The sequence below is a fragment of the Saccopteryx bilineata genome, chromosome 4 (genome assembly GCF_036850765.1).
Source record: "Saccopteryx bilineata isolate mSacBil1 chromosome 4, mSacBil1_pri_phased_curated, whole genome shotgun sequence".
NCBI classification, from domain to species: Eukaryota; Metazoa; Chordata; class Mammalia; order Chiroptera; family Emballonuridae; genus Saccopteryx; species Saccopteryx bilineata.
In genome coordinates, this window is record NC_089493.1 from 135,636,073 (window position 1) to 135,708,161 (window position 72,089).

Sequence of the window (72,089 nt, forward strand, 5' to 3'; positions counted from 1 at the left end):
CAGAAAAGTAAGGAGTTTCTCCCTTCCCCTTCCCTGGTTGGCCTCCAAATTTCTCTCTAAAAACATCCCTTCCTGGTCGGACGGTTTTCCCTGACACACCTCACGTTTTGAGGGGTTTGACTTTCAGTCTCAGTGGACTGCATGGAAGACTAGGCGCCTAGCCAAACCTCTCCACTCTCTCAGACTTCTCATCCTCGGGGCTCCCTGACAGGTGGTGACGACCTCTATCAGGGATGACTCCCCCACTCGGAGATTCTCTCCTCTTGGGACAGTGACAAAAGGCAGGGACGCTCCCTCTTGCTTACTTGTCTCCACTATGGGCTCTTCAGAGTCTAAGCCTTTCAACCAGACCCCTCTAGGATGTCTCATAAAAAACCTCACCAAACTCGGTCTCTCAGACCTCAAGCCGAAGAAATTAATCTTCTGTAACACGGCATGGCCTCAGTACAGACTAGACAATGACTCCCATTGGCCTGAAAACGGGATATTCGATTACAATATCCTAAGAGATCTTGACAATTTCTGCCACCGGATGGGGAGGGCATCAGAAATTCCTTACGTGCAGGCTTTTCTTCTCCCTTCTCTCCTGTCCTTAATTCCTGTGCCTTCTGTTCTACATGCAGGCTATTTTGGCCAAAGGAACCTCACCTAAAACCTCTGCTTCTAATCTTTCCTTCTCCGTGGACTCCCAACTCTCTCCCTCCTGCCTGACCCCCGGGGGCACCCCTCTCTCGGGACCCCTCTCTAGTCCCTCACCAAATCTTTTTGCTGGAGTCTCTTACCTCCAGAAAACCCCTTCCCTTCACTAAATCCTGTTTTCTCATTCACCAGTCTCTCTTTCAACTCCCCTGCTGGCCAGGGGCCTCTCCCTTCTCCACTGTTTTCTTTGTAACCTCCCCCCCCCCTTAGAAGCTGTGGCTCTGGCTGCGGTGCCTGTCTCATCTCTGATCTCTCTTTCCTCCTTACAAACTGCAGTTCTGTCTGTCTCCTCTCCGACCCCTCCTTCTTCCTTACAAACTGTGACTGTGCCTTTCCCCCTCGCCCCCTCCCTTCTCTTCAAAGATCTAAATCTTTTTGACTCCTCTGACCATGTGGCACCACACCAATACTTTAACCTCCTCCTCCTCCTGCAGATTCTGACCCTCCTTCTTTTTTATCCAGCTGCTCACACTGTCCATCCATCTGCTTTCTTTCTTTCTCCCCTCTATGCTGGCAACTCCCTGCCATCTCGAAAAACTTAAAAAATAGAATTGTATATTAAGCTATGTGAGTAAGTAATCCATCTTTTCTCTTTGTCAAAAAATATCTCTAGTATAATTTGAATTGAAACAAGTAAAGCGTGCTCATTTAAATTTCTTAATTCATAATATGTGAAGTCTTTGTTTAATGTGTAACTGTGTCTGTTTCTAAGGCCTTAAACCAATAATTACCCACCCCTTAAACCAGGTTTACTCATCCCCATGGACTCTCCCTGCAATACCCTACCATTCCTGTTTGAAAACCTTCAGGGGCTTATTGCCTTGTACAAGCCTTACATCTAATCAATGAGGCAGTAGTTCCCCTCCATCCAGTAATCCCTAATCACTACAAGTTACTGTCACACATTCACTCAAACACCACTCACTTCATGGTCCTAGACCTCAAGAATGCCTTCTTTACCATTCCTCTACACCCTGACTCTTTCTTTCTGTTTGCCTTTACCCAGACACTAATGCAGCCCAGCAATTTACCTGGATTGTCTTACCCCAGGGGATCAGAAACAGCCCATACCTGTTTCGGCAGGCACTAGCTCAGGATTTAACAGCATGCAATCTCAAAACTAGTCCTCTCTTACAATATGTAAATAACCTACTCCTCTGCAGCCTCTCCCTGCCTGCCTCAAGGAGACATACCCTTAAATTCTTCACTATGAAGTGATATCATGTCCTCTCTGCTAAGGCTCAACTTTATTCTCTGTCCCTAGTCTATCTAGGCATCGCCTTAACCCCCACCACCTGAAGTCTCACCCTAGATCAAACTCAGACCCTCCACAGTCTCCAACCACCTTCCACCACAGATCAAATCTTTTCTTTCCTTGGTCTAATAGGCTTCTTTAAACACTGAATTCCCAATTTTGCTCTTAGTCAAGCCCTTCAGTGAGATCTTCTGAGTATGGCTTTGAAGGTCTATAATGACCAAGGAAGTAACAGAAAAGGCAAATAAGGCCCAAAAGAAGTCAGGAAATTCCAGCTTTTGGCTCCAGCACCCTAAAGGGCTTCATAGAATTCCATCAGGGTCCTACTTCAAGAGTGGAAAAAAGGTCATTGAACTGAAGCCTGCCAGGCTTCCTGGCCCCATCAAGGGACACACCTCTGCTGTGGAAAGAGGGACATGAGAAGGTAAGCTGCCCCCTTGCTTCATGGATGGAGGGTTCAGTCTCTTCTAGCCCTGCTCCAGCTACCTGTGACCTGACCTGGCCCAGCATGCTGGGAATTGCCACTGAAGGCCCAAGGACATTGTTCACGAACCTTAGGTATTTCTTCCAAGTAGCAGATAAGCTAATCTCATTTCTTGTAAACACAGGGCCATCTACTATGCCTCGCTTGAATATTTAAGTTTTATTTATCCCTCAAAGATCTCTACTGTGGGTATTGACAGTCTGAGTTTGTTACTTTATTTAATGTATAGCATCTTCTTTATTCCTCTTGTCTCAATGCCCCATGCCTATTATAGGCTGGGACCTGCTACTAATTCCAGCTAGAAGCAGTGGTCACTAGGACTTAAACTCTAACTGCAAAGTGTAGAAATGTAACCACCCTTTCCCTAAGTACTTGCAGAATTTATAGGTTACTCAGCAAACTGTTCAAAGACTGTCCAAGAGGCACTTCCAGCATTACATCACCCAAGGACTGACTTTCACATGGACAGGTCCACACACCGTAATCCTGACAACTCCCACTGCTGCTAAAGTAGAAAAACGGCATGCCTTACTCCAACCACAAACCTGAAGCTGGTTGGTGTATGTATGGCAAATATATGAAAAAACTAAGGACTCTTTTAGTCAGACTTTGGGAAAGGGAAACTAGGATAAAAAGAAAGTAAACTTAATTGTCACTAAAGGTTAAAGATTTTTAAATCAAGAGTTCTGACTAGAAAGGAATTGTATGGTTTTGATAATAGAAGGTATAAGGTATGGAAATACTTTTGAAAGAAAAAGAAAAAAGCAAGTTGTTATGAAGGCCAGTTATTTCTGGATAAGAAAGTGCATGAAAGCTGAAGGTTTATGTAAGTTGTAGAAGGTTTGTGCAGGTTGTAGGAGGTTTGTACTAAGAAAAAAGAATTTGTACAGTCAGAAAACTGGTTTTCAAAGAATGTTTAATCAGTCACCCTAGCTAACAATCCTCTACTCTCCCCAATTATTAGGATGACTCTTTCCTCTACCCTGACCATCTGGAGTTCAGAAACAGAGAAACAAAACCGACCCCTTGTCCTTCTATTCTCTATTCACCTCTCAACCTGCCTCAACCAATCAGGGGCTTTCTACTCATATGAGACCAACACCTATATGTGTCTCCTTACTGATTGGACAAAAACCTGTACCCTAATCTATCTCACCCTAAATATCAACCTAATCCCACCCCATGAGCCTTTTTCAATTCCCAGTACACTACCCATCAATCTAAGGACCAAACAAGCTATACAGGTAATTTCTCTTCCTGTTGCTTTAGGAATCTCTACAAAAGTAGGTCTAGGGGCAGGGGGACTGGCTACTTCCCTGTCTTATTCCTTTTTGCTCTCTCTCTCTCTCTCTGAAGCCCAGCAAATTCGTAAACATGGAATCAGTGGTTTCACACAAACTGGGTATCTTGACTACTGCCTTTCATTAGTCCACTCACTCTCCTATTTATTTTTCTAACTTATTGTTGGGCAGATAAAATATATTATGCTCACTTTGCTAAAGATGGCGCTGCCCACGTGGAGGCCGTCACCCACGTGATATTAATGTGTGTTGGGGGCAGACTGTAGGCAGGCAGAATCCTTGTAGCCTGGGGCTTGATTTTGGGATTAAGCCTTTTCCACCCTTTTTGATGTGGGGTGGTACAATCCCATCATGTCTCTGATAAGTGACTTTGTATTAGAGACTTCCCTATTTTGTATATTGGATTAAAGATTTTGATTTCTACACTATAAAATGGGGACAGAACGGGAGCTTGCTCTCTTGGTTGCTGAGATTAACATTAGAACAGAGAGAAGAGAGAGCAGAGAGCAGAGAAAGGCCATGTGGAGGAGGCCAGGAGAAGCAGCCAAGATGGCAGAGTGTTGAGTGAGAAGTCAGCTTGTGCAGAGTTTGTGCAGGGAAAAGGAAGGAGATGAGGAACAGAGGTGAATAAGTCTGGTGAGCTAGAAACCTTTGATTCTAGGAAACTCAGATAAGTCAGTAGCTTTGTGAGCACTGAATGTGAGTGGGTTTTGGAGCCCAGTGTGTGTTTTTACTTGCCCACCGGGTACAAGCTAGGATTAAAGATGATGGCCCACCCGTTTTTGGCTCTGTTGTTTCATTAACATCTGTCCGAATCCAATGGGAACCTGCATGTGAATGGCCATGATGGTGGCCCTGGCCTTGGCTACTGGCTTTACACTTATGGACCCTGCCTCTTACGTTTGTTTACTAGTTTCTTACAGAACCTCATGCAGACCTTCACAAATCAGAAAATTGGAAAAATCTACCTAACCCTACACACCAACCCTGAAACCTGCCCTCGTGAAACAGAAAAATATGAAACCCTATATCAGCAAACCTCCCAAATCCTATCTTTCAACCTTTACAGTTCCCCTAACCCTAAAGCTCTTCCATATCCCTAAAGAACTAGGAGAATGAATAACATTCACCTCTTAACACTTCTTAGTCTTTTTCCCTTCACATAGTAAGGGGACAAGATCGCTGGGTCTTCTTAGCTGAAGAAGAGCCTACAAATGGACATGAAACATTTCTTTTAGCTCAAGCTAACTGCTCTCTCCAGGGCTGCCAGGAAAGAATATCTCTAATTTTACCATGGAAGAACTTTCACACACACCCCCATACAACCCTTCTTATCTCTGCATTGCTAATCTTCAAATACTTGCCTCTTTCTTTATCAAGTTCCTACAGGCCCGGATGAGAGAAATCTCTAGGATTACCTACAATCAAATGCTCCTACACTCCTATTCCCCAATACCCCAAGGAGAACTTCATGAGGGAAATATCAAATAGGTAGGGATGACAGCAGGAAGAAGCTGCCTCTTAGCCCAAGAAGTTCCCTCCTGAATGTTCTCCAACCTCCCTTTTAAACCACACATATTCAGTCCTTCTAAAAATTTACACCAACAGGTTCCCTGTCTCTTAAAATCTCCACATGCCCTCCCATTCGAGAGGAACCAGACCAGTACGTCTTATGAGGCTCATCCAGGAGACCATGTATCACCATGTCACTCTGTCCACTCGGCACTCACAGCAAGGAATTCACAATTATTTCCTCGCAAAATTTTTTTACTTCCTCACTCAGGTTTTCAGAGACATCGCCTGGTTCAGACCTTACAGCACGGAAATTGATGACCTTCTTAACTGGATGGGGGACTTGGTTTGGCAAGGTTCCCTTCTTGAATTCTCTCCAAAAGAAGCAATAATTTTCCAATTTTTTCTCCTCTTTCTCCTTATCACCCCTTGCCATATATTATAAAATTAATAACTGCCTTTCTTTTATATGTAACCACAGAGTTGAGAAATGATAAATATGTGTATTCCAAACTGCCCTCTTGATGTTCCACTTATCTGTCAGACCTCACCCTTACTGGACTATCGCCCCTGAGACAGAGGAATTCCAAAAAGCTGAGAAGCCGCCCCAAGGAGGGGCTCCGGACATACCAGGACTTTTGATTCAACACCCACATGCTTGAAACCCCCCAAGGAGGAGCATTCCGGACATACCAGGACTTTTGCCTCAGTATCCTTTCAGGTTCTCCCAAACACTATATAACTCGCCCCTAGTCTGTAACCGGCGCTCTTCTCCCCCAGGAGAAGTGCCCAGCAGGGTTCCTGTCTTCCTTTCAATAAAGCCTGTTACTCTGGTATTTCAGACTCCCATGGATTCCAACAAGTACCCATATGGAATTTTATATGGTGTTAAAATTACATAGGTTTAGGAGTGTAGAAAGTGTTTAAGAGCATAGTAAGTGTTTATAAGAGTGTGGGAAAGGTTAATGACAGTGTAGGAAAGGTTTATAAGAGTGTGGGAAGGGTTTATAATACCTTAAAATATATATAAATAATTAAATAAATATAAGGTTGCTACTTCGTGGGTTTTTGCTTATTGCACAGGAGTTCTGGAACCTAACCCCTGTGATAGTTGAGGGAACCACTGTACTGTCTGGTACTTTTATTTAAGCCTGGAGAATACCTTTTAATATGTCTTGTATAGCAGGTCTGCTAGTGACAAGTTGTCTATTTTTGTTTATCTGAGAATTTTTTTGGGTGGGGCTTTATATTCAGAGGATAGTTTTTCTGGATATAGAATTTCTGGTTGATAGTTTTTTTTTCCTTGATCATATATTTCAAGTACTTGGAATATATCATCCCACTGCCTTTTAGCTTCTAAGGTTTCTGATGAGAAATTAGCTAATAATCTTATTAAATATGACTTGAATATGATGAGCCAGTTCTCGCTGTCAAGATTCTCTCTTTGTCTTCAAAGAGTTTTGTTATGATGTGTCTAGATGTGTACCTCTTTGAGTTTATTCTATTTGAAAATTGTTGAGTTTCTTGGAGGCATAGAATTATATTTTTTTCATAAAACTTTAAAAGTTTTGGGCCTTTATTTCTTCAAATATTCTTTCTGTCCCTTTTCTCCTCCTTCTAATACTCCTACTATGCATCTGTTGATATGCTGGATGGTTTTGCAAAAGTGTCTAAGTCACTTTTGATTTTTAAAAATTCTTTTTCTTTCTGTTCCAGACAGTATAATCTCAACTGATCTATCTTCATGTTTGGAAATTGTGAAGCCAGCAGCCGTGGCCACCTTCACAGCCGCCTGGCCCATGCGGGTTTGCATTAGATTCGGACAACAATGAAACAACAAAGCCACCTGACCAGGCAGTGGTGCAGTGGATAGAGCTGGGATGTAGAGGACCCAGACTGGGATGTAGAGGACCCAGGTTCGAGACCCCAAGGTTGCCAGCTTGAGCACGGGCTCATCTGGTTTGAGCAAAGCTTACCAGCTTGGACCCAAGGTAGCTGGCTCGAGCAAGGTGTTACTCAGTCTGCTGAAGGCCCATGATCAAGGCACATATGAGAAAGCAATCAATGAACAACTAAGGTGTTGCAACGAAAAACTGATGATTGATGCTTCTCATCTCTCTCCATTCCTGTCTGTCTGTCCCTATCTATCCCTCTCTCTGACTCTTTCTCTGTCTCTGTAAACAAACAAACAAACAAAAGAAACAACAGAGCCATGAACTGGTGGGGCATTAGCTTTAGTCCTAGTTTGCACCCGGTGGGCAAGAAATATACATAGTGGGAAAACACTTCCCTTTCCATTGAGGGCTCCTGTAAAGCCAGTATCCACGACCACCATCACAGCTGCCTGGCCCATGCAGGTTCGCATTAGATTTGGACAGATGGTAATGAAACAATGGAGCCAAGAACTGGTGGGCCATTAGCTTTAATCCTAGCTTGCACCTGGCGGGCAAGAAATATACACAGTGGGAAGACACTTCCCTTTCCATTCAGGGCTCCCAAAGCCACTGACTTATCCAAGTTTCCTAGAATCAAAGGTTTCTAGCTCACAGCCTTATTCACCTCTGTTCTCATTCTCCTCTCTGCACAAACTCTGTGCAAACTGGCTTCTCCTTTAGCACTCCGCCATCTTTGCTGCTTCTCCTCTCCTCCACGTGGCCTTTCTCTGCTCTCCTCTCTAATGTTAATCTCAGGAATGGAGAGAGAGCAAGCTCTCGGTCTGCCTCACTTTATAGCAGGGGTCCCCAAACTACGGCCCGCGGGCCACATGCGGCCCCCTGAGGCCATTTATCTGGCCCCCGCCGCACTTCTGGAAGGGTACCTCTTTCATTGGTGGTCAGTGAGAGAAGCATAGTTCCCATTGAAATATTGGTCAGTTTGTTGATTTAAATTTACTTGTTCTTTATTTTAAATATTGTATTTGTTCCTGTTTTGTTTTTTTACTTTAAAATAAGATATGTGCAGTGTGCATAGGAATTTGTTCATAGTTTTTTTTTATAGTCCGGCCCTCCAACGGTCTGAGGGACAGTGAACTGGCCCCCTGTGTAAAAAGTTTGGGGACCCCTGCTTTATAGTATAGAAATCAAAACCTTTAATCCAATATTCCAACAAGGAAGTCTCTGATACAAAGTTACTTATCTGAGGCATAATGGGATTCCTCAAAAGGATGGGAAAGGCTTAGTCTTAAAACTAAGCCTTAGGCTATAAGGACCCTGCCTGCTTACAACCTGTCCCCACACCCAATGCAAACTATAAGCGAGCAAACATAGATATCATATTTACAAACTTATTTGACCAACAGCTCCCAAAGCCACTGACTTATCCGAGTTTCCTAGAATCAAAGGTTTCTACCTCACCAGCCTTATTCACCTCTGTTCCCCCTCTCCTTCTCTCTGCACAAACTCAGTACAAACTGGCTTCTCCTTCAGCACTCTACCATCTTGGCTCCTTTTCCTCTCTTCCACGTGGCCTTTCTCTGCTCTCTTCCAGCATGGGCTCCTCTGCCCCATTTTATAGTGTAGAAATCAAAACCTTTTATCCAATATACAAACAAAGAAGTCTCTGATACAAAGTCACTTATCTGAGGCATAATGGGATTACTCAAAAGGATGGGAAAGGCTTAGTCTTAAAACTAAGCCTTAGGCTATAAGGACCCTGCCTACTTACAGCCTGTCCCCACACCTAATGCAAACTATAAGCAAGCAAACATATACATCATATTTGCAAATTTATTTGACCCACAGTTATCCTTTATTCTCACAGATGAAATCTATTGTAGAGACCTTTTAATCTTTTTTTCATTTCAGATCCTTGAACTTAACTCTTAGATTTGGTGCTTATTTTTCTAATGTTTACTGATTGATTTTAGTGAAAGAGGAAGGGAGAGGGAAAGAGACAGGAACATTGATCTGCTCCTGTATGTGCCCTGGCCAGGGATTGAACCAGCAACCTCTGTGCTTTGGGACAATGCTCCAATCAACTGAGCTATCCAGCTAGATGATTTGGTGCTTTTTAATTTTAAAAAAAACAAACTTCTATTTATTGCTATTCTCTTTTTGGTGAGACATCATTATTGTACTTTTAGTTTCTTAGGCATGATTTCCTTTAGTTCTCTGAGAATGTTTATTGTAACTGATTTAAAGTCTTTCCTACTCTCAGAGAAAGTTTCTGTTGATTGCTTTTCTGCCCATGTAAGGCCATCTTCATGATTCTTTGCATGTCTTGTAATTTCTTGAAAACTGGGCATTTTAAGTGATGTGTCTTTTCTCCAGATCAGACTTTCCCTATTCCCTGTTGTTGGGCAGATAAAATATATTATACTCTGTATGGCCAGTGGCCACGGCCACTACTACAGCAGCCTGGCCTATGCAGGTTTGCATTGGATTCGGACAGTTGGTAAAGAAACAACGGAGCCAAAAACTGGTGGGCCACCATCTTTAATTCTAGCTTGCACCTGGTGGGCAAGTAAAAAACACACACTGGGCTCCAAAATTCACTCACATTCAGTGCTCACAAAGCTACTGACTTATCCGAGTTTTCTAGAATCAAAGGTTTCTAGTTCACCAGACTTATTCACCTCTGTTCCCCATCTCCTTCCTTCTCCCTGCACAAACTCTGCACAAAACTGGCTTCTCACTCAACACTCCGCCCTTTTGGCTGCTTCTCCTGGCCTTCTCCACGTGGCCTTACTCTGCTCTCCTCTCTGCTCTCTCCTCTAATGATAATCTCAGCAACCAAGAGAGCAAGCTCCCGTTCTGTTCCCATTTTATAGTGTAGAAATTCAAACCTTGAATCCAATATACAAAATAGGGAAGTCTCTAATACAAAGTCACTTATCTGGGGCATGATGGGCTTGTACCACCCCACATCAAAAAGGGTGGAAAAGGCTTAATCCCAAAACCAAGCCGCAGGTTACAAGGATTCTGCCTGCCCACAGCCCACAGAGATACACATTAATATCACCTGGGCAACGGCCTCCACGTGGGCAGCGCCATCTTTAACAAAGTGAGCATAATACATTTTATCTGCCCAACATACTCACTTTGTTAAAGATGGCGCTGCCCACGTGAAGCCCATCGCACAGGTGATATTAATGTGTGTTGGGGGCGGGCTATGGGCAGGCAGGATCCTTGTAGCCTGGGGCTTGGTTTTAGGACTAAGCCTTTCCCACCCTTTTTGATGTGGGGTGGTGCAATCCCATCATGCCTCAGATAAGTGACTTTGTATCAGAGACTTCTCTATTTTGTATATTGGATTAAAGGTTTTGATTTCTACACTATAAAGTGGGGCAGACTAGGAGCTTGCTCTCTCAGTTCCTGCTATCACGATTGCAGGGGCTTCCCTGATCCCTTCCCCTTCATGGGAAAAGCTGGTTTTCTGCTTTTCCCTTGTCTTCTTTTGTGGTTTACCTGTCTTGGTGAGACACCAATAAACAGGATGGCCCACCAGTTTTTGGCTCCGTTGTTCTTTACCGACTGTCCGAATCCAATGCAAACCTGTATGGGCCAGGCGGCTATTATGGTGGCCGTGGCTACTGGCTTTACACCTGGGTTTGTTGTTTGAAAGGCAGAAACCACAAGACAAACCAAAAACATGAGGCTGGTGTGTTCCAAAAGGAAATTTTATTTTAAAAACACCTGGGTGTAGGCAGGCTGAGACCAGCAAAAGGTGTCAGCCCCAAGGGAGGGAGGGGGCAGGAGTTATATGGATTCATCAAAGGGCTTTCAGCAAAGGCAGCTACAAGATAACTTATTGTGTTTGTGGTTGGGAGTGGCACTCCAGTTCCTCAAAATTGTCTTCACCTTAATCTAATCATCCCTTATCAGCATCCAGTTACAAGGGAGGTCTGAGCTTAATTATTGAGTCGCAAGTCCTTCTTCCTCCATCAGGACTGCATTGTTTGTAAGAAAGATGGTGGCTGGCCTGACCAGGCAGTGGCACAGTGGCACAGTGGATAGAGCGTCGGACTGGGATGCTGAGGACCCAGGTTCGAGACCCCAAGGTCACCAGTTCGAGCGTGGGCTCATCTGGTTTGAGAAAAAGCTCACCAGCTTGGACCCTAGATCTCTGGCTCAAGCAAGAGGTTATTCGGTGTGCTGAAAGCTCGCGGTCAAGGCACATATGAGAAAGCAATCAATGAACAACTAAGGTGTCGCAACGAGAAACTGATGATTGATGCTTCTCATCTCTCTGCGTTCCTGTCTGTCTGTCCCTATCTATCCCTCTCTCTGATTCTCTCTCTGTCTCTGTGTAAAAAAAAAAAAAAAAAAGATGGTGGCTGAGTAGCCATTTTATCTGTCATCATTAGTCTAGATATTGTTGGTTTCTTTTTTATTGGCTTTTATAAATTATATCTGCAAAGTCTGTATTCTTGCTGCCTCTGGAGGCTCATTTCCTTACCTTTTAAAAAACTGTGGTAAAATACATAGAACATAAAGTTTACTAATCTTAACTATTATAAGAGTGCAATTCAGTAGTATTAAGTATATTCACATTATTGTATAATTTTTTCCTTTTAACTGCTTTTAGAGTCCGCCTGCAAGCCTTATCTCATAGACTCATTCTTCATTTTATACACTAGCAGTATAGTATCATCACCTATCTCTTTGACTCCGACCTTTTGCCTCCAATTTCCACATTTAAAGAACTGTTGTGGTTATCCTGGATGCACTTGAATAATCCTAGATAATCTCTTTAATTTAAAGGCAATTTATTGGCAACATTAATTCCACCTGAAACTTTTTAACTCCCCTTTCCCTTGTGTTGGGCAGATAAAATATATTATGCTCACTTTGTTAAAGATGGCGCTGCCCACGTGGAAGCCCATCTCCCAGGTGATTGCTTGGGATGGGCGGTGATTATATTAATGTGTGTTGAGGGCAGGCAGGATCCTTGTAGCCTGAGGCTTGGTTTTAGGACTAAGCCTTTCCCACCCTTTTTGATGTGGGGTGGACTTTGTATCAGAGACTTCCCTATTTTGTATATTGGATTAAAGGTTTTGGTTTCTGCACTATAAAGTGGGGCAGCCTGGGAACTTGCTCTCTCGGTTCCTGAGATTAGCATTAGAGAGGAGAGCAGAGAGAAGAGCAGAGAAAGGCCACGTGGAGAAGGCCAGGAGAAGCAGCCAAGATGGTGGAGTGCTGAAGGAGATGCCAGTTTGTGCAGAGAGAAGGAGATGGGGAACAGAGATGAATAAGTCTGGTTAGCTAGAAACCTTTGATTCTAGGAAACTCGGATAAGTCAGTAGCTTTGTGAGCACTGAATGAGTGGGTTTTGGAGCCCAATGTGTGTATTACTTGCCCACCTGGTGCAAGCTAGGATTAAAGATGATGGCCCACCAGTTCTTGGCTCCATTGTTTCATCACCGACTGTCCGAATCCAATGCGAACTTGCATGTGAATGGCCATGATGGCGGCTCCTAGCTTTACACCTTGTAATATGACATATTTATGGATTTCATAGATTAGAACAGGGACATCTTTGGAAAGACATTAATTTACCTACCAGACCCCTGTATCTCTCAATCACCTGAGATACTGCTCTAACCAGTTCATTCCTTTCCAGTGGTATCCCATCCCAATTCACTACTAGTGAAAGTTTGAACACTTGTATAATTGCACCATAACAGTGACTATAAATATCCTACCTGCCATCAGTGCAGTGATGAAGTTCTCATTGCCAGTCACCAGTGCTAAAATCCCAGTTTAGAATCTATGTCTCAGGATCACTAGGGGTGGGCTTTCCTAGATGCAAACTCTAAACTGGATATTTTCATTCAGAAATATCACGCATTGAGGTAAATAGGGTTGGACAGTGCAAATGTGAACTACTGTATAAGGCAATTATAACACAGACATCAGTAATCCCTTGGGGAGGTCTTGAATTGGGAAGACATTTTACAATTTCCTAAATTGAAGCAAGATGTCTAGACCTTTGTACTCTGGCATCAGCCAAACATTGAATGTAGGCTGTCTCCAGGGTGGTTGGATAACTGTAAGTGAGGCAATTCTCTTTAGATGAGGGCAATATCTGGAGAGGGACATAGCTGGGAGCCATTAACTAACAACACTCACAGCAACTTCAAGAATGAGTACCTCAATCCAAAAAAAAACCCCAAAAGTATCTGGATGGCTTATCACACTACCTAGTAGGCTTTGCAGGGTGAGACTTGGGCTAATTGGTGCAAAGGAGACAGAGAAAGGGAGAAGTACTAGATTGCAAGAGACAGAGGAACATGAGTTAACACGTAACAGAATACTACTTCTTTTCAAGTGGCCCTGACAAAGCAAGGTTGGATCAGTTCCTGGGACAATTGCAGACGGAACTTGGCCCAGTGACTCCCCTGGTGCTGTTTCCTGCTGCCACGCTTCAGGGAAAGGTAAAGTGTCTATAGAACCTTTCTCATGGATAAAGTTGGGAGAAAGCTAGGGGCCTATCCTTGATGCCTACAGAGATGACTTGTGGAGCAGAGATACCAGCACCAGAAAGGGGAAGTAGCAGTGCTGGGCCCAGATTATACTCTAGTTTATGGGTATTGTGTGTCTTCTAAGAATGGTAGGTTCATGGAACTCAGTGGGATCAGTCCAAACAGATGAATGGATTAGCTGGCTGAGAAACGTGGAATGATTTATGGCTTAAATATCCTTCACTTGGACTCTGCACTGACTCCTTTAGAGATCAGACTTCAGTATATATCTCTGGAGATATCACAACCCTTTCTCATCTTCCTTTTGAGGTCTTATGGTCCCTTCTGTGCATATGGCTGTTGTGGTTAACCCTTCCGACAGATAAGGTGTATCAGGGCAGAAGCAAAGTTGAGAACCACGTGCACACCTGAAAGCTCCAACTGTGAGGCAGGGAAGGCATGTACCTATTATATTCATTACTGTGTCCCAGAGTTAGGAACTGTTGTACTGCATAGCAGGTGCTCATGAATCCTTGTGGAATGACGGATGAGCACCTCTGCCAGGTTGAGGAGTTCAAGAAGTAAGGGAGGCAGGGCTTGGGGGGAAGGACCCACAGGGAAAGTGTCAATAGAAACCAATACGTTGTTCTAGGAACAGTTCTTTTTTCTTGAAAGAGAAAGGCCTCAGAGTCAATGACCAGAAATCTCTAGCCCGACTTGATCTTCAGTAAGGCTTGGCTATGTGTGGTGGCGAAAACACAGCTTGGTGCACACCAGCCCCTCCCTGGATCAGAAATAATGTAGAGTTGACTGCCTCAAGTGGCACAGGTCAACCACTGTGCTTAGTTTTCCCAAATGAGTGATGTAGAAGTTGGTGGTGACACTGTCTTCCCAGACATGGAGGCTGTGATTTCTCCCAGACAAGTAAGTTCTGTTCTTTGTGGGTCACTGGCTGCTTCAGGGCTCAGGCTTTGTTTTCCTGCCCCATTCCTTGGCTTGCTTGACTATGGCTATGATAGCCTATAGAGCGTCTTGCCTACCTCCAATTTTATGGCCCCTACTATGGGAGAAGGAGCAGAACTCCTTCAGGGACAGGTGAGTTTTCAGATGTTCACCACATAGTAAGGTATAGATGCTGACTGGGGACTGGCCCTGGAGTTTCAGAGCTCTGCCTCTTGGACATAAGAAGTAAGAGTGTTTCTTTTCAGGTTAGAGTTTCAGGAGTACTCCATGGTCAGATCCCAGAGATCATTTGGACCTGGGTTTATGGGTATATATGTAGCTGAAGACTTTACCTGAACAAAAACAAATCCTGTGTTCATCATGCATGGCATATCTTTTGGAGTCCAGAAATTGTGTCTTCTGGGACCCTCTCTGATTTGTTCCCCTCAAGATGTGTTTTGATAGACCATCTGTTTTCAGGGGACAGACTTACTGTGGTCTGTCCTTCTGTGGTGTGGCAAAAGTGACCACCTAATCACACATGGTGCCTGCCTATGCTTGTGGGCTATAGGTGGGGTGAGTGGACCAGGATGTAGGATTAGCCAGTTGCCTCAAACTAGGCTTTGGTGATTAGACCGAGATTTTGAATTGGGAGTGTGCTGTTGCAAGACTCTTTTGCTCCCGAGACGTTTTCCTCGTACAAGGGTTTTTCTACACTAACCATTTTAGAACCCTCTTTCAGCCACCCAGCTCTCTATATGTTCAGTTAGTTAAAAGTACCAAGACAACTGATTGAGTGCCACTTGAGTACCCTGAGAATATTATTGTGAAAGCCATATTGAACATGGCTGTTAAGAGCAGTGGGCTCTGGCAAGGGTTCTGAGGGAGACCTGGAGGGAACTGGAATCAGAGAGGGGCAAGAAGTGTTCCAGACAAGCAAGGTCCACATGGAACAAAGCACAGGCTAAAACCAGCACCATAGGATTGGGCACTGGCTGCCTTTGTCACTTGGATAGGAGGTAGCCTGTGGCACAGGGGCAAAGAGATGAGGCTGGAGGCTGGGATCAAACCACAGAGGCTGAAGCTTGAGCGTCGTCTGGAGGGAGCTGTGGTGAGCCATGGAGAGGCTTGAACCAGCATGTGATAGAAAGTAATCGCAAAGAGTTTATAGCCCTCTTGGGGAATTTGGGGGATAAACAGTGATATGCTCATAGAAAATTGAACAAACAAAAAAGAAAATTCAGGCAATTTCTGACCAGGGAAAAGAATAATTTGTACAGTAAAGTACTAGATAGCTCATATGTGAGCAATATTTATATGATATAATATATAAACATTAAATATTAACTTAACTAAAACTCTGATTTAACTATATTGGGGGATGAGAGGGAGAAAATGTATTTTAGGAGTGATGTAAAAAGTTCTAAATCTCCATCTTTCATACCTTGGGCTGTATTGGGATCTGGCATACCTTGGACTATCATTACAGAAGACATAAAATGGGCATGACCAGTGGTGGTGCAGTGGATAGAGCATCAACCTGGGACGCTGAGGTCTTTGAAACCCTGAGTTCACTGCCAGCTTGAGAATGGGCTTGCCAGCTTGAGTACAGGTAACTGGCTTGAGCATAGGATCATTGACATGATCCCAAGGTTGCTGGCTTTAGCCTAACAGTCGCTAGCTTGAAGTCCAAGGTCACTGGCTTGAGCTAGGGGTCACTGGCTCAGCTTGAGCCCCCTGGTCAAGGCACATATGAGAAACAGTCAATGAATAACTAAAGTGAAGCCACTATGAGTTGATACTTCTCATCTCTTTCAAATCAATAAAAAAATTTTTTAAAAGATCTAAAATTGAAAGTCAGTAAATAGCATTAGAAGGATGTTATTTAGAAAAATAGGCTATATAGTAGAAGAAATAATTAAAAAGTGAATATTCTCTGGGGATTGAAGGTGGGAAGGGGTAGGTAAGAGATTGCTATTTGTCATTGATAAGCCCTGTAGAACAACTTGATTTTTTTCAACTAAGTACGTGTATTTCTTTAAAAAAATTGTTAAATTATATTTTACATAGTCTAACTTAATTGGTACATTAGTAATTGATTTATTTTTTATTCATTGTTAAAGAGTCTGTGTTGAGGAATGGAGTTGTTGTCCATGTCCATCTGAGACACAGTTTTAGCTGTGTGCTGGTGCTAGCATCTGCTGGCCCACAGCCCCTGAGCTTGATGCCCAGGCCCTCCATCATCTTGACAGGCTTCCTAATTGTCTTCTCCTACCTCTCAGTTGTCACCCACCACTTCTCAGTAATATCAAGCTTCATAAGGTCCTTCACACACACCAGGGTGGTTCATGCCTTCATATCTTTCCCATACGGTTCCCACTTCCTGGACCCCTTGGTATAGGAAGCATCATGGTCTGTCCATCTCCTTCCTTGGACAACTATTCAGTTACATGTTCCAGTTCCGGTGTCTCCTTTTCTTCTCTTACCTGGTTAGATGCTACTTGATTCTGCTCTCGTGGCAATTTATCCATACTTGTTTTATGTTTCTGGCAGAATTATGTACAATTATCTGTTTATACATCTGTCTTCCTTACCAGCTCATAAGAAACTTGAGCAGAGAGATGGTGTATCAACACAAGACATGGGTCATTGATTTTGGCTGCTGAACAAAGAGATGGGACTGTAACGCACTTTCTTCCTATTTAGTTTCCAATACAGATATTGATTGACTTATGGCCTATGCAACTTACGACCATTCAACTTTATGACCACAATCGCTAGCCACGACTGATCCACATCTGGCAGTGCAAGCGTTGCCCAGCTGGGCCTACGACAGTGCGGACCAGCTTCGGGCAGCACTACCATCTCCACGTGCACCATTTCAACTGTTATCCCAGACTTGGTACAGCAATTTGTGTTTTGTGTCTTGGATATTTTTCATCAAACTCCTCCCAAGATGTCTACCAAGAGGAAATTGTCTTTGTCTACACCTCAACCTGCCAAGAAGGAAAGAAAGGCCATTGATCTCGACACAAAAATGAGTGTGAGCACATCCAACTTGAGCATGGGTTCACCAGCTTGAGTGCAGGGGCGCTGGCTTGAGCATGGGATCATAGATATGACCCCATGGTCGCTGGTTTGAGCCCAAGGTCACTGGCTTGAGCAAGGGGCCACTCGCTCTGCTGTAACCCCCTGGTCAAGGCACATATGAGAAAGCAATCAATGAACAAGTACGAAGGAGGAAAGAAAGTGAATGTGATCGCACATGTTTATGAAAAAACCAACTCCGGTAACCCCAACTGCTGCCTTAGATGACAACATCGACGATCCGCAGCCAAGCACCAGCAGCCAATAAAATGTTTCATACATGTTTATATATTTTGATATGTTTTACAGTTGAAAAAATGTTTCCTATGGTATTTTTTACACCTGTATTTTGTAATTTTGTATGTTTTGCAAATATTAAACCAGTTGTACTGGTAATGCAGTGTTTTACTTAAACCTGATGAATGTAAAAATAAGAAACAAAATGGTATAAAGATGATACAAATGGCATAAAATGAACAATGAAAATTATGATATATAACAATGAAAAAAAATTATGATAAAATATGACTTAAAGATTTTTATAACATCATTTCACAGTACTGTATATATAGCCTACTCAACTTACGACCAAATCGTGTTACGACCGGTCTGTTGGAACCAATCGCGGTCGTAAGTAGAGCACTAGCTGTAGATGGTTCTGTGAGTGAGGACAAGAGTTCTCAACAAAAGTCTACTGACATCCTTTTTCCCCCCTTCCCCTTCCGGGCTCTAAGCCCACATCTTTGAGTACAGTGTGACAGGCACCTTTTTGTGTCCCAGCCCCAGTCAGGTGAGAATTTGGAGAGAAAATGTCTGGAGCAGAGGGAAGGCAAACTAGGGCAGGTCCCATGCAGGCTAGATTTATGCTGACCTGGCATGCTCTGCTTAGTCTGTGCCATTTCTGTACTCAGAGAACAGGATTAGAATGGCTGCAATGGAGTGAAGCTGTCTAGTGATAATGGTGTCTTTATAATAGATTTTAGTGAATCTAAATATTGTACATTCTTACTGATTTTTTTGTCTTCTTTTTCTAGTAAGTTATTTTCTTTCTTTCTTTCTTTCTTTCTTTCTTTTTTTTTTTCTGAAGCTGGAAATGGGGAGAGACAGTCAGACAGACTCCCGCATGTGCCCGACCAGGATCCACCCTGCACTCCCACCAGGGGCGACGCTCTGCCCACCAGGGGGCGATGCTCTGCCCCTCCGGGGGGTCGCTCTGCCGAGACCAGAGCCACTCTAGCGCCTGGGGCAGAGGCCAAGGAGCCATCCCCAGGGCTCGGGCCATCTTTGCTCCAATGGAGCCTTGGCTGCGGGAGGGGAAGAGAGAGACAGAGAGGAAGGAGGGGATGGGGGTGGAGAAGCAAATGGGCGCTTCTCCTATGTGCCCTGGCCGGGAATCAAACCTGGGTCCCCCGCATGCCAGGCCGACGCTCTACCGCTGAGCCAACCGGCCAGGGCCCACTAGTAAGTTATTAAGAGTGGTTTGTTAAGCTCTCCCAATATTGATTGTGGATTTCTCTAATTTTTCCCTACTTAGCTAGTTACTTTTTGCATATGTTATGAGGTATTGTATTAGAATTGTTAAATCATTCACATGAATTTAACTTGTATCATTATGACACATTTATCATTTTTATCTGCAAGAGTAATTTTTGTCTCAGAGTTTAACTTATTTGATATTTGTGTGGTTTCGTGAGATTTCTTGAAGCTGATGTTTTCATGGTAGACATAGTGTTTGCATTATATGCTCTTTTACTTTAAACTCTTTTATTCTTGTCTTTTATATATATGTCTTATTAAGAGTATATAGTTGGATATTTTAATGCAGCCTTAAATTTTTTGTTTTGGATGTAGTCCACGTTCTTTTTATTTTATTTTAGGTAAGAGGAAGAAAGATAGTGAAACAGACATCTACATGTGCCCCAACCAGGATCCACTTGGCAACCCCATCTAGGGCTGATGCTTGAATTAACTGAGCTATTTTTAGTGCCTGAGGCTGGTGCGCTCCAACTGAGTCATCCTCCACACCCAGGGCCATGTTTGTACCAATTGAGCCACTGGCTGTGGGAGGGGAAGATGGAGAGAAGGGGGAGAGGGAGTGGAGAGAAGGAGATGTTGCTTCTCCTGTGTGCCCTGACTGGGAATTAAACCTGGAATGTCTATATGCCAGGCTGATGCTCTATCCATTGAGCCACCAGCCAGGGCCAAGTCCACTTTTAATTAATTTAATTATATATTTGGGCTTTAATTTATTGTTTTCCTAAAAGCTTTCTGGTTTGTTTTTTTTTTAGTTTTTTTACAGAGACAGAGAGAGAGTCAGAGAGAGGGATAGACAGGGACAGACAGACAGAAACAGAGAGATCAGAAGCATCAATCATTAGTTTTTCGTTGCGCATTGCAGCACCTTAATTGTTCATTGATTGCTTTCTTATACGTGCCTTGACTGCGGGCCTTCAGCAGACCGAGTAACCCCTTGCTTGAGCCAGTGACCTTGGTCTCAAGCTGGTGAGCTTTGCTCAAGCCAGATGAGCCCTCATTCAAGCTGGTGACCTTGGGGTCTCGAACCTGGGTCTTCCTCATCCCAGTCCAATGCTCTATCCACTGTGCCACCGCCTGGTCAGGCAGCTATTTTTTTTTTATACCTGTTCATATTTCTCTTTTTCCCTCTTATCATCTTTTAACTTTCATTTTATTATTCCATATTCTCATTCTACTGACTTGGAAGCTATAAACCCTATTGGCCTTTAAACTCTTACTGGACATGCATTTTTTTATTTACTGTCTTCTAATATTACTTAATATTTTTGCCTCTTCCTGGATAATGCAAGGATTATATTGATAGAAGGCTTTCAGTTCATGCATTCCTCTCAATGTATATTCCACTATGTTATTTCACAATGTATATTCCACTATATTTTATCTGGTGGAATACTTTGATACTATGCAAATATCCCATTTTTATTTAAATTTTACCCGTTAATTTAAGTATACACTGGTATGTCTTTTTTACAAGAGTTATTACTGTGGTGGTCTAACTATGATTTTCTATTTTCCTCATTTTTTCTACATTTATTATTGGAATAATTCTATAAAGAACATTTGTCTCTTCTTCCTCATTTATTTGCTTATTCAGTCATTTCTGTATATTACCATGAACTCATGGCTTCTTATTTTATTCTCTGTGCTATACTCCAGTATTTTTTGTTATCTATTTTGTTGCACAAATTATTCCAACTTTGTCTATTTGGAAGTTTTTCAGGTGTTCTCTTTGCCCTTTCCACATGCCCATCCCCTTTTACAGCTCTTTGTGGCACCAAAAGATGCTTCATGCTCATCTTATATGTATTTTCCCTGCCTCAGGAGTCAATTAGTTGTCCCAGAAGCCAGAGTTCTTTTATTGGAAAATTTTATTTAGAAACCAAGATATGGGAACTAAGTGTGCTCATTGCTGCTAGGATATAACCTCTTCTAGTGCTTTTCAACAGTGAGTGCTAGAAAATAAATGTAGGTATACTAACCCATGCATATACACATGTCTATATTTATTTTTCTATATATCTCTATAAATAAACCAAAAGGTAAGTTCATAGTGTTTGCATTATATGCTCTTTTACTTTAAACTCTTTTATTCTTGTCTTTTATATATATGTCTTATTAAGAGTATATAGTTGGATATTTTAATGCAGCCTTAAATTTTTTGTTTTGGATGTAGTCCACATTCTTTTTATTTTATTTTAGGTAACTTGATATTGATAACTTACTCTAGTCCAGGGTTCACATAAGCTCTCCCTTTTGCCTATTTATATCTTCTTTTTTTTAGTTTAACATGAATCTTTTATTTCCTTTTAAATATTACAAAAGGCTACATTAAAGATGCAAGATCCATTACATTAACCCTAATGCAGCTTAGTGTAAGGATAGGGCCACCCTGCCTATCTGCAGAAGATGAGGTTCATAGAAGCAAAAAAGGACTTCTGTGCTAAAGTCTCAGGGTTGGTCAAGCAGAGGCCAAATGAGGAGCCCTGATATTGCTGAGATTACTGAAGAGATAAGAGAGAAAACTGTTAACACTTCCTGTTTCTCATCTCCCCACCCACTTGCAAAAGACCTGAAGCCGGTCTTCAGTTTTGAATGTTTATCTACTGCTCACAAGAATTAGGGGATATTTTATCAGTTCATATTCATTTTGAAATATCCCCTAATTTTTGTGAGAAGTATACTTTAAATACTCCTGAAATAGAAAAGTATTTGGCAAATCTTAATTTCTGAAGGGAAATAACACAAGGGAAGTGTCAACTTGTAAATTAATCTTAGGCTGAATTCTCATTTCTTTGACCACTTGTTTGATAGATACTAAGTTTTATAATGGGTCAAAAACAAAAATACAGGGAATTCAATGTTCCAGCAAAAGCCTTTATGAGACATAGGCATTTACTATCATTCTCTGATTTGCTTCTATAAAGAGAACGCACCAGTTATTTCATGCCATTTCCTCCTCACCTGTCGAAATGCAGTGCACGCTTCAAGACATACTTAGAGAGGGAAGTTAGTGAAAGGTACTGCTGGCAAAGTAAGTAAGACAGAACTGTAAGCAAAACAACTTGTAGTTACCCTTTATGCCCAGGAAACACCTAATACTCTCAGAGTTATGTTGTATCAAAAACATCCTGCATTTTTAGATTCTAGAATTAAATTTAAACCTGTATTTAATTCACATCTAAGTAAGTTTCAAAAGCTACACCAAATCTACTAGGCCTTTCTTTTTAATACTGTGTACTACATGCTCTGTCTATATGCATGTGTTTGGATAATAAATATTAAATATGGGGTGGGGGGGACACATGGAATCTATAGTTAAAACTGAAGCCTGCCTGACCAGGCAGTGATGCAGTGGATAGAGAGTCGGACTGGGATGCGGAGGACCCAGGTTCAAAACCCTGAGGTCGCTGGCTTGAGCATGTGATTGCTGGCTTGAGTGTGGGATCATAGACATGACCCCATGGTCACAGGCTTGAGCACAAAGGTCACTGTCTTGAAGCCCAAGGTTGCTGGCTTGAGCAAGGGGTCACTTGCTCTGCTGTAGCCCCCTGGTCAAGGCATATATGAAAAAACAATCAATGAACAACTAAGGAGCCACAACAAAGAACTGATGTTTCTCATCTCTCTCCCTTCCTGTCTGTCCCTCTTGCTGTCTCTCTCTGTCTCTGTCACAAGAAAAAGAAACAAAACAACTAAAACCAAACTGAATATTAAAAAATAATGCATGTTAGCTAGAGAAATGAATAAGGGCCAAAAATAAACCAGAGGTGACAGTAGTGGCTTAATACCACTGATCTGAAATGTCTAAAAATTCGAATAAGTGTTTGGAGATCAAGTAACAAACCATCTGCTCCAACTTGGTCAGACTTCCCAGCCTTGCTGAGTGTTAGTCTATGAGCCAGCACTCACATGGCTCCTTGTAAATTCTCTTCTGTACTCATACTTGGGGGTGTCTTCTGGGGAAATGAAAGGCTGCTCTTAGGCGAGGTGCCTGCAGTACCAGAGCACAGACTCCACCACAGTCACTCAGTTTTCTGTTGTGGAGTACACTTTGTAATAGCAGTCTGTCAACCCTGAAGAAACTCAAGTCCGTTTTTTTCTCTGGCTTCAGTCAACAAATACTTTCTTATATTCTCGACACAAAACTTAAAATGAGTGCCTTAGGAATCATAAAATGAAATAACTCAATTAGATAGTGTCACGGTAATGAGAGATCAGTGGACTTCCAAGTGAAGAGGAATCAACAGAAGACTTTTTAAACAAATTCACCATTTTTAGTCCCATTTTTAAAATCTATTATATCCTTTGGTTTCCAGCTGTCTATGAAAAAAAGATATTGAAGAAGTGAACTTTGGTACTGGGTCCATTATCAGCTCACCATACTAATTAATGACCTGGTCATTCAGCAAATTCCAACCATCCAGGATTGCTGATCATCTATACCCAGCATGTGCTTATTGTAGAGGACACAGAAGTTGCATTTTAGATGTCTGGCCCAGTCATTTGTTATTTCCCTAGTGATAAATAGTTTTCTATTAGAAAATTCTTTACTAATGACATCTTTTAATCTTCCAAGGATATCTTTTTTACTGAATGGGACTGAACTGCCATATGACTTCATAACCTCATCTAGGAATCCAGAAAAGCAAGCTGACAGCTCTTCATCATCCACTGGAGATGCATTTTGACTGTTCTTCCTACCTCCCACTTAATTTTTTAGTTTGAGTTCACTGCATGTCAGCAGAACCTGCAGTGAACTTTTATAGTAAAGGGGGTTCAGCAACTTAGAACTAAGAATGTTCTGCTTTAAGAATCCCTTCTCGAAAATCTAGCATAGGCTCTCTTTCTGAACAGTCTCTCTGGACACAGGCCCATCTATACTACTTACAAATTGACATGCTCCAGACACTGACAGTTTTACCCTATCGTCGTTGACAGTACTTGTCCAATTTTCCTGACCCAGAGTCGTAGCTTCTCTTTCAGCTTCTGAGATAAACACGTTACTAGAATTATGGTCTGATAAGGAAATGTCATGAATCAGCTCTGGAAACTCTCACTTAGGAGAACAACAGGATGATGGGTCCCAGCTGTATATGACTCTGCCATTTTGTTGGTCAGGGAATGCTTCATCTAAACCAAGGGTCCCCAAACTACGGGCCGCATGCGTCTCCCTGAGGCCATTTATCCGGCCCCTGTCACACTTCCGGAAGGGGCACCTCTTTCATTGGTGGTCAGTGAGAGGAGCACATTGACCATCTCATTAGCCAAAAGCAGGCCCATAGTTCCCATTGAAATACTGGTCAGTTTGTTGATTTAAATTTACTTGTTCTTTATTATAAATATTGTATTTGTTCCCGTTTTGTTTTTTTACTTTAAAATAAGATATGTGCAGTGTGTATATGGTTTTGTTCATAGTTTTTTTTTATAGTCCAGCCCTCCAATGGTCTGAGGGACAGTGAACTGGCCCCCTGTGTAAAAAGTTTGGGGACCCCTGATCTAAACTAAGCTTCTTGTCCCAGAAAGGGCTAATTTAGTGCAGCCATCAGGCATATGAGAGTACTTTCCCTTTACCACAACACTGCTGTCCTACCTGAGAAGTATGGTTGATGCTGACAAGAAGACCTTTAAGTTCTGGAGAAGGGAATGGGCTGCAACTGCCACCCTCACTATGCTCCCTAAGGGTCTCTTGATGGTCTTCAGTGAGTTGCACCCAGCTTTGCTGAGCTTTTCATAGCTTGCAAATTGCTTTTCGTTCTGAAGCGCTGGGGTCTGAGAATCATGTACTGAAATCTAATTATGGATACTTTCTCATATAGCATAAGAGGAGATACTTTTATTCTTCTATGTTGGTTAAGTTGGAACACTTCTGGAGCCAGGGGTCCCCCATTTCTGTGATGCTTCATTCAGCCCTTAGTAGCAGCTGTAACAAAAGTGCTTTCACTTATGGTTGTTCAGGGTGACCACACTGTGGCACTCTCACCTGAATTCTAACTCTCCCCATTGAACTTCATAGGAAAGTCAGAAGTTTGCAGCTCACTCCTAGGTCTGTGACTGGTGGCCTGACCTGAAGCAGTATTTGCTGGTAAGTCAGCGACTGCCTTCAGAAGACTTTTCTCTCTGCAGTATTCATGGTCAGAGTTCTTTGCTGATAACAGCAACTGCTCTGCTTAGATTTTCAGAAAGGTCCTTAAGGAGGAAACAGTGTTTAAATTAGCCATGTCATTTTAGAGGGCAAAGTACTAAAATTTTCATCAGCCACATTCAAGTTTGTCTTAGCAAAAAGAGGTTCATCCTGAATCTACATTTTATGGCTTTGAATGGCCTTCATTCTGCATTGGAACTGCACCTCAACTGCCTGCTCCAAATAATTGGCCTTAGCCAACTTTGCTTTCAGAATGTACAAGTGTGGTAAAAGTAGAACTTCTTAAAGCCTGCAAACCCAGTATTCCATTTCTCTGTAGGATTTTCCTCTGCTGTTTTCACTTTTATTATGCATAATGGAATCTGGATATAACTGCCCCGCCAGCCCAGATAACAGGTCAGCTCAGCTTGGCCTGCGGCCCACTGTTGCCAATTCAAGGGAAAGGCCCATGAAGAGGAGGAGGTGTCTGGCCTGCTCACAATGGCCACAGCAATGGCTGCCAATAACGGTGCTCACTTACATTGTCACCTCCTTCTGTACCCTCCCTGCTCAGCCCTGTCTGTGCCTAATTAATTATATCTTCTTTCTCCAACAATAAGAAGCGAGACTCTTGTTACCTACCACATATTTATTTGTTCAGCTCTAGTATACAAATAAAGTAGTGTCAGAGTTGGTAATGAAGCCGCTTTGAGAAACTAATTTATATCAATTATGTACAGTATAGTATCTGTGTGCATTTCTTTTTTTCAGCTTTACAGCATCCAGTCAAAACACTTTTCTAGAATTACTTAGGTTAACCTTTTATTCACCAACCCAGGGGTTGGAAACCTATGGCTTGTGAGCCAGATGTGGCCCTTTTGATGGCCACATCTGGCTCGCAGACAAATCTTTAATAAAAAAATAATAACGTTAAAAATATAAAACATTCTCAGGTATTATAATCCATTCATTTCTTACCGCTCATGTTCATGGTTGTGGGTTGCTGGAGCCAATCACAGCTGTCTTCCGGGACAACACCAAATTTTTATTGGATAATGCATAAAGTTCATGGGTCATTGTGAGGTCAGGAAGTAAACTTCCCTCCTTTTAATCAAGTAGTCAGCTAGCTAAGTGCAGAAACCCTTTTGACGAAGAAGATTGCTAAAAGAAAAAAAGATGAGGAGTATCGTACTTTTCAGCAGGAATGGACAGAGGAATTCACCTTTGTGGAGAGAGCAGGTTCTGCAGTGTGTCTAATATGCAATGATAAAATTGCATTGATGAAACGGTCAAATATAAAGCAGCACTTTGACACATGCCATACTACATTTGCATCGAAATATCCAGCGGGGAACAGCAGGAAGAAAGCATGTCAAGAGCTACTGTGCAGAGTGCAAGCTAGTCAGCAGCAACTCCGTGTTTGGACCCAACAAGGTGACTGGAATTCAGCTAGCTTTGCTGGTGCTTTAGCAATTGTGAGAACTGGAAAGCCATTCACAGATGGGGAGTATACCAAAACATTCATGCTTGATATTGCCAATGAACTTTTTGATGACTTTTCAGATAAAGACAAGATAATCAAACGAATAAAAGACATGCCTCTGTCGGCAAGAACTGTTCACGATCGTACCATCATGATGGCAAATCAAATTGAGGCAACACAAGTGAAGGACATAAATAAATGCAGCACCATTTTTTTCTCTTGCGTTGGATGAGTCAACAGACGTAAGCCATTTATCCCAGTTCAGCGTGATTCCAAGGTATGCTGTCGGTGATCCACCACATGAGGAAAGTCTTGCTGTTTTGCTGATGAAAGAGACAACAAGAGGGAAGGATTTATTCAAGTCTTTCACTGAGTTCACTGAAGAAAAAAATCTACCAATGGATAAACTTATTTTGGTGTGTACTGATGGTGCTCCGTGCATGGTGGGAAAAAACAGAGGATTCGTAGCACTTCTTTGTGAACATGTAAAGAGACCCATCCTAAGTTTTCACTGCATCCTACATCAGGAGGCGCTTTGTGCTCAGATGTGTGGAGAGCAGCTTGGTGAGGTGATGTCGCTGGTCATTCGCGTGGTCAACTTTATTGTTGCTCGAGCTTTAAATGATCGCCAGTTTAAAACACTGCTGGATGAAGTTGGGAATAATTATCCTAGTCTGCTTCTGCACAGCAATGTGCATTGGTTGTCAAGAGGGAAGGTGCTCAGCCGTTTCACGGCTTGTCTGAGCAAAATCCAGACTTTTCTTGAAGTGAAAAACGTTAAGCATCCTGAGTTAGCTAACACTGAGTGGCTCCTGAAGTTCTACTATCTAATGGACATGACTTAACATCTGAACCAGCTCAATGTGAAAAAGCAAGGCATTGGAAATACAGTCTTATCCTTTCAACAAGCAGTGTTTGCATTTGAAAACAAGCTGGAACTCTTCATCGCTGACATTGAAACAGGTTGTTTACTACACTTTGAAAAACTGGAAAAGTTTAAAGATGCATGCACAGCAAGTGACCCTGCTCAACATCTTGATCTCCAGCAGCTAGTGGGCTTCACATCTAATCTCCTGCAGTCATTCAAAGCACGCTTTGGAGAATTTCGTGAGCACACTCATCTTTTTAAGTTCATCACCCATTCACATGAGTGTGCAGTGGACAACGCCAACCTGAGTTACATCCCCGGTGTCTCCATCAGAGATTTTGAGCTACAAGCTGCTGACCTGAAGGCCTCAGACATGTGGGTGAATAAGTTCAAGTCACTGAATGAAGATTTGAAAAGACTTGCACGACAGCAAGCAGAGTTGGCGAGCAAACACAAGTGGGGAGAAATGAAAAACTTCAACTGGTGCACTAGCTGATTTTCATAACTTGGAACGTGCTTCCCATCACATACCACACACTATGGTGTGTGAGTATTGCTGTGCTGACAATATTTGGCTCTATGTATCCATGTGAGCAGTCTTTCTCACATCTAAAGAACGTTAAGACCAACCTACGATCACGTTTAACGGATGGAAATCTCAATGCCTGCATGAAGCTTAACCTCATCATGTATCAACCAACTACAAAGCCATCAGTAAAACCATGCAGCACCAGAAGTCGCATTAATGGTGGGAAGTACTTTATTCATCATTGGTTAGCAACAGCATAACAACATTATTAAAAAGAATTCAGAGATCTGTTGTACTTTAATAGTATTGGTCTTACATAATATGCACACATTTACTTGTATTTAGTGTTAAACATATTGTATGGCTTTCATGGAATTACATTTTAAAATATGTGGCATTCATGGCTCTCTCAGTGAAAAAGGTTCCCAACCCCTGCACGAACCATTTCAGCACAGTTATATCATTCTTTTTTATACAATTAGTAAGTAGGCCATAAATTTAAATTTGACTAAGATTAATTTGTCATAGTCTGAATTTCATCTTTCTCCTAATATCCTGGTTGTTTTGTTTTGTTTTTGTTGTTGTTCTTATTTAAGTGAGAGGAGAGAAGATAGAGAGACAGACTCCCACATGCACCCAGACCAGGATCCACCTGGCAATGCCTGTTGAGACTGATGCTCTGCCCATCTGGGTCCATGCTCACAACAGAGCTATTTTTAGCACCTGAGGCAGAGGCTCCACAGAGCCATCCTCAATGTCAAGGGCCAGTGCTCTCAAATCAATCAAGCCATGGCTATGGGAGAAGAGAGAGAGAGAGAGAGAGAGAGAGAGAGAGAGAGAGAGAAGGGGAAGGAAAGAAAAAACAGATGGTCACTTCTCCTTGTGTACTTTGACCAGTAATCGAACCTGGGACTTCCACACACTGGGTTGATGCTCTACCACTGAGCCAGCCAGCCAGGGCCTGTTTTTTAAACTTCATACAGTAAAATTAACTCTTTGTGGTGTACAAGTTCTATGGTATTTGACAAATGCACAGGGTCATGTATCCACAGTTTTATAGAACAGTTCCATCACTCCAACTATCCCTGATCATTGCCCTTCAGAATCAACCTTTCTTCCTAACCTCAACCCTTATTGACAACCATTGAACTATTTTCCATCCCAATGGCTTTGACTTTTTCAGAGGTTAATATAAATGGAGTTATATAGAATATACCTTTTTGAACCTGGCTTCTTTTGCATAGCCTAATCAATTTTATATTCACCTATGTTGTTTCAAGAGTTTGTTCCTTTCCATTAATGAATAATATTCTATTGTAAGGATGTTCCACTATTTATATATCCATCCACTAGTTGAAAGACATATAGGTTGTTTCCACTTTTTAGTGATTATAAATAAAACTTCTATAAATATTCACATGCAGGTTTTTTTATTTTTTGTTTTTTATTTTATTTTATTTATTCATTTTTAGAGAGGAGAGAAAGAGGGAGAGAGAGACAGAGAGGAGAGAGAGACAGAGAGAGAAGGGGGGAGGAGCTGGAAGCCTCAACTCCCATATGTGCCTTGACCAGGCAAGCCCAGGGTTTTGAACCGGCGACCGCAGCATTTCCAGGTCGATGCTTTATCCACTGCGCCACCACAGGTCAGGCTGCAGGTTTTTGTATGAACATAATTTTTCATCTCATAGGAAAATACCAGTAAGCGGGATTATTGGGTCATATAGTTCAGTGTCATATATATTTTTAAACTGCCCAAACTTTTCCAAAGTGATTTTACATTCCTGTAAGTAACATATGAGAGTTCTAGTTGTTCTATATTTTTGTTAGCATTTGGTATTATTAATTTATTTTTTAAGTCATTATAGGGTATAATGTTGTTATGATTTTAATTTCCATTTTCTTAGTGATTAATGTGCTTATTTGCCTTCTGTGTATTTTCTTTGGTGAAGTGTCTATTCAACTCTTCTACCCATTTAAGAATTAATTTAAGAATTAATGTTTATTTTTTTATTATTGAGTTTATAGAATTCTTCACATATTCTGGATACAAGTTTTTTATCTTTTTCTTTTTTTTTCTAGCAAGAGACAGACAGACAGGGACAGACAGAAAGGGAGAGAGACGATAAGCATCAATTCTTCATTGAGCCACCTTAGTTGTTCATTGATTGTTTTCTTATACGTGCCTTGACCCAGGGGCTCCAGCCGAGCCAGTCAGCCCTTGCTCAAGCCAGTGACCCTGCAGTCAAGCTGGTGAACCCATGCTCAAGCCGGATGAATCCATGCTCAAGCTAGCAACCTTTGAGTTTCCAACCTGGGTCTTCTGCGTCCCATGCCAATGCTCTATCCACTGCACTACTGCCTGGTTAGACACAGATTTGTCCTTTTGTTGTTTTTTTTTAATCATATGTGTTTTACAAGTGTCTTCTCCCAGAATATACCTTGTCCAATTTATCATTTTATTATGAATAATGATTTTTATGTTATAACTCAGAAATCTTTGCCTGATCAAGATCACAAAGATTTTCTCCTATATCTTTCTGCAGAAATTTTATAATTTTAGATTTTACATTGATGTCCATCATAAATTTTGAGCCATTTTTGTATATAATGAGAGCTAAGGTCTAAGGCTCATTTTTTTTTTCTCATGAATGACCAATTGTTCAAGCACTACTTTTTTTTTTTTTTGCCCCTGGAATTTTTTTATTTGATTAATTTTAATGGGGGTCACCCATTGATAAATCAGGGTACATATGTTCAGAGAAAACAGATCTAGGTTATTTTGACATTTGCTTATGCTGCATTCCCATCACCCAAAGTCCAATTGTCCTTCATCACCTTAAAACTGGTTTACTTTGTGCCCCTCCCCTCCCCCAACTCCCTTTCTCTCCTCCCCCCCACCCCATAACTCCCACACTCTCGTCCATGTCTCTGAGTCTCATTTTTATGTCCCACCTATGTATGGAATAATATAGTTCTTAGTTTTTTCTGATTTACTTATTTCGCTCAGTATAATGTTATCAAGGTTCATCTATGTTGTTTGTTTTTTTTTTTTCTGAAGTTGGAAATGGGGAGGCAGTCAGACAGACTCCCGCATGCGCCTGACTGGGATCCACCTGGCATGCCCACCAGGGGGCGATGCTCTGCCCATCTGGGGCGCCGCTCTGCTGCAATCAGAGCCATTCTAGCGCCTGAGGTGGAGGCCATGGAGCCATCCTCAGCGCCTGGGCCAACTTTGCTCCAATGGATCTTTGGCTGCAGAAGGGGAAGAGAGAGACAGAGAGGAAGGAGAAGGGGAGGGGTGGAGAAGCAGATGGGCGCTTCTCCTGTGTACCCTGGCTGGGAATCGAACCCGGGACTCCTGCACGCCAGATCAACGCTCTACCACTGAGCCAACCGGCCAGGGCTCATCCATGTTGTTGTAAATGATCCGATGTCATTATTTCTTATGGCTGAGTAGTATTCCATAGTATATATGTACCAAAGCTTTTTAATCCACTCGTCCACTGATGGACACTTGGGCTGTTTCCAGATCTTCGCTATTGTGAACAAAAGCACTACTTATTAAAAGACTTTTTCCCATTGAAATGCCTTTGAAACATTATTGAAATAAATTGATTATAGATATGTAGGTCTATTTCTAGTCTTGAATTTTGTTCTGCTTCGTTAAGTTTCTTGCAGCTAGCTTAGATTTTATTTTTAGTTTCAGTATGAAGTTTAAAACCAGCTTATTGATTGCTATAAACCCAATTGTGATGAGATTTTTTTATTAGGGCAAAATATACATAAGAACATTTATCATTTTAACCATTTTAAATGTGTACAATTTAGTGAGATTCAGTACATTCATAATGTTATGTAGCCACCACTATAATCTAGTTCCAGAACATTTCATTAACTCCGAAGAAAATCTGTGTTCATTAAGTAGTCACCACTCATTTCCCCTTCTCCAGCCCATGGCAGCCACTAATCTGCTTTCTGTCTCTGTGGATTTGCCTGTTCTGGAAAGTTTGTATAAATGGAATCAGACAATGTGTAGCCTTTCTGTTTGGCTTTTTTTCACTTAGTATGTTTTCAAACTCATTCATGTTGAATCATGTATCAGTACTTTGTTCCTTTTTATGGCGGAATAATATTTAATTGTATGATATAGTATCCTCCTAAAAGATGTGTCACTTCTTAGCCCCCAGAAACTGTGACTGTGATCTTATTTCAAAAGAAGGGTCTTTGCAGATATAATTGAACTAAAGGTCTCAAGATGAGGAAATCTTGTATTATCCAGTGGGTCCTAAAACCAATTACAAGTGTTCTTATAAAAGGCAGAAGAGGATAAGACACAGAAAAGGAAAAAGCCATGTAAAGATGGAGTCATAGATTTGTCATTGCAGCCCAGGAAACCAAGGAACACCTGGAGCCACCAGAAGCTGGAAGAAGGTTCTCCTCTATAACCTTTGGAGAAGGTATGGTTTGGTGACACCTTGATTTTAGCTTCCTGGACTCCAGGATTAGGACAGTATAAATTTCTGTTATATTTTAAGCAACCTAGTTTGTGGTAGAGTAATTTGTTACGGCAGACCTGTGAAACTAATACATATAGATATGGCACATTTTATCAATTTATACATTCATGAGTTGATAGACATTTGGATTGTTCTCACGTTTTGACTACTGTGAATAGTACTGTTATGGACATTTGTGTACAAGTTGTTGTTTAAACACCTGTTTTCAATTCTTTGGTATATACCCAAGAGTGGAATTGTTGAATCATATGGTAATTCTATGTTTGTCTTAGTGAGGGATACCAAACTGTTTTTACAGCATCTGTCCCATATTACATTCTAATTTTTCTACATACTCTTTAACATTTGTTACTTTTCTTAAAAAATTATAGCCTTCCTAGTAGTTGTGAAGTGATGTATTATTGTAGTTTTGATTTGTATTTCAATAGTGAGTAACAGTGTTTAACATTTTCTCATATATTAAATGCTATTCATATAATTCCTTCTTTAGAGAAATGTCTGTTCAAAAGCTTCACTCATTTTTAAACTATTGTTTGTGTTTTTATTGTTGAGTTGTGAGGGTTCTTTCTATATCCTGGCTACTAGGCTCGTGTCAGAGAATATGATTTGCTTTCTCTCATTCCTGTGAGTTGTCTTTTCTCTTTCTTTTTTTTTTTTTTTTTTTTTTCTTTTTCTTTTCTCTTTCTTGATGGTGTCATTTGAAACACGGAAATTTTAAATTTTAATAAAATTCAACTCATTTGCTTTTTTTCTTTGATTGTTTGTGCTTCAGGTGTTATCTCTAAGAAACCATTGTCAGATTTAAAGTCATGAAGACTTACCCCAGTGTTTTCTTATAATAGTTTTATGGTTTTAGCTCTTATATTTAGGTTATTGTATGTAAGGTGAAAGTTCTACTTTATTTTTTTCATGAGGATATCTAGTTGTTTCTACATTTGTTGAAGAGACTACATTTTCTGCATTGAATGGTCTTGGCACTCTTGTCAAAAATCAATTGATTGTAGCTGTAAAATTCATTTGTGGGCTTTTATTTTTATTCTATTGATTTATATGTCTACATTTATGCCAGTACTACACTGCTTTAATTGCTGTAGTTTTTCAGTCAGTTTTGAAATCAGTACTTCAGCTCTTGTTGACTACTGTTTTGGCTATTTGTGTTTCCTTGCAATTCCATATGAACTTTAAGATCAGCTGTTTATGAAAAGAAAGACCATTGGCTTTTTGGTTGGTATTGTGCTATATCTGTGGATGTCTATGGAAGTGTACTGTGTTCTTAACAATATCTTCCGATCCATGAACATGGGATGTCTTTCAGCTTATTTAAGTCTTCAGTTTCTTGCAGCAATTTTTGTCGTTTTCTGTGTACAACTCCTGAACCTTATTGATTAAGTTAATTCCTCAGTATTTTATTTTTTTTAATGCTTTTTTTGTGACAGGGACAGAGAGAGGCAGAGAGAGGGATAGATAGGGACAGACAGACAGGAAGGAGAGAAATGAGAAGCATCAATTCTTCATTGTGGCTCCTTTACTGTTCATTGGTTGTTTTCTCATATGTGCCTTGACTGGGGGGCTACAGCAGAGAAAATAACCCCTTGCTCAAGCCAGCAACCTTGGGTTCAAGCCAGTGACATTGAGCTTCAAGACAGTGACCTTTGGGCTCAAGCCAGTGACCATGGGGTCATGTCTATGATCCCACACTCAAGCCAACAACCCTGCGCTCAAGCTGGTGAGCCCACATTCAAGCTGGATGAGCCCATGCTCAAGCCAGTGGCCTCAGGGTTTCAAACCTGGTTTCTCTGCATTCCAATCCAATGCTCTTTATACTGTGACACCACCTGGTCAGGCTTTTTTGATGCTATTTTAAATGGAATTGGCCTTGTGTGTGTGTGTGTGTGTGTGTGTGTGTGTGTGTGTGACAGAGACAGAGAGACAGAGAGAAGGACAGATAGAGACAGACAGGAAGGGAGAGAGATGAGAAGCATCAATTTTTTGTTGTGGCACCTTAGTTGTTCATTGATTGCTTTCTCATATGTGCCTTGATTGGGGGGCTACAGCAGGCCGAGTGACCCCTTGCTCAAGCCAGTGACTTTGGGCTCAAGTTAGTGAGCTATGCTCAAACCAGATGAGCCCATGCTCAAACCAGTGACCTTGGAGTTTTGAACCTAAGTCCTCTGTGTCCCAGTTCGATGCTCTATCTACTGTGCCACTGCCTGGCCAGTGGAGTTGTCTTTTTAAGATTTTTGTTTTTAGATGTTTATGACTAGCGAATAAAAGTACAACTAATTTTTGTGTGTGCCTGGATATTTATTACGATTGTATTGACTCTATAGATCAGTTGAAGGAGATTTATTGAGCCTTACAATTCATGGACACAGTCTTCATTATTTTGGTCTTCTTTGATTTCTTATTTATTTTTTGATAGAGACAGGATGGGAGAGAGAAAGGGGGGAGAGAGATTAGAAGCATCAACTCATAGTTGCTTCACTTTTTTTTTTTTTAGTTGTTTATTGGTTGCTTCTCATAGATGCCTTGACCGGGGGCTCAAGCCAAGCCAGTGACCCCTTGTTCAAGCCAGCAGCCTTGGTCTCAAGCCAGTGACCTTGGACTTCAAGCCAGCAATTTTGGGATCATGTCCATGATCTCTCACTCAAGCTGGCAACACCGTGCTCAAGCTGGTAAGCTTGCACTCAAGCTGAGGAGCCTGCACTCTAGCCAGTGACCTTGAGGTTTTGAACCAGGGCCCTCAGCATTCTGGACCAATGAATGCTCAGTCCACTATGCCACCACCAGCCAGGCTTTCTTTTCTTTTTTTAACGGGGAGAGTCACAGAGACATACACATACAGAGACAGACAGACTGGAAGGGAGAGAAATGAGAAGCATCAACTTATAGTTGTGTCACTTTAGTTGTTTTTTGATTGCTTCTCATATGTGACTTGACTGGGTGGCTCACACTGAGCCAGTGACCCCTTAATCAAACCAGTGACCTTGGGCTCAAGCCAGCAACTTTGGGCTTCAAGTGAGTGACCTTTGGACTCAAGCCAGCAACTATGGGATCATGCTTTGGTATTTTTATTTTAATTTTTTTAATCATTTTTAGTATACACCACATTCACATTTTGTTACATTTATGCTTAAATACTTCATATTTTGTGCTATTATAAGTGACGCTTTTTTTAATTTTAATTTCCAGTTCATTGATAATATATAGAAACACAATTATTTTTATGTTGTTTTTAATCTGTGACCTCACTTAACTATTACTTCATTCTAGTATCCTTGTTATAAATTCTTTAGAATTTTATATGTAAACAATCATGTCTTCAAATAGAGACAGTTCTATTTCTTTCTTTCCAATCTGTATTCCTTTTATTTTATTTTGTTATTTTTTTTTTACACTGGCTAGGACCTACAGTATAATGGTGAATAATAATGGTAAGAAAAGACCTCTTTGTCTCATTTTCAGTCTTAAGTGGAAGTATTTAAGATTTTCACTGTTAAACATGATATAAGCTTATTGTTTTATGTAGATGACTTTTGTCTGATTGTGAATATTTCTTTTTCTTTCTTGTTTTCTGAGAGTATTATGAATGTTGATACTTATCAAGGAAGTTGAATTTTGTCAAATGCTCTTTCTTTAACTACTGATGTAATCAATTACTGTCTAACCTTGGACAACACAAGTCATTTATATGAGGATAGTTTTTAACTGCCTGTAAGTGGACCTTTGCCTTTCAGACCTGTATAGTTCAAGAATCAACTGTATTTCAGTTTGTGATTGGAAACCTGTGTAAATGGAGGCTAACAAGTTATATGCAGATTTTTCATGACCGAGGTGGTCACAGGTGAGCAGCAGCCCGAGCCCTGCATTGTTCAAGGGTTAACTGTATTTGGAGTTTGTTTCTTTAGTCTGTTGATGTCATGAATTACATTAATTGAGGTTTTTCTAAATTTTAATTTTATTCAGTTACAGTTTACATTCAATATTATTTTGTATTAGCTTTAGGTATGCAGCATAATGTTTAGACAGTCATATACTTTTGTGTTCTCCCTGATATTTCCAGTACCCAACTGACAACATACGTAGGTATTACAATATGATAGACTATATTCTCTATGTTATATTTCACATCCCCATGACTATTTTTTACTATTAATCTGTAATTTTTTAAAAAGTTTTAAAATTTTGTTTATTAATTTTAGAGAGAGGAGAGAGAGAGAGAGAAGAGGGGGCAGAGAGCAGGATGCATCAACTCATAGTAGTACAAGGGTTCCTCGGGTTATGACACAATTTTATTCCTATGAAAGTGAAAGAACCTGAATTTTGGTGTGCGTCAAAACACACCTTGGCCTAAATCACTTACCTATCCTAACACAGTTGTAAAATCATAATCTGGAACATAAAAGCACAACTAAGCCACAGAAAAAGAAAAAGGTCATAAATATACTGTACTGTACAGTGTACTGTAGTAACAGAAAAAAATGATAAAAAGTGAGTGTAAAAAAAAAGTCTTACCTTTATTCCTGTGGTTGGCTTGCACACTGGAAGGGGCATTGCAGGGTGGGAGAGAGTGACCTATCAGGAGAGGGAAGCTGGAGAGGCAGGAGAACCTGCAGAAGGTGCTGGAGATACTGGGTCAGGTGAATCAGGATTGCTTAAGGAACATGCAGGAAATTCTGGAGATGATTCTACCTGTACTACAGGTGTTTCAGCTCGAGAAACAGCTGATGGTAGAGGGTACAGGATCTCTTGCAGGCCTCTCTACCTTCTTAAAGAATTGTTCCAGGCTAGTCTGGAAGGTTGATGACTTCTTCTCTTCCAAAATCTGCCCATAGCATTGCAAAGCATCCAACTCTGTAGAACTTACTGAATCTGTTATTTCTGAGGTCCTCAGCCTGAAATTTTGCCAACCCACCCTCTACCATAGAAGAACCTTTTGCCGGACCATTGATAGTAAATCTCTTGGATTCTGGGGTTTCTATTTCTTCCTCTTCAATCAGCTGCTCTCTAGCTGAATGAGGTCCTCAGCAGGCAGCTCCTCTCCATGTGATAGTAGCTTCTGTGACATCTATTGTGATAGCTTTCCTCTTCTTTGAAGCATGACTATCTGAAAACTGACTTTCTATTAGGAGCCATGATAAGACCAAAAAGTCGCCAAAGAAACACAAACAGAACACTTGTGTTTTGAAACAGTCCAAAATGGCGTAGGTAAGCATACTGCGGGACACCAACTCCCTCATTCATGTGCTGCATTACTGCGTGTTCTCCCATCATGTGCAACCAAACTAGTTTGCCCACGTAGTCCGAAAGTATGATGCTAATAGCGTGAGCGGAAACACTCACGTCTCAATTTTTAAAAGTTTTTATGGGAGTGAGCATCATAAACTCAAAACATTGTATGACAGTTGAAACTGTCATAACCCAAGGATCCCCTGTAGTTGCTTCTCATATGTGCCATGACCAGGCAAGCCTAGGGTTTCAAACCGGCAAACTCAGCATTCCAAGTTGATGCTTTATCCATTGCAGGTCAGGCTTAATCTGTACTTTTCAATCCCTTCACATTTTTTACCCAGTCTCCCAAACACCCTCTCCTCTGCCAACCATCAGTCTGTTGTCTGTAAGTCTGTTTCTGTTTTGTTTATTCATTTATACTGTTCTTTAGATTTCACTTAAAGTGAAATTATATGGTACTTATCTTTCTTTGCCTGACTTATTTCACTTACCATAATACCCTCTATGTCCATCCATGCTGTCATAAATGATAAGATTTTGTTCTTTTTTTATGGCCACTTATTAGTCATAATTTTTATCTTTTTAAAAAAATCTTTTTAAAGAAGACCTTTTAATGTTTTTTATAATACTGGTTTTGTGGGGATGAACTTCTTTATCTTTTTCTTGTCTGGGAAGCTTTTTATATGTCCTACAATTTAAAATGATGGCTTTGCTGGGTAGAATAATCTTGGTTATAGGTCATTTTATTACTTTGAATATTTCTTGCTACTCCATTGTGGCCAGCAAAGTTCCTTTTTTTAAAAATTTTATTAAATTTTTATTTTAATTTATTGTGTTTACATAGATTCAAGTGTCCCATCAAATATATCTCCCTCTCCCCAAAACCCCGTGTTCCCCTTGAGACCCCCTTTCCCCCTCCCCCCACACCCCTCCCCACTTCCCTCCAGGATTTGCTGTCCTGCTCTCTTTGTCCTGCTCTCTTTGTCTCTGTGTTATGTATACATAATTTCACAAATTCCTTTCCCCTCTCTGATCCCATCTTCTCTTCCCCTTTCCCCCTGGTCCCTTTGAACTTCTTTATCTTTCTCTATTCCATTCCTTAGTTGACAATGTTCATTATATTCCTCATATGAGTGGGGTCATATAATATTTTTCTTTTTCTGCCTGGCTTATTTCACTTAGTGTAATAGTGTCCAGGTCCATCCATGTTGTGACAAAAGGTAAGATTTCCTTTTCTTTCATGGCCCCATAGTATTCCATTGTGTATATGTACCAGGGCTTTTTAATGCACTCGTCCACTGACGGACACTTGGGCTGTTTCCAGATCTTCACTACTGTGAACAATGCTGCCATAAACATGGGGGTGCATTTCTCCTTTTGGAACAGTGATATGGTGTTCTTGGGATATATTCCTAAAAGTGGGGTGGCAGGGTCAAAAGGCAGTTTGATTTTTAATTTTTTGAGGAATCTCCATACTGTTTTCCACAGTATCTGCACCAGTCTGCATTCCCACAAGCAGTGCAGGAGGGTTCCCTTTTCTTCACATCCTCACCAGCACTTATTCTGTGTTGTTTTGTTTATGAGTGCCATTCTGGCTGGTGTGAGGTGATATCTCATTGTGGTTTTAATTTGCATTTCTCTAATGATTAGTGATTGGTATAGATATTTTAATGATGTTTATTCTTCCTTTCCATGAACACGGTATATGCTTCCACTTGTTTGTATTTTCCTTGATTTATAATTTTCCAAGTACAAGTCTTTAACCTCCTTGGTTAAATGTACTCCTAGGTACTTTTTTTGTTTGTTTGTTGCAATAATGAAGGGGATTGTTTTCTTAATTTCTATTTCAGACAGTTTATTTTTGGTGTATAAAAATACCCCTGAGTTCTCAATATTAATTTTATATCCTGCCACCTTGCTGAATTCATTTATCAGGTCCAGTAGTTTCTAGACTGACACTTTAGGGTTTTCTATGTACAGTATCATATCAATCAGCAAATAATGAAAGTTTTACTTCTTTTCCAATTTGGATGCCTTTTATCTCTTCTTCTTGTCTGATTGCTGTGGCTAGGATTTCCAGCACTATGTTGAATAAGGAAGAAAGGGGGCATCCCTGCCTTGTTCCTGATCTTAAGGGGATTGCTTTTAATTTTTGCCCATTGAGTATGATGTTGGCTGTGGAATTGTCATAGATGGCCTTTATCATGTTGAGGTATGTTCTCTGTATTCCCACTTTGTTGAGAGTTTTAATCATAAATGGGTGCTGGATTTTATCAAATGCTTTTTCTGTGTGTATTGATATTATCATGTGATTTTTATACTTTTGTTTATGTGATAAGTCACATTGATTGATTTGCAAATATTGTACCAGCCTTGCCTCCCCAGAATAAATTCCACTTGATCATGATGTATGATTTTCTTCATGTATCGCTGGATTTAGTTTGCTAATATTTTGTTGAGAATTTTAGCTTCTAAGTTCATCAGGGATGTTGGTCTATAGTTTTCTTTCTTTGTATTATCTTTGCCTGGTTTTGGAATGAGGATTATGCTTGCCTCATAAAAGAAGCTTGGAAGTCTTCTCTCCTCTTGAATTGTTTGAAATAGCTTGAGAAGGATAGGAGTTAGTTATTCTTTGAACATTTGGTAAAATTTGCCTGAGAAGCCATCTGGCCCAGGACTTTTGTTTGTTAGGAGTTTTTTGATAACTGTTTCAATCTCATTTGATGAAATTGGTCTGTTTAGGTTTTCTGGTTCTTACAGATTGATTTTTTTTTTTTTTGTATTTTTCTGAAGCTGGAAACGGGGAGAGACAGTCAGACAGACTCCTGCATGCGCCCCACTGAGATCCACCCGGCACGCCCACCAGGGGGCAACGCTCTGCCCACCAGGGGGCGATGCTCTGCCCCTCCGGGGCGTTGCTCTGTTGCGATCAGAGCCACTCTAGAGCCTGGGCCATCTTTGCTCCAATGGAGCCTTGGCTGCGGAAGGGGAAGAGAGAGACAGAGAGGAAGGAGAGGGGGAGAGGTGGAGAAGCACATGGGCGCTTCTCCTGTGTGCCCTGGCTGGGAATCGAACCCGGGACTTCTGCACGCCAGGCCGACGCTCTACCACTGAGCCAACCGGCCAGGGCCTACAGATTGATTATTGAAAGATTATATGTTTCAAGGAATTTGTCCTTTTCACCTAGATTGTCTAATTATTTTTTATACAGTTCTTCATAGTATTTTCTAACAATCTTTGTATTTCTGCTGTGTCAATTGTTACTTCTCCACTTTCATTTCTAATTTTATTTATTTAAGCCCTGTCTCTTTTTTTCTTGGTGAATCTGGTTAAAGGTTCATCGATCTTGTTTACCTTTTCAAAGAACCGGCTCCTGGTTTTATTGACCCTCTGTATTGTTTTTTTTAGCCTCTATGTCATTTATTTCCACTCTGATCTTTATTATTATTTTTTCCTTTTACTTCCTCTGGGCTTTACATGCTGTTTATTTGAGCTTTTTCTTGCTTCTTAAAGTATGCCTGTAATGCTATAAACTTCCCTCTCAGGACTGCTTTTACTGTGCCTCATAAATTTTGAGTTGTTGTATGTTCATTTTTATTTGTTTCAAGGAAATTTTTTATTTCTTCCTTGATCTCTTTGTTAAGCCATTTGTTATTTAATAACATGCTATTTAGTCTCCAAGTGTTTGAGTGTTAATCAGTTTTTCTATTGTAGTTAATTTCTAATTTTATGCCCTTGTGATCAGAGAAGATGCTTGGTATGATTTCAATCTTCTTAAATTTATTGAGACTCATTTTGTGTCCTAACGTGTGGTCTATCCTAGAGAATGTACCATGAGCACTTGAAAACAGTGTCTATTCTGCTGCTTTAGGGTGAAAGGTTCTGAAAATATCTATTAAATGCAGTTGATCTAATGTGTCCTTTAAGGCTGCTGTTTCTTTGTTAATTTTCTTTCTTGAGGATCTATCCAGTGATGTTAGTGGGGTATTAAAATCCCCTGTTATTATACTATTGCTGTTGATCTTGCCCTTTATGTCAATCAAAATCTGCTTTATATATATTTAGGTGCTCCTATATTAGGCGCATAGATATTTATATTGGTTATATCTTCCTGTTGGATTGCTCCCTTTATCAGTATGTAGTGACCTTCTTTATCCCTTACCTTTGTTTTAAAGTCTATTTTGTCAGATATAAGTGTTGCTACTCCAGTTTTTATTTCCCTTTCTGTTTACATGGAATTCTTTTTTTCCATCCCTTCACTCTCAGTCTATGTGTATCTTTTGTTCTGAGGTGAGTCTCTCATAGGCAGCATATGAATGGGTCCTGTTTTCTTATCCATTCAGCTACCCTATGTCTTTTGATTGGAGCATTTAGTCTATTAACATTTACGGTGGTTATTGATATGTAGTTGTTTATTGCCATTTTATTCTTTAAATCTACATTCCTCTTTTTCTATATTTTTTTCTTTCCTTTGCTCTGTTTATAGCAGGCCCTTAATATTTCTTGCAGCATTGGTTTAGTTGTAATGAATTCCTTTAGTTTTTTTTTTTTTTTTGTCTGGGAAGGTTTTTATTTCTCCTTCAATTTTAAACAATAACCTTGCTGGATAAAGAAGTCTTGGTTGTAGGCTCTTGTTTTGCATTACTTTAAATATTTCTTGCCATTCCCTTCTAGTTTTTCTGCTGAAAAGTCAGATATCGTCCTTATGGGGGCTCTTCTGTAGGTAATTGACTTCTTTTCTCTTGTAGCTTTTAGTATTCTTTCTTTATCTTTTAATTTTGTTATTTTAATTATGATGTGTCTTAGAGTAAGCCTCTTTGGGTTTCCTCTTTAATGGGAATCTCTGTGCTTCCTGAACCTGTGTGACTATTTAACTTCATCAATTTAGGGAAGTTTTCAGCTATGATTTCTTCATTCAGATTCTCTATCCTTTGTTCTTTCTCTTCTCCTTCAGGAACCCCTATAATGCAGATGTTATTTCTCTTCATGTTGTCACAGAGCTCTCTTAGAGTTTCCTCAGATTTTTTGATCCTCTTTTCTTTTTGCTGCTCTGCTTCCGTGCCTTCAGTTATCTTGTCCTCTAAATTGCTGATTTGATCCTCTGCTTCATCCAGCCTGCTTTTAATTCCTTCCAGTGTAGTCTTCATTTCTGATACTGTGTTTTTCATTTCTGATTCTTTTTTATGATTTCAGTGTCCTTTTTGATGTTTGCTATCTCTTTATTTAAGTGCTCATTGTGTCCATTGTTGCTCTAAGATCTTTGAGCATCCTAGCAATCATTATTCTAAACTCTGCATCCAGTAATTTGGTTACTTCCATCTCACTCAGTTCTTTTTCTGGGGATTTCTCTTGTTGATTTATTTAAATTGCATTTCTCTCTGTATAGACTGCTTCTTTGGATGTGTTGTTTGTGTAGCTAGTGGAGTGTAGGGTTGGCATTGTCTGCCTCCAGCTTTCAGTAGTGTTGTTTTTAGATCTCCTTGGGTTGGCCTCAGTTGTTTGTAATCCATTGTGGGCTACTTGTCTGCTGTTACTGCTCTTTCTACCATTTGTGTCAGCATTTTCTGTGCCTTAGCTGGGTCAGATGTGAGGACACTTTCCTTAAGATACCACTCTAACTAAGGTCGTAAGGTCCTGAGCTGATGCTCTCTGTATTTGGCTGCTGGATGTACCAGCCCTGGACCTCCCTGGCCAAAACCTGGCGCAGACCAGTGAGGGTCACTGCTTATAACTGGCCCTTAGCAACCTTCTTGGAGCTATAGGCAATCCAGAATTTGTGACTGCCTCTGCTAAGCCCAGGTGCCATTGTAAATATCAGCTGCGCTCCTAGCCTGGCTTTTATCTACTCTTGGCCAGTGTGTGTGGCCTCTCTATTCCAGAGGTGTGGTCTTTCTGCCAGCCCCCATGCTGCCGTCACCTCCTCAGGCACTTGAGCACCAGCACTGCTGGGCAATTATAGTTGTTTCAAATTTATGATTTGATAATTCCAGCATCTCTGCCATATCTGGAGTCTAATTTTGATGCTTGTTGTGTCTATTCAAATTGTGGTTTTTTTTACTTTAGTATGCCTGTTGAAAGAATGACATAATGTATTAAGTAAAAGGAGCTCTGGTGAGTAGGTATTTAGTAATGTATTAATTAGTATGGTGTGAAGAGAATGGAAGCATTTTATAGTCTCATGATTGATGTCAACTCTTTTGGTGAGTCTGTGCCCATGGATTATCAACTTCACCAAGCTTCTCAGTTTTTTTTCCCCAGAATTGGAAGAGGCTGACTAGAGGGTACTGGAGTTGGGTATTTCCCTTCCTTTTTTATTATAACCTCAGCATGCTATGCTCTGATAAAATAGTTTCTCCTAAGGGAAGGCCTTGTTAAGAACAGAATTCTCTGGCCTAATTGAAAATGGTTTATTTTTCTCTATTCCTGCTGGATACTATAGGATTTCTCTGTGATCCTCACTGTGGAAATTGGTAGAATTCCTGAAGGTAAAACTCATGAAAGTGTGGGAGCCTTCTTTATTTTTATTTTTATTAAGTGAGAGGTGAGGAGGCAGAGAGACAGACTTCTGCATGTGCCCTGACTTGGATCCATCTGGCAAGCCCCCTACTGGGTGATGCTCTGCCTATCTGGGGATATTGCTTTGTTGCTTGGCAACCAAGCTATTTTAGTGCCTTAGGTGAGGCCATGGAGCCATCCTCAGTGCTTGGGGCCAACTTGCTTAACCTTTCGAGCCATGGTTGTGGGAGGGGAAGAGAAAAAGCGAGAGGAGAGGAAGAAGGAGGGGTGGAGAAGCAGATGGTTGCTTTTCCTGTGTGCCCTGACAAATCGAACCTGGAACTTCTACATGCTGGGCTGATGCTCTACTAATAAGTCAACCAGCCAGGACCAGAGCATTCTGAAAACTGGGATCTCCTGGGGTTTTTATCTCTCAAGTTTGTCCACACTGAGTCTCTAGCAATTTGATAATTGCAGTTCAAATTTTTAAATCCAAGTACTCATTTTCATAGGTGTGTTTCTACTCCAGTAAGTTGTAATTATATCTACCTGTCTCTTCAATTCGTGGGGAAGAGTTTTGCGCTGTTTTCTCATTTCTCTGATGAATCTAAAAAGGAGTTGTTGATTTTTCTGTTTGTTCAGATTTTTTTACTCATTGTTAGGATGAAATGACAACTTCTAAGCTCATTACATGCTGGACTGGAAACCAAAAGTCTGAAATATATTTTCAGATACATAAAAGCTGATCTTTCATCAGACACAGATCTTCCCTATAAAAACTTGGTCCTACAGAAAGAAATAAAACCAGGAGTATTATTATAAGGTTCTTAAACTATATAAAGTAGTACTATAGTTTTATTTGAAGAGTGATTGTGATTAATTAAAGGAGTATACTGAAACCTGTAGGACAACCACTAAAATTTGTTTAAAAAGAGATACAAATAGGCCCTGGCTGGCCTGCTAAGTGGTAGAGTATCAACTCAGCATGTGTATGTCCCAGGTTCAATTCCTGGTCAGAGCACACCAGAGAAGTGATCATCTGCTTCTCTACCACTCCCCCCTCCTCTCTGTCTCTCTCTTTTCTTGTCTATCTTTTCCCCTCCCACAGCCATGGCCTGAAAGGTTCGAGTTCATTGATCCCAAACACTGAGGATGGCTCCACGGAGCCTCCATTTTAGGTGCTAAAATAGCTTGGTCATGAGTATGGCCCCAGATGGACAGAGCATCAGCCCCAGACAGGGGCTGCCAGGTGCATCTCGGTAGGGGTGCATGTGGGGGTCTGTTTCTTTATTTCCTCTTCTCTCACTTGAAAAAGAAGAAAAAAATAAAAATAAGTAAAAAACAGATATAAATAATAAGCCAAAAATAAAGATAAAATGGAGTAATAAAAACTGCCAATCCCAAAGCAGGCAGAAAAAGAAAAAAAAAGGAACAAAGAACAGACGGAACAAATAGGATCAACTTAAAAAAAATAGTAGATTTTAAACCAACTATATCATAATTATATTAAATATAAATTATCTAAAAACACAAATTAAAAGATAGAGATTGTTAAATTGGATGAAGAAGCAAATTACATTTCTGATAAAAGACTATTATCTAAAATATACAAAAAAGTCTTAAAGTGCAACAATAACACTGCGGAATAATTTTTTTTTTCATTTTATGTTGCATGATGTTTTAGAACTTTTTCTATATATTTCTGCATCACTGATTCCAAATCTGAAATCTGTTTTTTTGGTGCATGCTCTAGTTTTTATGAACTTTTCATTTCTTTTTGTTCCAGTTAATGGCATGCATTAGTTTTTAAATTGGAGTTAAAGGGCAACAACTCTTGGATTGAACATAACCACAAGCCAATTAATGTTAACAAACATCACTTTTATATAATTGTAGTTGTTTCTAAATGTAAAAAATTATTACCTGATAAAAACACCCTCTTATTTTGTTTTAAGATTGGATCGGCCCTGGCCGGTTGGCTCAGCGGTAGAGCGTCGGCCTAGCGTGCGGAGGACCCGGGTTCGATTCCCGGCCAGGGCACAAAGGAGAAGCGCCCACTTGCTTCTCCACCCCTCCGCCGCGCCTTCCTCTCTGTCTCTCTCTTCCCCTCCCGCAGCCAAGGCTCCATTGGAGCAAAGATGGCCCGGGCGCTGGGGATGGCTCTGTGGCCTCTGCCTCAGGCGCTAGAGTGGCTTTGGTCACAACATGGCGACGCCCAGGATGGGCAGAGCGTCGCCCCATGGTGGGCGTGCCGGGTGGATCCCGGTCGGGCACATGCGGGAGTCTGTCTGACTGTCTCTCCCTGTTTCCAGCTTCAGAAAAAATGCAAAATAAATAAATAAATAAATAAACAAATAAATAAAAAAGATTGGATCATGGCTTCTTCAAGTAGGTGTAAATATAAGAATAGGCCTGACACCTTCTGTTATATATGTGGCTGTTACACACTTCAACATCAAAGTCGCAATATTTCATCATTTGTGACACGTGCATATATTGCCTATTTTCAAGTTCCCCTTGGCAATCAAGACAAGACTTGGGCTCCTCATACTGTGTGTCATAATTGTGAGGAAATGCTTCATGACTGGACAAAAGAATGCCTTTTGGTATTCCCATGGTTTGGCGTGAACCTAAGGACCACAGCAGTGACTGTTATTTCTGTCTGATCCATACAAAGGGCATCAGCAAGAAAAAACAGCATATGATCACATATCCTAATATTCCTTCAGCAATACGACCTATCCCACACTCTGAGACACTCCCGGTTCCAGTTTTCAATGGTTTTATTTTTTCTAAGGATGAAGAAAGTGAACATGGTGATTGAGTGTATTTTGATAAGAAGCATGAGGAAATGATTGTAGAATCTGAAGAGTCTTCTGATGCCAAGCAGTAATGTTTGGTAATGTTTATGCAGCAGTTCCAATTGGTTATTCAACTCATCTGCAAGAAGATTATAATGACATAAAAATTGTCCTTGACTTTATGAAGTATGAGGAGCATAACTGGATCATTTGTGTAGATCTTAAAATGGTAACTTTCCTGCTAGGAAAACAGAGAGGTTTCATGAAGTATCCTTGCTTTCTGTGTTTTTGTGACAGCTGAGTTCAGGAGAAACACTGGACACAGAAGGAGTGGCTGAAACATGAAGCTCTGGAAGTAAGGATGCAAAATATTGTGAATGAACCTGTAGTTAATTGAGACAGGGTCATCTTTACCCACTTCTCATCAAACTTGGCTTAATGAAGCAGTTTGATCAGGCTTTGAATAGAGAAAGTGAATGCTTTCAACATATTATTTCTGCTTTTCCTGCCTTGTCTTTTGAGGAGATAAAAGCAGCTGTATTCGATGGACCTCAAATTTGAACCCTCATATGTGACAAAGAATTAGCCAGGAAGATGAATAAGGAGGAGAAAACAGCATGGCAGTCTTTTGTGGCAGGTACAAAGAACTTCCTTGACAACAAAAAAAGCAGAAAACTATGAACTTCTGGTTCAAAGGATGCTGTTGGCTTTCCACGACATTGGATGTAACATGAGCATTAAGATTCACTTCCTGAATAGTCACCTTGATAAGTTTCCCAAAAATCTTGGAGCTGTCAGTGATAAGCAGGCTACTGCTGGAGCATCAAACAAGATTGTCCTCAACAAGTACACAAACACAAGAGCTACAAACGCAATTTTTTGCCTGAAAAGAATTTAAGTTTTTGTACAAATTTTATGATTCAAATAAGTGTTTTAATATGTTCTATTTTGAACTTGTAGACAAATTCTGATGCAATCATATCTGCACTTGATCTTAGCCAAAAGGCCAAGAAGTGATTGATGCAATCATATCTGTTAGTGTATTAGTGTATTTACTGCATTATATAAATTATTATATTTTCACAAAGATGATTCCCAAGAAGACATTCTACTTCATTATATTAAACTAAATGTTGAAAATTTTACAATAAGATGAAAACCTAAAATCTTGAATTGCAAAAAGAAAAAATGTAGCATATAGAGAAAACCTAATGTCAGATTTGAGATCAGCACACTTGAATTAGGTAAGAACAAGTGTTTTTGTGGATGCAACAAAAATTTTGTTCCCTAGTGTAATATAACAAACAACTCAATTTAAAAATGGGCAAAGTATCTGAACAGACACTTCATCAAAGATATACAAAAGGCAGGTAAACATATGAAAAGATGCCCTGTTGTGCCATGTGGTCTATATTGTGACTTTAAAGACCATGAAAATGAGGGAGCAAGCCTTTGCTCTATTTAATGAACTGGATTCATCTATGAATGCTTTGAAATGGTTACAAGGATTTCCATTTTATTTTTTAAAAGATTTTAGAGAGACAATATATAAAGAAAGGTGGGGGGGGATGAGAAGCATCAACTCATAGTAGTTGCTTCTCATATGTGCCTTGACCAGGCAAGCCCTGAGTTCCAAACCAGCAACTCAGCATTCCAAGTTGACACTTTATCCACTGTGCCACCATAGGTCAGGCAAGTATTTCCATTTTATGGTAAACCAATGTGAATCCAGTATGCAAAAACAGATTCAAATATAATATCTAAAATGTGTGGCACCTTTGCTGACAAAGAGAAGAAAAAGCCCAAACTATGGAACAGACAGCAATGGCTGTTGATAAAAAGCCTAATCAGGGAGCATCCAATACAGCTAATAACCAAGGAAATGCATCAAATCCTCAGGTTCCTGATTATCCTCCAAACTATATTTTATTCCATAATAATTTACGAGAATAGATTAATAAGATGATGTTATCCATTCTATTTAATCAGTTCCCTGTTTTCAAGGAAGTATGTTTGGTACCTGGGAGGTGTGACATTGCACTTGTTGAATTTGAAAATGGACAGGTTGGAGCTGCCAGGGAGCTTTACAAGAATTTAAGGTCACATCATGCCATTCCATGAAGATCACCTATGCCAAGAAATAACAATTGGGAAAGTTGTCTTTAGAGGACTTGATGTTATTCATAGCATTTGTTTTCATAACATTTGATCAGGCCATTTTAATAGTTGTTGGTAGGAGAAAGTGAAAGAATTTTTGTGTAGGTTTTCAAAAATTACCTATTCTTTCTTTAGCCTACCAGTGAATTGTGAAATGTGAAGACTTTAATTTTCTACAATAAACTTTTATTTGTATTCTAAAAAGAAAAAAATACATGGCAGGATCTAACATATTTATTGCTAAGTGAAAAAAGCCAATCTGAAAGGCTAAATAATGTATGATGCCAACCACATGACATTTTGGGAAGGCCTAAACCATGGAAATAGTAAAAAGAGCATTGGTGGCCAAGAGTTCAAGGAGTGAGGAGAAATAATAAATACATGGAGCGCAGGGCATTTTTAAGGCTGTGAAACTATTGAGTATGGTAAAGTAATGGTGGCTAAATGTTATATTTGTCAAAACCCATAGAACTGTGCAAGACAAAGAATGAAACCCATTGTAAACTGAGGACATTAGTTGATAATAATATACTAATATTTGTTCATGAATTGCAACAAATTTTATCTCACTAATACTAGATGTTAATAGGAGAAATTGTTTGTTTGTGTGTGTGTGTGTGTGAAGGGAGAAAGAGGTAACCAGGAAAACACTGTAAGTCCTGCTCAGATTTTCTGTAAATCTAAAACCTCTCTTTAAAAATTCTATTGATTTCAAAAAAGTAAAATTATGGGAAATTATATACCATTAAAACATGAAACAAAAGACCCTGCCACATTGCTCAGTTGGTTAGAACATTGTCCTGATACACCAAGGTTGCAGGTTTGATCCCCAGTCAGGGCACATATAAGAATCAACTGGTGAATGCATAAGTGGAACAACAAATTGATGTGTCTCTCTCTCTGTCTCCCTTCCTCTCTCTCGAAAATCAATATATTGATATAAATGGGAATTGGGAAAAGAAAAAAAACACAAAAAGAAAGTTGGAGTGGCTATATTAATAACAGACAAAATAGACTTCAGAATGAGAACTACTACAAGGTATAAGAGGGACATTACAAGAATACAGTGTGCCCGTAAAGTCATGGTGCACTTTTGACCGGTCACAGGAAAGCAACAAAAGACTATAGAAATGTGAAATCTGCACCAAATACAAGGAAAAGCCTCCCAGTTTCTGTAGGATGATGTGGCAGCATGTGCGCATGCGCAAATGATGACATAACACCGTGTATACAGCGGAGCAGCCCACGGCCATGCCAGTCGAGATGTGGACGGTACAGAGGAAAGTTCAATGTGTTCTGTGGCTTGCTAAATTTGAATCTGTGACCAAAGTGCAACGTGAATATTGGCGCGTTTATAACGAAGCGCCACCACATAGGAATAACATTACTGGGGATAAGCAGTTGAATAAAACCGGCAGTTTGGTGGAGAAACTCCATTCTGGTAGGCCATCAGTCAGTGACGAGTCTGTAGAGGCTATACGGGATAGCTACCTAAGGAGCCCTAAAAAATCTGTGTGTGAGCCCACATCAAACTGCACTGAATAGGTATAAAACTGGGAGAGTTTTCCTTTTATTTGGTGCAGATTTCACATTTCTATCATCTTTTGATGCTTTCCTGTGACCAGTCAAAAGTGCACATGACTTTACGGACACACTGTATATAACAATCCTAATTGTGTATGTACCTAACAGAAGTTTCAAAAAACATGGAACAAAAACTGATAGAACTGAGTAGAAACAGAAAGATCTTAGAGCAACAATGGACACAATGAGCACTTAAATAAAGAGATAGCAAACATCAAAAAGGACACTGAAATCATAAAAAAGAATCAGAAATGAAAAACACAGTATCAGAAATGAAGACTACACTGGAAGGAATTAAAAGCAGGCTGGATGAAGCAGAGGATCAAATCAGCAATTTAGAGGACAAGATAACTGAAGGCACGGAAGCAGAGCAGCAAAAAGAAAAGAGGATCAAAAAATCTGAGGAAACTCTAAGAGAACTCTGTGACAACATGAAGAGAAATAACATCTGCATTATAGGGGTTCCTGAAGGAGAAGAGAAAGAACAAAGGATAGAGAATCTGAATGAAGAAATCATAGCTGAAAACTTCCCTAAATTGATGAAGTTAAATAGTCACACAGGTTCAGGAAGCACAGAGATTCCCATTAAAGAGGAAACCCAAAGAGGCTTACTCTAAGACACATCATAATTAAAATAACAAAATTAAAAGATAAAGAAAGAATACTAAAAGCTACAAGAGAAAAGAAGTCAATTACCTACAGAAGAGCCCCCATAAGGACGATATCTGACTTTTCAGCAGAAAAACTAGAAGGGAATGGCAAGAAATATTTAAAGTAATGCAAAACAAGAGCCTACAACCAAGACTTCTTTATCCAGCAAGGTTATTGTTTAAAATTGAAGGAGAAATAAAAAGCTTCCCAGACAAAAAAAAAAAAAAAACTAAAGGAATTCATTACAACTAAACCAATGCTGCAAGAAATATTAAGGGCCTGCTATAAACAGAGCAAAGGAAAGAAAAAAATAGAGAAAAAGAGGAATGTAGATTTAAAGAATAAAATGGCAATAAACAACTACATATCAATAACCACCATAAATGTTAATAGACTAAATGCTCCAATCAAAAGACATAGGGTAGCTGAATGGATAAGAAAACAGGACCCATTCATATGCTGCCTATGAGAGACTCACCTCAGAACAAAAGATACACATAGACTGAGAGTGAAGGGATGGAAAAAAAGAATTCCATGTAAACAGAAAGGGAAATAAAAACTGGAGTAGCAACACTTATATCTGACAAAATAGACTTTAAAACAAAGGTAAGGGATAAAGAAGGTCACTACATACTGATAAAGGGAGCAATCCAACAGGAAGATATAACCAATATAAATATCTATGCGCCTAATATAGGAGCACCTAAATATATATAAAGCAGATTTTGATTGACATAAAGGGCAAGATCAACAGCAATAGTATAATAACAGGGGATTTTAATACCCCACTAACATCACTGGATAGATCCTCAAGAAAGAAAATTAACAAAGAAACAGCAGCCTTAAAGGACACATTAGATCAACTGCATTTAATAGATATTTTCAGAACCTTTCACCCTAAAGCAGCAGAATAGACACTGTTTTCAAGTGCTCATGGTACATTCTCTAGGATAGACCACACGTTAGGACACAAAATGAGTCTCAATAAATTTAAGAAGATTGAAATCATACCAAGCATCTTCTCTGATCACAAGGGCATAAAATTAGAAATTAACTACAATAGAAAAACTGATTAACACTCAAACACTTGGAGACTAAATAGCATGTTATTAAATAACAAATGGCTTAACAAAGAGATCAAGGAAGAAATAAAAAATTTCCTTGAAACAAATAAAAATGAACATACAACAACTCAAAATTTATGAGGCACAGCAAAAGCAGTCCTGAGAGGGAAGTTTATAGCATTACAGGCATACTTTAAGAAGCAAGAAAAAGCTCAAATAAACAACTTGACCTGCATCTAAACGAACATAAAAAAGAGTAGCACATAAAGCCCAGAGGAAGTAAAAGGAAGGAAATAATAAAGATCAGAGTGGAAATAAATGACACAGAAGCTAAAAAACAATACAGAGGATCAATGAAACCAAGAGCTGGTTCTTTGAAAAGGTAAACAAGATTGATGAACCTTTAACCAGACTCACCAAAAAATAAAGAGAGAGGACTCAAATAAATAAAATTAGAAATGAGAGTGGAGAAGTAACAACTGACACAGCAGAAATACAAAGGATTGTAAGAAAATACTATGAAGAACTGTATGCCAAAAAAATTAGAGAACCTAGGTGAAATGGACAGATTCCTTGAAACATATAATCTTTCAATAATCAATCTGTACCATGGCCAGTTGACTCAGCGGTAGAGTGTCGACCTGGCGTGTAGAAGTCCTGGATTTGATTCCAGGTCAGGGCACACAGGAGATGTGCCCATCTGCTTCTCCACCCTTCCCCTTTCCTTTCTCTCTCTTTCCCTCCTGCAGCCAAGGTCCCATTGGAGCAAAGTTGGCCCTGGTGCTGAGGATGGTTCCATGGCCTTTTGTCTCAGGCATTAGAATGGCTCCGATTGCAGCGGAGCAATGCCCCATAGGGTCCGAGCATCGCCCCCTGGTGGGCATGTTGGGTGGATCCCGGTCAGGCGCATGCGGGAGTCTGTCTGTCCCCACTTCTCACTTCAGAAAAATACAAAAAAAGAGAAAACAATCTGGAAGACTCTGAAAACCTAAACAGTCCCATTACAACAAATGATATTGAAACAGTTATCAAAAAACTCCCAACAAACAAAAGCCCTGGGTCAGATGACTTCACAGGTGAATTCTACCAAATATTCAAAGAAGAACTAACTCTTATCCTTCGCCAGCTATTTCAAACAATTCAAGAGAAGTGAAGACTTCCAAGGTCCTCTTATGAGGCGAGCATAATTCTAAGCCCAAAACCAGGCAAAGACAATACAAAGAAAGAAAACTATAGGCCTATATCACTGATGAATTTAGATGCTAAAATTCTCAACAAAATATTTGCAAACCGAATCCAGCAATACATAAAAAATCATACATCAGCCCTGGCTGGTTGGCTCAGTGGTAGAGTGTCGGCCTGGCATGCAGAAGTCCCAGGTTCAATTCCTAGCCAGGGCACACAGGAGAAGCACCCATCTGCTTCTCCACCCCTCCCCCTCTCCTTCCTCTCTGTCTTTCTCTTCCCCTCCCGCAGCCGAAGTTCCATTGGAGCAAAGATGGCCCGGGCGCTGGGGATGGCTCCTTGGCCTCTGCCCCAGGTGCTAGGGTGGCTCTGGTCGCAACAGAGCGACGCCCCGGAGGGGCAGAGCATCGCCCCCTGGTGCGCGTGCCAGGTGGATCTCGGTCGGGTGCATGCGGGGGTCTGTCTGACTGTCTCTCCCCGTTTCCAGCTTCAGAAAAATACAAAAAAAAAAAAAATCATACATCATTATCAGGTGGGATTTATTCTGGGGAGGCAAGACCAGTACAATATTTGCAAATCATTCAATGTGATTCATCATATAACAAAAGGAAGGAGAAAAATCACATGATAATATCAATAGATGCAGAAAAAGCATTTGATAAAATTTAGCACCCATTCATGATCAAAATGTTTAACAAAGTGGGAATACAGGGAACATACCTCAACATGATAAAGGCCATCTATGACAAATGCACAGCCAACATCATACTCAATGGGAAAATATTAAAAGCAATCCCCTTAAGATCAGGAACAAGGTGGGGTGCCCCCATTCACCACTCTTATTCAACATAGTTCTGAAAGTCCTAGCCACAACAATCAGACAAGAAGAAGAGATAAAAGGTACCCAAGTTGGAAAAGAAGAAATAAAATTATCATTATTTGCTGATGACATGATACTGTACATAGAAAATGCTAAAGTCTCAGTAAAAAAAACTACTGGACCTGATAAATGAATTCAGCAAGGTAGTAGGATATAAAATCAATATTCAGAAATCAGAGGCATTGTTATATACTAACAATGAACTGTCTGAAAGAGAAATTAAAAAAACAATCCCCTTCACTATTGCAACAAAAAAAATAAAGTACCTAGGAGTAAATTTAACCAAGGAGGTTAAAGACTTGTACTCAGAAAATTATACAAAATTGATAAAAGAAATCAAGGAAGATACAAACAAGTGGAAGCATATACCATGTTCATGGATGGGAAGCATAAACATCATTAAAATGTCTATATTACCCAATGCAATTTTCATTAAAATACCAATGAAATACTTCTAAGATACAGAACAAATATTCCAAAAATTTATATGGAACCAAAAAAGAACACAAATAGCCTCAACAATCTTGAAAAAGAAGAATAAAGTGGGTGGTATCACACTTCCTGATATCAAGTTATACTACAAGACCAGTGTACTCAAAACAGCTTGGTACTGGCATAAGAACAGACATATAGATCAATGGAACAGAACAGAGAACCTAGAAATAAACCCACACCTTTATGGACAATTGATATTTGACCAAGGAGGTAAGAGCATTCAATGGAATAAGGACAGTTTCTTTAACAAATGGTGTTGGGAAAATTGGACAGGTACATGCAAAAAAATGAAACTAGACCATCAACTTATACCATTCACAAAAATAAACTCAAAATGGATAAAAGACTTAAATGTAAGTCATGAAACCATAAGTGTGCACAATTCCTTTCCTCCTAGGTCATTAATATGGAGAATTGAGTCAATCAGTTGGTATGTAGGGTCTGAGGGGATTGTTTTGGTGTTTTGTTTGTTTGCCTTCAGTGTACAGTACTTTCAGCTTCAAAACATTTTGCTTAGCATAGAGACCGAGTTCTCAGAAGTGTTTAATTTTTATAAGACTTTTTAAAATTCATTTTAAAAAGAGAGAGAGAGAGAGAGGAGGGGGGAGGAACAGGAAGCACCAACTCTCATATGTGCCTTGACCAGGCAAACTCAGGGTTTCTAACCGGTGACCTCAGTGTTCCAAGTCAACGCTTTATCCATTACACCACCACAAGTGAGGCTATTTCTCAGAAGTTTAAAAAAAATAATATAGAGCATGTACTGCCCATGGCATCTGATGCAGAGGTGGGTGGAGTGTGTGCAGGGGTAGTAGCCTGGGTGGTGGGAGAAGGAGGCAGTGGCAAATCCCTATAATAAATGGCACCAAAGTAGGAGCCAAAGCCTAAATTCCAGGAGGATAAGCAAGTGCTGTGTCTCATGGGCCTCTTCTTCATAAAGCAAAGTGTGTAAAGATTGCCATAAAGGATGAACAAGTGAATACTTTATACATTACAGTGGTTGGAATAAAAATTGGGATGAACAGGTTCCAGAAAACAGAATACCGAAATACATCGGGGTAGTCAACCTTTTTATACCTACCGCCCACTTTTGTATCTCTGTTAGTAGTAAAATTTTCTAACCACCCACCAGTTCCACAGTAATGGTGATTTATAAAGTAGGGAAGTAACTTTACTTTATAAAATTTATAAAGCAGAGTTACAGCAAGTTAAAGCATATAATAATAATTACTTACTAAGTACTTTATGTCGGATTTTCGCTAAGTTCGGCAGAATAAATCTTTATAAAACAACTTACTATAGTTAAATCTATCTTTTTATTTATATATACTTTGGTTGCTCCGCTATCGCCCACCATGAAAGCTGGAACGCCCACTAGTGGGCGGTAGGTACCAGGTTGACTACCACTGGAAATACATGGACACCAATATACAGAAGCAGTAAGAACTTCAAAAAGCCAATCAGAAGCAGTATGCAGAGGGAAAGATGAGAAGGGCTGCCCCGGGCAAGAAGACATCTAGTCTGCAACAGAAAAATGTTGAAGTGAAAACAGAAAAGAACAAACAAAACACCTGGAAATGGAAAGGCTGGCTGTCTAAGAGAGACACCGTAGCCTCCTTGGAGGAAAGAGCTTGAGTAGTAGACTCTACTGTGAAAATGAAGAAACAGAGTTGGAGTGAAGATTCCTGAAGAACTAAACCCAGGGTTTGTTGATGACAGAGACTTAATCACCTGGCAGAAACAGCTCTTTATCTTCTTGCCAACAATGTGGATTCAATTCTGGAGGATTATGCAAATTACAAGAAATCTTGAGAAAACAGATAACAAGGAGTATGCTGTTAATGAAGTTGTGGCCTGAATAAAGAACTACTTCAGTGTAATGTTGGGCACTCAGTTGCTCTACAAATATGAGAGACCACAGTATGTCGAAATCCCTGCACGTCACCCAGATGCACCCATGTCCCAAGTGTATGAAATCTCAGTAGCACATCTACTTGAGATTATGTGTGTGAATTGGAGCAGTGTTGCCCTATACACTTCTGGATGAGAAGAGCCTTGCTTTATTTCTGAATTATCTTCATGATTTTCTAAAACACCTGCCAGAGAATTCGGCAACTTTGCTTAATGCCAGCGAGTATGAAGTGACTCCCCCGGAATACCAATGGAAAGATATGTGAGGCGCTTACTTATACTTATGTTTGGAAGTAACACATTTCTGTTCTTAGTTCTTCTCTATACAAATGCTGTGCTTTGAAGATGTTAGTCTATAACAGAATGGATGTTTGTGTTCTGTTTGATTTTAAACAGAGAAAATAAAAGATAATACAGCTCCTCTTTTTCTTCTTTCATTTCCAAGTTGCTACCAGTGTATTAATGGACAATGGAGAGAGACACAGTGTAGTGTTCTATTGTCCAGTTGTCAAAGTTGCTTTTCAATGCCTTTGACACTACACACTTTTATATGTTAATGCTATATGACAAAATGCTCTGATTTCTAGTGCCAACAGTTCAATTCAAGGTTATATAACTGATCACACTCATGTATTTGTACTTTTTTTTTTTTAAGTGAGAGGAGGGAAGATAGACTCCTACATGCACCCTGGCCAGGATTCACCTGGCAACCAACATCTGGTGCTGATGCTTGAGTCAACGGAGATATCCTCAGCACCTGAGCCCAACACTTAGTGCCTGGGGCCAACACTTGAACCAATAGAGCCTTTGACTGCAAGAGGGGAAAGGAAGGGGAAGAGAAGCAGATGGTTGCTTCCCATGTGTTCCCTGACCCGGGATCAAAACGAGGACATCGCCTGACCAGGTGGTGGTGCAGTGGATAGAGTGTCGGACTGGGATGCAGAAGACCCAGGTTCGAGACCCCAAGGTCACCAGCTTGAGCACGGGCTCATCTGGTTTGAGCAAAAAGCCCACCAACTTGAACTCAAGGTCGCTGGCTCCAGCAAGGAGTTACTCGGTCTGCTGAAGGCCCGCAGTCAAGGCACATGAGAAAGCAATCAATGAACAACTAAGGTGTTGCAACGCGCAATGAAAAACTAATGATTGATGCTTCTCATCTCTCTCCATTACTGTCTGTCTGTCCCTGTCTATCCTTCTCTCTGACTCACTCTCTGTCTCTGTAAAAAATAAATAAATTTAAAAAAAAACAACAAAAAAAAAACGAGGACATCTGCACACCAAGCCGACACTTTTCCATTGACCCAACTGGCTAGGGCCTGTGCATTCTTTTTTTTCAAATCGTGCTCAAAGTAAAGAGCTTATCCCTTGCAAGTCATCCACATTGCTCTTTAGGCATTTAATCTTTGCTCAGATTGTTGAAGAGTGGTGGCTTGTTTATGGTTTTTGTATTTGTGTCTAATGCACGTTTTAACATGATAGACATAATACATTATGTAACTACCGTTTTCTGGAAAAGCCAATGTTTTAGGAATTATTTGTCAGATCTTCAATAAATTTTTTCTTAAATTTCAAATAATAATAATATACCTGTCCCACCTGCAGTTTTAAGACTGCCCAGGACACTTGCATCTCAGAGGGATTTTCTAGAATTACCCTTGCCCCTCACCAGCAGTAATCTGTTGCCTGGTACTCATGCTTGCTAGCCTCATGGTGGATATCAGTGAGGATCCTGTGTTGTCCTGGTACAGCCTTGGTCTTAAACAGGCTGAAAACTCTGGTGCCCTGTGGGAGAGTAAGGAAATAATCTGGCCCCAAATCTTTAAAAGTATTCTACCACTCTGGGGAGAGCATAATACTCTCTTCTGCCTAAGACTCACAAAAGATATAAGGAAGAGTATCATGATCATGGAGAGAAGAAGGGTCAAGATCACTGAGAAAACCCCAGGGATAGAGGACCAGTCTTTCTCTTGAGAACTCAGTGAAGTTCTGTGGAGAAAAGCATGTGAGAGGTGTGAATTTCCCTTGTGTTTGCAACTCCCAGAAGCCCATACTCTCACATAGCCCATACTTCACCTTTAGCAATTTGTTTACACATTTTATGTGCATCTTTCTTCTCTGCTTCTGTGGAGCAAGTGTTTCTTTTGTGCTCTGCCAGAGGTGAACCTGTGCTCCTGTTTTATATCTCATCAGTGACACCTGTCTTTCCTAAGATTTTATGCTTTTTGATTGCCCTCAGATCTCTGATGGGTACAGGAAAAGATACACTTTTGTAGTTTATCTGGTTGTTATTGTTGTTGCTATATATGAGCAATACTTTTCCAGCTTTCTTCATCCTAGAAGTAATTTTTTGTGTTTTAAGGAATGTTTTCATAATCCATCCCATATATATTTAATATGTAGCATGACAACTGATGATTTTTTAAAAATTTATTTGAAATTTCAATTTCCTCTTTTTTTTTTTTTTTTTTTAATTTTATTTTTTTAATGGGGTGACATCAATAAATCAGGATACATATATTCAAAGATAACAAGTCCAGGTTATCTTGTCGTTCAATTATGTTGCATACCCACCACCCAAAGTCAGATTGTCCTCTGTCACCTTCTATCTTGTTTTCTTTGTGCCCCTCCCACCCCCTATCCCTCTCCCATTCCCCCCTCCCCCCTGTAACCACCACACTCTTATCAATGTCTCTTAGTTTCACTATTATGTCCCACCTACGTATGGAATAATACAGTTCCTGTTTTTTTCTGATTTACTTATTTCACTTCGTATCATGTTATCAAGATCCCACCATTTTGCTGTAAATGTTCCGATGTCATCATTTCTTATGGCTGAGTAGTATTCCATAGTGTATATGTGCCACATCTTCTTTATCCAGTCATCTATTGATGGGCTTTTTGGTTGTTTCCATGTCCTGGCCACTGTGAACAATGCTGCAATAAACATGGGGCTGCATGTGTCTTTCCGTATCAATGTTTCTGAGTTTTGGGGATATATACCCAGTAGAGGGATTGCTGGGTCATAAGGTAGTTCTATTTTCAGTTTTTTGAGGAACCACCATACTTTCTTCCATAATGGTTGTACTACTTTACATTCCCACCAACAGTGGATGAGGGTTCCTTTTTCTCCACAGCCTCTCCAACATTTGCTATTACCTGACTTGCTAATAACAGCTAATCGAACAGGTGTGAGGTGGTATCTCATTGCCGTTTTGATTTGCATTTCTCTAATAGCTAAAGAAGATGAGCACCTTTTCATATATCTGTTGGCCATTTGTATTTCTTCCTGGGAGAAGTGTCTATTCATATCCTCTTCCCATTTTTTTATGGGATTGTTTGTTTGTTTGTTGTTGAGTTTTATGAATTCTTTGTATATTTTGGATATTAGGCCCTTATCTGAGCTGTTGTTTGAAAATATCATTTCCCATTTAGTTGGCTTTCTGTTTATTTTGTTATCAGTTTCCCTTGCTGAGCAAAAACTTCTTAGTCTGATGTAGTCCCATTCATTAATTTTTGCCTTCACTTCTCTTGCCATTGGAGTCAAATTCATAAAATGCTCTTTAAAACCCAGGTCCATGAGTTGAGTACCTATGTCTTCTTCTATGTACTTAATTGTTTCAGGTCTTATGTTTAGATCTTTGATCCATTTTGAGTTAATTTTTGTACAGGGGGAGAGACTGTAGTCCAGTTTCATTCTTTTGCATGTGGCTTTCCAGTTTTCCCAGCACCATTTATTGAAGAGGCTTTCTTTTCTCCATTGTGTGTTGTTGGCCCCTTTATCAAAAATTATTTGACTATATATATTGTGGTTTTATTTCTGGACTTTCTATTCTGTTCCATTGGTCTGAGTGTCTATTTTTCTGCCAATACCATGCTGTTTTGATTGTCGTGGCCCTATAATAGAGTTTGAAGTCAGGTATTGTTATGCCCCCAGCTTCATTCTTTTTCTTTAGGATTGCTTTGGCTATTCGGGGTTTTTTATAGTTCCATATAAATCTGATGATTTTTTGCTCTATTTCTTTAAAAAATGTCATTGGAATTTTGATGGGAATTGCATTAAATTTGTATATTGCTTTGGGTAATATAGCCATCTTGATTATATTTATTCTTCCTAGCCAAGAACAAGGTATATTCTTCCATCTCATTATATCTTTTTCGATTTCCCTTAACAATGGTTTATAGTTTTCATTATATAAGTCCTTTACATTCTTTGTTATGTTTATTCCTAAGTATTTTATTTTTTTTGTTGCAATCGTGAAGGGGATTATTCTTTTGAGTTCCTTCTCAGTTGTTTCATTGTTGGCATATAGAAAGGCTATTGACTTCTGTATGTTAATTTTGTATCCTGCGACCTTACTGTATTGGCTTATTGTTTCTAGTAGTCTTTTTGTGGATTCTTTGGGGTTTTCGATGTATAGGATCATATCATCTGCAAAAAGTGATACCTTTACTTCTTCTTTTCCGATATGGATGCCTTTTATTTCTTTGTCTTGTCTGATTGCTCTGGCTAGAACCTCTAGTACCACATTAAATAAGAGTGGAGAGAGTGGACAACCCTGTCTTGTTCCTGATTTAAGGGGGAAAGCCTTCAGTTTAGTGCCATTTAATATGATGTTAGCTGATGGTTTATCATATATGGCCTTTATCATGTTGAGATATTTTCCTTCTATACCCATTTTGTTGAGAGTCTTAAACATAAAATTGTGTTGTATTTTATCGAAAGCCTTTTCTGCGTCTATTGATAAGATCATGTGGTTTTTGTTCTTTGTTTTGTTGATATGGTGTATTACATTAACCGTTTTACGTATGTTGAACCATCCTTGAGATTCTGGGATGAATCCCACTTGATCATGATGTATTATTTTTTTAATATGTTGCTGTATTCGATTTGCTAGTATTTTGTTGAGTATTTTAGCATCTGTATTCATTAGAGATATTGGTCTGTAGTTTTCTTTTTTTGTGCCATCCTTGCCTGGTTTTGGTATGAGGGTTATGTTGGCCTCATAAAATGTGTTTGGAAGTATTGCTTCTTCTTCAATTTTTTGGAAGACTTTGAGTAGAATAGGAACCAAGTCTTCTTTGAATGTTTGATAAAATTCGCTGGTATAGCCGTCAGGGCCTGGACTTTTATTTTTGGGGAGGTTTTTAATGGTTTTTTCTATTTCTTCTCTACTGATAGGTCTGTTTAGGCTTTCTGCTTCTTCTTGACTCAGTCTAGGAAGGTTGTATTGTTCTAGGAATTTATCCATTTCTTCTAGGTTGTTGAATTTAGTGGCATAAAGTTTTTCATAGTATTCTACAATAATTCTTTGTATATCTACGGTGTCCGTGGTGATTTCTCCTCTTTCATTTTGGATTTTGTTTATATGAGTTCTTTCTCTTTTTTCCTTGGTAAGTCTTGCCAAGGGTTTGTCAATTTTGTTGATCTTTTCAAAGAACCAGCTCCTTGTTCTATTAATTTTTTCTATAGTTTTTCTGTTCTCTAATTCATTTATTTCTGCTCTGATTTTTATTATCTCCTTTCTTCGGCTGGTTTTGGGTTGTCTTTGTTCTTCTTTTTCTAGTTCCTTAAGGTGGGAAGTTAAGTGGTTCACTTGGGCTCTCTCTTGTTTGTTCATATATGCCTGAAGCGATATGAACTTCCCTCTTATCACTGCTTTTGCTGCATCCCATAGATTCTGATATGTCGTATTGTCATTTTCATTAGTCTGTATATATCTTTTGATCTCTGCACTTATTTCTTCTTTGACCCATTCATTTTTTAAAAGTATGTTGTTTAGTTTCCACATTTTTGTGGGATTTTTTTCCTCTTTTTTGCAGTTGAATTCTAGTTTCAAGGCTTTATGATCAGAAAATATGCTTGGTACAACTTCAATTTTTCTGAATTTGCTGATATTGTTTTTGTGGCCCAACATATGGTCAATTCTTGAGAATGATCCATGTACACTGGAGAAAAATGTATACTCAGTCACTTTGGGATGAAATGTCCTGTAGATGTCTATCATATCCAGGTGCTCTAGTGTTTTGTTTAAGGCCACTATGTCTTTGTTGATTCTCTGTTTGGATGACCGATCTAGAGCCGTCAGCGGTGTATTGAGGTCTCCAAGTATGATTGTATTTTTGTCAGTTTTTGTTTTAAGATCAATAAGTAGCTGTCTTATATATTTTGGTGCTCCTTGGTTTGGTGCATATATATTAAGAATTGTTATGTCTTCTTGATTCAGTGTCCCCTTAGCCAGTATGAAATGGCCATTTTTGTCTCTAAGTACTTTTCCTGTCTTGTAGTCAGCATTATCCGATATGAGTATTGCTACACCTGCTTTTTTTTGGATGTTATTTGCTTGGAGTATTGTTTTCCAGCCTTTCACTTTGAATTTGTTTTTATCCTTGTTACTTAGATGAGTTTCCTGTAGGCAGCATACAGTTGGATTTTCTTTTTTAATCCATTCTGCTACTCTGTGCCTTTTTATTGGTGAGTTTAATCCCTTTACATTTAGTGTAATTATTGATACTTGTGAGTTCCCTATTGCCATTTTATATCTTGCTTTCTGTTAGTTTTGTGTCTTGTTGGATCCTTCTCTTTTGTTTTTCTATCTTTTGTTTTTATTTGGTTGTATTCCATACATCTTTCCTCTGTTGCTATCTTTTTTATCTCATGTGCTTCTGTGGTGGTTTTTTCAATGGTGGTTACCTTTGAGTAATGAAAAGGGTCCCTACCCTGTTCATTGTAGCGAACTATTTTGTGAGTACTTTTGCACTCCATCGTCCTTTGCTACTGTTAATCTCCGTCTTCTCCCCCTCTTTCTTTTTGTTGTTGTCACAGTTTAAATTTGGTTTTATTGTGTTCTTCTTGGAGCTTTTACTTGTGGCTCTGTTTTTTTTTGTTCTTTGTATCTGATTGGAGAACCCCCTTTAGTAATTCCTGGAGTGGGGGTTTTCTGATGATAAATTCCCTCATCTTTTCTGTATCTGTGAATGTTTTTATTTCTCCTTCGTATTTGAAGGATAGCTTTGATGGGTATAGTATTCGTGGCTGAAAGTTCCTCTCTTTCAGGACTTTAAATATTGGGGTCCACTCTCTTCTAGCTTGTAGAGTTTCTGCTGAGAAATCTGATGATAATCTAATGGGCCTTCCTTTATATGTTGTATTCTTCTTTTCCCTGGCTGCCTTGAGAATTTTTTCTTTGCTGTTGGTTTGTGTCAATTTCATTATGATATGCCTTGGAGTAGGTTTGTTGGGGTTAAGAAAACTTGGAGTTCTGTTTGCTTCTTGAACTTGAGGCTTTAGTTCTTTCCACAGGCTTGGGAAGTTCTCATCAATTATTTGTTTAAGTATGTTCTCCATTCCATTTTCTCTCTCTTCTCCCTCTGATATACCTATTATTCTTATGTTATTCTTTTTGATGGAGTCAGATAGTTCTTGTAGGGCTATCTCATTTTTTTTAATTTTTGAGTCTCTTTCTTCTTCTCTCTGTTGTGCCTCAAGTTGCTTGTCTTCTATTTCACTAATCCTCTCTTCTATCTGACCTGTTCTATTAGCTAAGCTTGTTACTTCGTTTTTCAGCTCGTGAATTGAGTTTTTCATCTCTGTTTGATTTGTTTTTATAGTTTCAATTTCCTTGGACATATATTCTTTGTGTTCATGGAGTTGTTTTCTGAGCTCCCTATATTGCCTTTCTGAGTTTTCTTGTATATCTCGGAGGATTTTTAGGATTTCTATCTTGAATTCTCTGTCATTTAGCTCCAAGGTTTCCAATATATTAAATTTTTTCTCCATAGATTTTTCCTCATCTAGCTGTGTTACCTCTCTTTCTTTTGTATCCATGATATTCGATTTTCTCTTCCTTAATGGCATCTGAGGGTGGTTTTGTTGATAGTATTAATGAGATTTAATAAAGAATAAAAAGTTAAAAAAAAATAAAAAAATAACAAATCGAAAAGAGTTGTTTTTTTAAAAAAATTAATAATGAAATAAAGAAAAATAAAATAAAATAAAAATTTTTTAAAAAAGGAAATTATTCCCCCCCTCTTTTTTTCCTCTCCTCTCCTCTCCCCTCTTTCTTGAGAAAATCTTGTGGTGGACTGTGAGTTATAACAAACAATGCCTGTGATGGAGGGCCTGAATTGGGGAAAAGTAATAAAGGGGCAAAAAAGAGATATATAAAAAAAAAAAAAAAAAAAAAAGGAAAAAAAAAAAAAAAGAAAAAAGAAAAAAAAAGAGCGTATGGACCCACAAAAAGCAAATAAGGAAAAAATTTGGGTCAAGAATAAAATGATTTGCTTTTAGGTGTTGGTTTTCTAAGAGTTATGATGAGAGGAATAAGAGGAAAATGGAAAAATGGGGGGACAAATTAAAAACTTACTATTGTATTTAGTGGAACAAGAACTAGATAATATGGAGAGCCAGGGATGGGAGCACTGCTAGTGAGTTAAAAAGGTGAACTAAAAACCCCCCAAAATGCCACAAACATAGGTTTGAGTCCCAGATAAGATAATTTGTTTGTTATTGAGGTTTGAATGAGAGGAGATGTAAAGGAGAAAGGAAGAAACTAATATAGAGGGAGAAAAGAAAGAGAGAGAGAGAAAAAAAGAGGGAACCACTAAAAGAAGAAAAAAGAAAGGAGAGAGAGAGAGAGAGTTAAGGGTTTTGGAGTGCAACCCTCATAGAGAGAAAGGAAGAGAAGAGAAATGATAATGGGAGATGTAACACTTATGGGTAGTGTAGTTCAAGGAGAGGAGAGAGTAAGACCGGTAGAGAGTTAATCGGCCAAATTGGAGGAGGAAAAAAAAGTCTCAAGAATGAAGATAAGAGAAACAAACGAACAAATATAATAAAATGGGATAGGTTATAAAGTCTGCAGATTATTCTTGATTTTGAGAGGTTATCTTCTTGCTTTTTCTTTTCTCTCCCTCTTCCTGGTCGGTGACTCTGTACCCCGGGTTCTGCCCCTTTGGCACGCTCAGGTAGAGGTTTGCAGTTGATAAGTCTCTATGGCAATGTCATGTATTGTGCTTTATTCTCGTTGGGAGTCGAGGCTCATTAGCATTTATAGGCTCCGACAGTGAGAGAGTCCGTGTTCCTGGAGCCTTTCTCCTAGTCTTTCCTTCCTCAATTAGTAGCCTGATAGTCCAGGTATGGGGTTGCTGCTGCCTCTGCCTGGATAGTAAGAGGCTCAAATTGCTGGCAACTCCCCACTCTATTTCCACTCAGCACAGGGCTCTGGGTAAGGCTCAGTCAGTCAGAGCTGCTAGCATAATCAGGCGGGCTTTCCGCCCACTCGAAGACCTCTGGCTCTGCCACTCTATCCGGTAACACAAGCGGGCGCCCACTTCCGGGGCGCTTGGAGGAAACTCTCACTCACTGTCTGCAACCAGGATATCCGGTCAGCAGTCTCACGCTCTGAGTGAAACCCCCAACCGCAGGGAAAAGTTGCAGCGTTGGAATTGAGTCTCGCTCCGTCCCCGTGTGCGGCTTTTGCAAGGCGCTGGGGCGGCCCGAGATTCTGCTTTGGCCCACACAAAGGCCCCTGACTCTGCCCCTCTGTGCGATAACACGGGCGCGCACTGCCGAGGCACTCGGAGGAATCGCTCACTCCTTATCTGCACGCGCAAACCAGGATATGAGGCCGGCCGCAGTTCCCTCTGAGTGAAACAGCCTCCAGCACGGAAAATCTCCACCGTTGGGATTAGTTCTCACTCCCTCCCGTGCGTGGCTTTCCCAGGGCGCTGGGGCTGCCCAGAGACTCTGCCCTCAGCCCACAGAAAGGCCTCTGACCCTGCCTCTCCGTGGGGCAACACGGGCACCCACTTCCGCGGCTTAGGAAGAAATCTCTCTCCCACTAACTGCGCACCGACCAGGAGACCGGGTAAAATGGCCGCTCCGCTTGTCTTTCTTTGTTTGGGTTTGGCGCGAGTGTTAGCTTGTATTGCCCGGGTTGCCACAGGATCAGATTTTCCTTGGCTTGGATCTCTGAGCCACAGCCTGGTTCGGCCGTTTTTGCTGCGGCGGCCTGGATCTATTCACCCCCTTTGCCCGCCTCAGTTTCTATATTCACAGTTACCAGAGAAAGCCGCCCTGTTTAGGTTAGTGAGGAAGGCGGAGCATTTCTTACTCCCTATTTCCTTCGGGGTTTGGTTATATATTTAGCCAATTTTTCACTCAATCATACCTTTGGGTGTATTGCGAAGAATCTGGAAGCTCCAAGTATAGGTTTTTCTGTTTCTGGTTGAAGATCTTGTTGAGTTTTGGGGGAGATTTATCGGTATCGCTTCCTACTCCGCCATTACTCTCCAATTTCCTCTTTGATCTACAATTATTTTGATAGTGACTAAAAAAATTTCAAGGTAATTAAAATTTTTATTTCACCTCTCGGCTTTATTTTTATTGTTATAACATTATGGTTGAAGAATATGGTCAATTAAATTTTACTCAATTTGTTCAGGTTGTTTTTGTGACTTTTTGACCAGAATGTATATTTAGTATTTATAGGATATAGTATTTAATATTTCTATTAAGCCAAGTTTATTAATTATTGATAATAGTCACATTCTCTATATCCTTATTTGTCTGCTTGAACTGTTAAAGATTGAAAGAAATATGTTAAATATATCCATTATGATAACAGTTTTGTCAGTTTTTTCTTGAACTACCTTTTTCCCCCCTGGTTGTTTTAGTTATTTTGTAAGCTGTTATTCAGCTTAGAAATATTTCTGAATGTCTTCATGTTGGCATATTATAAAAAATAACCCCCTGATTTCATTTAGCCATTTTTTTTAATTTAGAAATTAAATTTAATGGGATGACATTGGTCAATAAGAATACATAAGTTTCAGGTGAGTCTCTCTGTAACATTTTAACTGTTGATTGCATTGTGTGCCCATCACCCAAAGACAAATCATTTTTTCATCACTGTATATTTGGTCCCTCTCTACTCACCTTCTTCCTACATTCCTCTCTTTGGTAACCATTTTCCTTTTGTTTCTGTTCATGAGTTTCAGTTTTGTATCCCACCTATGTGTGAAATCATATAGTTCTTAGCTTTTTCTGATTTGCTTATTTCACTCAGTATAATGTTTGCAAGGTCCATCCATGTTACCATAACTGGCGATATGTCATCATTTCTTATGGCTGAGTAGTATTCCATAGTATATATGTATCACATCTTCTTTATCCAGTCCTCTATTGAGGGACACTGGTTGTTTCTGTGTCTTGGCCACTGTGAATAATGCTATGATGAATATGGGCAGGGGGGCAGGAAGGTGTGTGTGTCTTTACATATCAATGTTTCTGAGTTTTGGGGGTATATACCCAATAGAGGGAATGCTGGGTCATAAGGTAGTTCTATTCTCAATTTTTTGAGGAACCACCATACTTTCTTACATAGTGGTTCTACTACTTTACATTCCCACCAGCAGTGAATGAGGGGTCCTTTACTCCACAGCTTCTCTAACACTTGTTATTACCTGTCTTGTTGATAATAGCCGATCTAACAGGTTTGAGGTGATATCTCATTATAGTTTTGATTTGCATTTCTCTAATAGCTAATGAAGAGTATCTTTTCATACTGTATATTTATTTGTTGTTTGTATGTCTTCCTGAGATAAGTGTCTGTTCAGGCTCCTCTCCCCATTTTTTAATCAGATTGTTTACTTGTTTGCTTTGAGCATTGTGAGTTTTGTATATATTTTGGGTATTAAACCTTGTCAGAACTGTTGTTTGTAAATATCATCTCCCATTTGGTTGGCTGCCTTTTTGTCATCCCTTCACTAGACTACTGAAATGAATTATGAATGGTCTCCTTATTTCTACTTGTACCTTACTGATAGCCCTTCTCCACTTAGTAGCCTGTGTGACCATTTTCCACCTGAAAGCTCTCCCAGTGGCTTCTCTCACACCATAGCTTATGTTATACAATCTACCCCTACCTCTCTTCTTACCATAGTTTATGTTATACAATCTACCCCAACCTACCTCTCCAACCTCATCTCTTACCACTCTGCCCTTTGCTCACTGTGCTCTACAATACTGGCCTTATTTTTTTTCGCCTTACTTTTACCTGAGGGCTTTTGTATTTTATACTCTCTCTATCTGGAAGGCTTCTTCTCATGATTAATGCCTTCTTTTGTTCAGAACTAAGTGCATTTGTCACTTCAGAGAATTCTTTCCTGAAAACCTAATCTAATGTTGCCATTGTATCACCAAGTCATTCTATTATTATTCTATTTTTTCATTAAAGCACTTGCTAATATCTGAAATATTATTGATTCTTTTGTGTGTGTTTGTAGAGTAAAAGTGGGTACCTGTATGAGCTGTTTAGTGCTGTATCCCTGGCATCTATAACTCTGCACACCTCAGGGAAGTTTTCTTCAGCTCTTTCTTTGATCATTAGGTCTTCATTCAATCAGTTATCTCCTAAAATTTTTTTTATACTCACTTTACCTTGTCTGACATTTTCTCACAGATCTCATAATTTTCTTCTTTTTGTTTTTCAGAATTTCTTTCAAGTTTGTTCACTAATTCACTGATTTTGTTTTCTGTTGAATATATTCTTCTGTTCTCTGCTTCCATTGGGATTTTAAGCCTGCAGTTCTGCCATCATGTTGTTTTTTTTTTCTCTCTTTATGCTTCTTTTTTTTCTGAATATATTGCTCCTCTTGACATGATTGTGCTTTGGAATTATGTTGAAAAAATTGTTTCTCAGTTTGGGTAACTTCTTTTGAGCTGCTAAATGTTTTTGTTTGCCCTACATTTTGATTTATTTGTTTGCTTATTACAAAGGGAAGCCTGAATTTGTCCAGCAATAAAAGTTTAAGTGTATTTGGCCATAAATTATACTTATCCTCTTTAAATGCTTTCAAACTTCAGAGATATGCAAGAGCATTATGAAGAGTGAGGTTGTGGTAAAGGGGGAAGTCAGGTCTAATGTAGGGGATAGTCTCATTCACCAAAGGGAGAGGCTTTAGGCTTGAAGAGTAAGAGGAATTAGGAGCTGGTGCAGCTGTATCCGAAGATCAGATAAATGTACTAATAAACTAGAGCTACTGCTCAGTTATCTATATCAACTCTGGCAGGAACACTTGTCATGGTTCCTGGCCCAGAGTTAATACTCAGATTGTTCACTGAAATGAACTGAAGTACACTGAATGACTTCTGTGTGCCTGGCTCTGGGTTGAGTGCTATGGAAAATTCTGAGATGATGAAAGCATATCCTAGTCCTGCAGTGGGCTCCATCTGGTAGGGCATATTATCCATTTGAAGAGTTAAATAACAAAGGAAGAAATTTCTGAAGAAATCTAGTTGTGCTAAAAGAAGGAAGAGCTCACTCTGAACCGGTTAGCTGGAGAAGTCTTCCAGAAGGGGATAATATTAGCTGGGTCATAAAAAGGTGGTTGGAAAAAGGAAGGGTGCCATCAGGGTAAACTAGGTATTAGGAGTAGCTGATGCAAAGATGGTGTTGAGGCCCTAGTCAACATGATGTGTGTAGAAGAAGTAAAAGGATTGGTTTGTCTGAGATAGGCAAGTCATGTGTATAAAGAGTAGATAGATCCCGACTCAGTGAGCAGCCTTGATAGCTAAGTGTGGGATTTTAGCCTTGACCTTGTGACTAGGAAGATGTTGGAATCCTTTGAGACAGGAAGAAACAATTATGGTTAGAACTGCTTCAGGAGGCTTCATCCTATCCATCCATTGGTATGAGATGAATAGGATGCAAGATGTCTCCTCTTGTGTTTTTCTCCCTTCTCTCCATCTCTCTTCTCTGTTTTCTTCCCTTCCTCAACCTGGATCAGTCTCCTGAGATATTCCCTGAAGTGGTTTCTGATTCCTACCATCCCCAAAGCAGTAACAAGGTCAATACCACACACTCTACTTGCTACTGCAGTCTGGTCCCTAACTAGTATGCCAGATATGGCAGAGGCATCAGAGTTTTCCCACAGCAGAATTCAGTATCCTGAACTCTGACCTGGGGGCATATAAGAGGGATGTCATATTCTTGTCATATGGCTTATGAAAATTAGCCTTAGGAAAAGAAATATCAATGCTTGACTAGTGGTGGTTCAGTGGATAGAACATCGACCTGGGATGCTGAGGACCCAGTTTAGAAACCCCAAGGTTGCTAGCTTGAGCACGGACCCATCTGGCTTGAACACAGGTTCACTGGCTTGAGCACAAGGTTGACAACTTGAGTGTGGAATCATTGAAATGACCCCAAGGTCACTGGGTTGAGCAAGGGGTCACTGGCTCGAGCCCCCCAGTCAAAGCATATATGAGAAGCAATCAGTGAACAACTAAAGTGATGCAACTACAAGTTGATGCTTCTCATCTCTCTCCCTTCCTCTGTCTGTCTGTCTGTCTCTCTCTCTCTCTCTCTCTGCCTCTTGCTAAAAGAAGAAAAATAAAAAGAAGTAACAAATGGAAAGATTATATTGTCACTTCATAGCTTGGGAATGGATGGTGAGGAGTGAATATTGGGCTCATTGATTATCTAAATTTCTAAGATTTTTTGCACCATCTGAAGAACCACTTTGCTTAAAAAGTCCAAGAGATTCTTCATATAGTCTAATGGTTAGAAAGTTGAAGGCTTTCTCAACACATCACTCTGTCTCATTTTCTTATTTATTCCTTTTAAGAACCTGATGAAGTGCTTACCTTCTCCTGCCCATGGAAGGAGGTTCCACAATATGTCCAATCTGGTGCTTCTTTTGACCACTTGCCAACATAGGGTTTCTCAGTAACGGGAATGACGATGACTATTTCACTCAGACATCATCAGAATTATACTGTGCTACCATTATGAGTTTGCAATACCTGTTCTGCATTACTCTGTTTCACTAATATAACCCTTTCCCTTGGACTTTTCTGAAAACATCTCTTGTACAGAGTTTCTGTGTGTGCAGCAAA

At 39.9% G+C, this 72,089-nt stretch overlaps 3 pseudogenes; 2 read left to right on the plus strand and 1 right to left on the minus strand.

The window, feature by feature from the left end:
• Positions 1-23,103: 23,103 nt before the first annotated feature.
• LOC136335551 (sentrin-specific protease 5-like) lies at positions 23,104-28,375 on the minus strand (annotated as a pseudogene).
• A 9,024-nt stretch (positions 28,376-37,399) lies between these two features.
• On the plus strand, positions 37,400-49,407 carry LOC136335552 (U2 small nuclear ribonucleoprotein B'' pseudogene; annotated as a pseudogene).
• Positions 49,408-56,138: 6,731 nt separating this feature from the next.
• On the plus strand, positions 56,139-57,456 carry LOC136335271 (mortality factor 4-like protein 1; annotated as a pseudogene).
• Positions 57,457-72,089: the final 14,633 nt, after the last annotated feature.